At 28.1% G+C, this 72,089-nt stretch overlaps 2 protein-coding genes and 1 long non-coding RNA gene across 5 annotated transcripts; all 3 read left to right on the forward strand.

Annotated features, from left to right (window-relative positions):
- The first annotated feature begins 6,060 nt into the window (after nt 1-6,060).
- Nucleotides 6,061-14,494, forward strand: LOC136081539 (piggyBac transposable element-derived protein 3-like). Its single transcript, XM_065798864.1, has 3 exons — nt 6,061-6,144; nt 13,339-13,572; nt 13,649-14,494. The coding sequence occupies exons 1-3, from the start codon at nt 6,061-6,063 to the stop codon at nt 14,492-14,494; spliced, it is 1,164 nt and encodes a 387-aa protein (XP_065654936.1).
- A 5,509-nt stretch (nt 14,495-20,003) lies between these two features.
- Nucleotides 20,004-30,569, forward strand: LOC136082016 (chitooligosaccharidolytic beta-N-acetylglucosaminidase-like). Of its 3 annotated transcripts, none has more exons than XM_065800543.1 (6): nt 20,004-20,065; nt 22,094-22,174; nt 22,949-24,158; nt 24,287-24,532; nt 26,665-26,811; nt 30,125-30,569. In XM_065800543.1, exons 1-6 carry the CDS (start codon nt 20,016-20,018, stop codon nt 30,350-30,352), a joined length of 1,962 nt encoding a protein of 653 aa, XP_065656615.1. In that variant the 5' UTR covers nt 20,004-20,015; the 3' UTR covers nt 30,353-30,569. The 3 variants fall into 3 exon arrangements, with proteins under 3 accessions (XP_065656615.1, XP_065656616.1, XP_065656617.1); XM_065800544.1 differs by having other exon boundaries at nt 20,048-20,324; nt 22,021-22,174; XM_065800545.1 differs by having other exon boundaries at nt 20,048-20,324.
- Nucleotides 30,570-34,526: 3,957 nt separating this feature from the next.
- Nucleotides 34,527-35,068, forward strand: LOC136081091 (uncharacterized). The gene is made up of 3 exons (XR_010638888.1): nt 34,527-34,720; nt 34,819-34,875; nt 35,011-35,068. It is a non-coding gene; the product is annotated as an uncharacterized LOC136081091 (long non-coding RNA).
- The last annotated feature ends 37,021 nt before the right edge of the window (nt 35,069-72,089 follow it).

Raw genomic sequence — 72,089 nt, forward strand, 5'->3', positions numbered from 1 at the left:
GTAGGTTAAAGTCTATGATACATAAAGAGTTGCACTTAAAAGTAATTTTAGTTGATTCATTATTGTTAATTCGCAATAGTTTTAAAGTATTTCGACATGATCGAAATAGTAAAGGTGAGTTTTTTTATACTAGCAAACAATAATATCCTCCCAGTTCAAAATAATCTTTTAGCGTTCTAACCGCAATTTTTATAACTACAGTTTATACAAATAAAAATACACCGTACAACGTAATTTTCAAAAACTAAAATTATAGGCAAGCAAATGCAATTGATTTATTGAAAGATTTGGCCATATTCGCTTTTGGTGGTATATCATAAAGAAAGACGATAACAAAGACAAACATAACTTCTGTTTGATATTTTTTAATAGTTCTTCCAAATATAACAAAACTATATCAGAAAAGTAATTCATTTAAGTATACAAAAAATTTTTTCCATATAACTAATTGAAATTAGTTTAAAATGAAACACATACCTCATTCAAAAATATTCTAAAATATTTAATTGAGTTACTATTGCCTTTTTGTATTCTTTGTCGCTCATTTTGCTATCATCGTCATCATTACAAACATCAAAGAACCTTTTTTTCATCAAAGAATATTTTGCATAACAATTTATAACTGAATATGTTCAAAAACAAGGAATAATAACGGCATAAAAATTTCTAATTTTTATTCGCAGCTTTTAATTGGAGCTTTAATAATATAAATATCAATAACAACCTTAGCATAAATACAATAATTACATAAATTCAAATAACAACTTTAACGTAAATCTAAATTAGTGAGTTTATTTTGTATTTATCATCGGATATATAAAATTTTAGTTAAGCTTTTCTTATCAGCTATATACTATATACTATTAAATATATCAAGTGCAATTTAAATGATTTAGTACATTACATTTGAATTATAAAAAAAAAAAACTTTCTTATTTATGGAAATTACATGGCAATAATAAAATAGTGAAACCTTTAACTTTAAAATATAAGGAGTAAGTAAATTTACCTAATAAAAAAGAAAAGGTAATGATTTGAAGTTTAAAAAGTTTATTATGATTTAGAGAACTTATGTTATTAAAAAACTTTCTCTTGCTCGCAAAGAAGTGTTTTTATTATTTTATTATACATAGAGATTCTATCTTTCGATATTAATACTCTCTATGTAAAGATGGAATCTTTACATAAACAGTACATATTTCTTTTAAAAATTAAAATTTTCCTAATCATACATTTTATCATATATCCTAAAGGGTTTGAACCCTTTAGGATATATGATAAAATGTACAAATTGCAAATAAGGGCCAATTAAATCATATAGGTACAAGGTGATTATATTTTGCATTTCTTATTGCGTTTTTTTAAATGCTTTAAGTTTTTGAATTTAAATGCAGATGTATCATTTACAGAGCAATTATAATATTTGACTATCAACAATATAAAACAAGTTATGAACATTAAAAGTTACAGATCTTTTTTAAAATATGGAATCAAGTGGCAAAAAGACATTTAACAAATGGCAATAACTAATTTTATTTTTTATCATTCTTTATGTTTAAAGGTTTTACAGAGACAGCAAATGCAACAAACAAATTATAAGCTTCATTGTCTAACTTTCTCAAAGTTTCTTATATACATTTCTTGTATATAAGATAAATTGACAAATTTATCTTATATACAAGAAATATATATGAGATAAATTGACAAATTTATCTTATATACAAGAAATATATATGAGATAAATTTGTCAATTTATCTTTAATTTAACATCAGCCGTTCCTTGGCGTAGTTAATATGATTTTTTTTTTGAATTTCACACAATATAAAGAAATTGATGACACTTCAAAGAGTAAATTGCACATAAGTTTAATGGCAAATGAAGTAACCATATCAAAACTATTTATTAGCAATCATATGATGTTCCTATTCTTATGCAATGGGTAAGCATTTGATCTAAATTCAGCATCAGTTTCTAAAATTCTATTATTATTTGTATAAATATTCCTTTTTTTAAATTACTATGTCAATCACACTTATTTTTTGATGAGTGACCTGAGTACCATCTAACAAATAAATCTATACTGTTTTTCATTATTACCCAACCCATTATTTAATTACTTATACTACAAAATATTGTAAATGTAGTTGTGTTATAAAAACTTGATGGCATTGCATTTCCACTATAAAGCCACTGGAAAAGGACATGATACTAGACTTACTATTGAACAAAAATTACAACAGCTAACTATCTGAGCACTGAATAGGAAGTCCATCAGTATTTACATCAATAGTTATGAAGTTAATATTTACTTCAAACCTTTGTAAATCTAAACGCTATTACACTTGCTCAATACATCAACTTAAAGTGAAGTTCTAGTTAGGGTGGTGCTAAACCTATTATTAAAATGTTGAATAATGTATTAAAAAATTGGTTTAAAAATTACTTGGACAAAAAAAAATCGCTTCGACACTTTTTGGTATTTCACACTTTTCAAACTTTCCAGACTGCATCAGAATTAGTATTACATTGTTTACTACATCTCTTGTTAAATTGTGTCTTGTTAAATAACTGTGTTGTTAAATAATTGAGTCTTATTGTTGTTGTGTTGTTATTGTTGTTTTCTTATTATTGTTTGTTATTATAATTGCGTTGTTAAATAATTTTATTCTATAATTACAATTTTTATAAAAGTCTTATTGTAAAATAATTGTGTCTTAATAATAGATGTCTTGTTAAATAATTGTGTTAAATAACTGTGTTTTAAATTGTATCTTGTTAAATTGTGCCTTTTTAAATTTGTTATATAGACTGATTTGGGTTCCGAATCAGTATTACTGAATACAACATGACCAGAAAAATCAATCATATTTGATACTCTATTTTGACTATCACTTGCATATATTCACTATACAAAGAGATAATTCTTTTAAATCATTTTTACTCGTTTTCCAGTGAAGAAAGATCTTCAGATAACAGTTCATCTAATGAACTTGACAACATATCAGAGCAAATAGTACTAGAGATAAAGTTGTTATTATTTGTGATAATAGATCTCCTGTACAGTTTGCACTAATATGTTGAAATGTTTGATACTTTTTTAGCTGAAAAAACTTAATTGTTCTGCTAAAGTATTATTTTACATACACCAAAATATCAGTGCACACTGTAATGGAGGTATGCGTTCAACAAAACAAAAATACATTTTTCCTGAATAGATATATTTATACTATCAATAGTTCTAGTTTTGTTTGTGTCTATTATCTATTATCACATATATTATGCGATAACAGATTTCTTCCCGTTACAGTTTGCACTGATGTAAATGATTATATCATTTAATAATAACATAAAATAGCAATGACAGATTAGGGATTTTTTGGATGGGGATGTTGAAATATTTTTGTATCTTGTACCACATTTGCGTCTCCTAAAATTAAAATTAGGTCCTCAATTTCTAGGACTTCCAGATTATGGTGGTGGTGAAAGGGGGAGGGTAATAGTTGCATATCTCTCATCCCCCATCCCTCTTGAATCCGTCTTTTTATGATAGTTGTAATCAGGGGCGGATTGAAGCTTAAAATCGGCCCGGGAATTTTACATTTGTCAGGCCCACATCAAAGAAAAAGAAAGTATAGAAACAGGTTATAAATTGATAAACCCTGAGAAAACATTCGAATTCTAATTAGATATAATTTGAGGAAAAATATTTTGATAGCCAAATTATTTGAAAAAAAAACCAAACCAAAGTTGATTAAATGGTCTACATGGAAAAAATAACAAATAGAAAAAGGCAGTTGTTAGAAGTGAATTTGATTTTAAGAATTTGATTAAGAAGATACCGATACTATTTTTAAATCAAGCAATGCGTCTAAGTGCATCAAAATTTCTTTTTCTGTATTCATCATTATTAAAGATTCTACGTTGTCTTGAGTCATGGTGCTCCGCAAACGATTTTTAATTAATTTTAAAATGAAGTAGCTTCTTCCGCGTTCAATTTGCGTAAATGAAAGCGACAAAATATACTTATATGCTAAACCAATTAATGCATATGCTTCATTTACTAAATTGTATTGAATCAAAACCAGGTAACAGCAAATGGTGCAGTTTTTGCAGGCAACACATGATTTATGAAAATTATTTCCAAGTTTTTCAACATTTTCTGAATTTTCTATCGCTAAGTCATACGTATTCAAAACGGAGACTTTAATGCTATACCCAGTTCCAAATGAAAATGGTAAGCTCTCTACATAAATTTTCTGCTGTTGCTTGTTCATCAAATAGCAATAGATATTTACTCAATTTTTCACAAGCGGTAGTTGGTACATTTTGAATATTCAACTGTTCAAAGCTTTTAGGGCTTGAAAGAGAGAAATCAGCATAAAACTCTTGACTTCCTTGAAAACGCTTGCTCATGCTTTCTATGATGGTTTTAAATATCAAGTCATGAACTTTTATTTTACAAAAAACGAGAATATCAAGAGGAAGTTCAGTTTGGTTTGGATCATCTTCATCAGGAAATAGTTTTTTTTTTCGGATTCTCTTTTCTGGCAGAGTACTTTTTGTTTCAAAATCATGTAAATCAATTCTTTCATTAATTTTACTGACAAAATTATTCGTAACCGCCAATACAATATCAAACTCTGTAGAATAAGTTTTTAATTTTTCTGTAGTATTTGTCCAAATTAACGGTTTGCAAATATTTTGACAGCGGTGTTGCTAATTGAAAAATACGTAAATATATATGCGCAGTTAAAATCGTTTCATATTTCAGGAGTGTATCTTTGAAGCCTTTCGCCTTTTCATGAACATTAGGTATAAAACTTAATTTGCTTTCGATGTGAAACAATAAAAGTACAATTTTAACGTATAAACCAGAATCTGAATTCGCAAATTCTCTAATTATTTTTGTAAGTGCAGCATCCTTTGACCACCAACGTGTTTCACCAATAGTTGAAATCCTGCGGTGGTGTTCGTCATTTTGATTTTCCGCCAATAAAATGTGGATTCTCTGATACGATCCACGAATTAAAACTGCAACGTCATTCAATAAATTAAATAGTGAAATGCTAAAAAGTACGGTACTACAAACATCTAATATAACCAAATTAACAACATGAGCATAACACCAAACATGTATTTGGTTAGGATTTTCTTTGAACATCCATGCTGCGATTTCTTTTTATTCTCCATTCATGTTGGCAGGTCTGTCTGTTGCATTATCGACGCACTTTAAAATATCAATGTTTAATGTTCGCAGAATTTACGACATTATAGTTGATAAATATTTCCCAGTAGAAGATTCGCATGCAACCATTGTTAATAACCTTTAGTAAATTTGGTCATTTACATATCTAACAACAATTGAGCATTGATTTTTAGTTGCTATATCTTGTTTTGGATCAATTTCTAGCAAAAACCTACCAGCTGCCTTAACTTCCAAGGCAATGGTTTTTTGTATCAAGCGACACATAAATTGAATTAGTTTTGTGATTGTGCTCTTGGAGAGGAAAGTTAGCGTGGAAACTCTTCCAGTACTTCCTGTCTTTTTTGTTATGCACTTTTCTCAATGCAAGTATTTATATGCTCGTTTAGGCAGACATCGTATTACTTACAAGCAACACCATTTCTACAATGTTGCCATGATCAAGTTATTTATCTGACAATGTGTATGCCGCTTCAAACTCCTGTCCTCTGTAATTCTAACCTCATTTACCAATCAGCTTTATGATTTCTATGACTCGTAACAATACCTGACGTCGCTTTTGAACTTGTTCTCGTCGTACTGATAATTGTGTCAAAAACGGTAAGTTTTGAACATCAGAATTTGAAATTATTGGAAAGATGCTTCTGTTGATTTGTTATGGCCTGTTGATTTTTTATGTTCTACTGTTTGATAAATGTGTTTTCTATCTGTCATTCCTTTTATAAAAGATTTTAGTACGTCAATCGAAAAAGTGCTGAGCATATTAAATAATATAATGCATTATCGTACTCAGAATAAAATTACCATTTACGGTTCATACCATTATGTTGCACAAAAGATTTCATAATAACCGGATATGCAGCAGATCAACAACAGCATTAACGATTTATTCGCTTACGGTTTCTATGCAGTTAGTGTTTGGATTGATTTGGCTCTGCGTGTGAGTCTCATTTTGCATATATGTTGACAAACTTTCAACTGCTTCCTCTGTAGTACTTTATACTTCATCAGCTACTACAGTATCATCATGCACTGTTTCTGTCAATGTTGGTAAGTAATTAATATTCAAGCTGACCAGAGCCTGTTCAGCGTTTTCTATATTTTCATGAGCTATGCTTGTATTGGAATCTCTTTTAGAAATGAATTCACTTATTTTGAGACATTTATTAGCTGCTGATTGAATCAGTTTTTGTTGTTTATTACGTAATTTTTCAGCTCCTCCCTTTCTTTTTTTATGTTCACCTTTTTTTATGTTCACATATTTTTTTTAATTTTTGACCGACCTGATATAGGCCGGCCCAGCGGGAATTCTCTCGGTGCTCCCTGTGTTCAGTCCGCCACTGGTTGTAATAGTGTTTTAGTTGAACGATATCTTTTCTTAAAACTTGATATTATACTAATGAACTTGATAATATAGAATATTATAATAAAATAAATAAAATATATTATGTTATATAATATCATGTTAATGAAAAATTATTGGTATATGTGAAATAAATTTACCAGAAGGATATTTTCTCTGAAGAGACCTTGTTCTGCAATAAAATTTCACATACATCACAAAAGCTATACAAAGACTTAGTTTGCAAATAGCTTCTCGTATATACCTGAATATTTCTGACAAAAAATATAGATATAAAATATAAGTTTTTATTAAATAAAGATAATAATTTTAAACAATTTTAAAAAGTGAAAAAATGAAAGGAAGACTTATCACTAAATTTTGATCTAAAAATTTTAGTGTTTCCATGCGCTTTGCACGCTGAATTTTTTGTCAATGTTTATATTGAAACAAACCGGGCGTGATTATAAGTATTTTTGATCAATACGTGGTATTGAACTCGAATTTGAAAAAATTTGAAACTATATGCGCATTTTTCTGAAATCAACAGGAGAATATAAAACGTGATAAATACTCTGGCTATTTACAATACCAGATGTGCTGGCTGATGTAACAGTATTTTAAAAGAATTCCATTCATTGGCAGAAAAATTGTAGTTTGGTGCCTCTATCCCAATGGCAAATGCCAATGCCATTAATAAATTTGTAGCCCACTCTTACACCTATACTTTTTCATACCAAACTATTGAAATTTTAACAAGAAATGAGAAATTTATAGCAACTTGCTTTAGGAAAAACCTAATTTTGACCATAGTTTCTTTAACAAATTTATAAATTCAAAGTTCGTCACTTAAAACCACATAACTTTTTTGAGTCAATTTTGATACTTTTTTTTACCTTAAAAATACTGACTTACAATACCGTATTCCAACGATATTTAACAATATCTAATATTTGATCAATTTAAAAGTTTAATGTCACATACCTAATTCTAAAATACTTTAGAAGACAAATTATATAATAGACTTTTATTTGAAATAAAAATAGATGGATAATATATAAAGAGTTAAATCAAACATAAATTTAACCAATAATAATCCTCAAAAGCGATGTTATCTAAATATTGTTACTAAATAATTATTATTAATTATTTAATAATATTTAATATTACTAATATTTAATAATAATAATTAATTGTAACTAACATTAAATACTTACAAATGCTCGGTTTTTTTTATTTATTTGCCATACAGTGTGGTGGCCATAAATTTGTAACATCACGTGTTAAAACACTATCTGTTATCAGATGATTGGACTGTTCATATAGTCCAGAAATATTTAAAATAAAAATAGTATTAAATATTCTCCATAAAAAGATTATAATATCTTAATCATGTCAAACCTTCTTTTAGTTGAAATAAATGTTCCTTATAAACTAAATGTTTTTAACATTCTTGGCTTTATTTCAACTGTAATATAAACTTAACCCTCTTTTCAAATTTATATGCAATAAAGCTGAAAAATAAATATGATTTAAAAAAAAACTTATCATTTTTAGCAACAAAAATGATGAACATATGTTAGATAAATATTTATTAACATCTAAACTTTATTTACAAATATACCAACCCATAAGACATGCTATAACGGGTTTTCAGTGGACTTTTTATAGAAATTTTGAGCGCACCACTGCAGTTTCTCGTTGATTACTTAGTGCACCATTAGTAGCAGCCGCCAAATGTAATAGGCATATGAGTAGTTATTATTAAAATGTCGGAAAATTGTTGGTTTGCAATTTATAGCGGTTAAGCAAAACTTCAATAAACCGTTAAAACATGCCATTATAGGTCCTTTGCAAATCCGGTAAAACAATGTTTGCTGGGAATAATCTGACTCCTAAAATCTTAATTTTAATAAAAATCTCATGTAGATTTTTATTAAACAAAATTTAACAAAAATCTAAATAAGAAGTATTTTTTAAAAATAAATCAAAGTAACAAATATAAATTACCTTAAAAAGTAAACAAATAGAGAGAATATAGTATATTTTATAAACGACCTAAGCTTTGGAACTCTTTCCTGAAAGGCAATTTAAATATGGCAAAATCATTAAAATTATTTCAGTATAAAACAATAACTTACGTTTTAAATCTTACGGAATATTTTATATTCATAATTTTGATTTTTGTTTACAAAAAAAAAAAAATCTTCTTATTTAGTTTGTTATTTTTAAATGTTATATGCAATCTTTATATATTATATGTTGTTTATGATATTATGTATTTAATTGGAAATTTTTATTTGAATATCATTTTTTATGACATTTAGAGACTTTTAATATTTTTGAATATTGTATTCTCTTTTATTTGTATCAAAATATATGTATGTATATATATATATATATAAATATATATATATATATATATATATATATATATATATATATATATATATATATATATATATATATATATATACATATATATATATATATATATATATACATATATATATATATATACATATATATATATATATATATATATATATATATATATATATATATATATATATATATATATACATGTATATATATATATATATATATATATATATATATATATATGTATATATATATATATATATATATGTATATATATATATATATATTAGTAGTAGAAAATCACTTAACAAAAATTTTTTCCATTTTACACTGTGTTTCATCAACAAAGATTCATCAGAAATGGATGATCAAATTAATAAAAACTTCAATTTATACCAAAAATTAAATTATAGGAAGTTGCAAATGTCTTAACTACTGTAAATTTTCACACATTTGTGGAATTTGCTGACACTATTATAAAAAGAATTCTTTAGAAATGATTACTTATGGTATTTATTTAAAAAGGGTAGTTAATGTTAATATTATTTAAACTCATTTATTTTCATAGTTTTTTAGGAGAAACTTATTTTCGTGCCTACATTTAGAAATTAATTCCGATCTTTTGTTTAATAAGCATTCTTGATTTGCATGTGTAATTATTTCAAATTTTTCTTGTAGGCATAGTATGCATTTTTTGGAAATATTGTTATATGCAGACGCTGTTTTAAGGATAGATCAATTTAGTATAAAATCATCAATATTTTTTTCTTTTAATTCCCATATATATTTTGACAGCATGGTGTCTATTGAATACCTTTTATTCTTGAAAGATTGCTTATGATTGTCAAAACGTTTTTTCCATTCACCCTCTGTTATGCCAATATATTGTTAATCAGGTACATTCTTAGAAGAAACAACACATTTATATACAACATTTTTTGATAAACAACTTCCACTCATTGGACAATTGATTTTATGTTTACAATTGCAATTTTCTGTAGTTTTTTCATTTAGGATTTCTTTTTTGTTTAACAAAGCCTTATTGTGACCTTTTATAATTCTTTCCATATTTTTTGTGCAACTGTAGCTAACTTTAATTGTATTTCGATTTAAAATTTTATGTAATTTATTAGATCGCGGGAAATGCTTATCGACCAATTTTAAAAACACTTTTTCTATGTTAGTAGAAACATTTTTGCTATATGGGGGGTTGAACCAAATTACATTTCAATTTCTATTTCGTTTTTTTGTATTCTTTTTTTCAGGGTCAAATTTTAGTTCAAAATTTTCAAAACCACTTTTTTTTAAGGCATCTTCAAATATTCGTTTAGAGGAATTGAATGTATTTTCATTTTGAGGAGTTTTGGTTTAGTCTGTTATTAATTGAAATCGGGATTTGTTTTAGAACTTGGGGTGGATGGTTAGAGTTAATGTTAATATATAATAGTCCATCGTTTGGTTTTTTGAAAGGCTTATATGAATTTTCAGAGAGGTTAAATGTGACATCAAGAAAATTCACAATTTTTAAATTTATGTTTATTTCGATTTGAAAGCCAATATTTTTACAAATTTTTATAATATCTTTTCTAATTTTGTCGAGCTGTGGACCAGATTTTATACGCATTACTATTTAACCATCGTCGCGATAAAGGCCTAAATCTTTTATATTGATTATTTTACTTAACAAATCTAAAATATATAGTCCAACAAATTCACAAATTTCCAAAATTCGCAAATTCCACAAATGTGTGAAAATTTACAGTAGTTAAGACATTTGCAACTTCCTGTAATTTAATTTTTGGTATAAATTAAAGTTTTTATTAATTTGATCATCCATTTCTTATGAATCTTTGTTGATGAAACACAGTGTTAAATGGAAAAAATTTTTGTTAAGTGATTTTCTACTACTAATATAATTGCTCTGTTCTTTTAAGAACATTGAGCACTCTATTGTGTAGAATACTTTTTAAAGTTGATTAAATATATATACATGTATATATATATATATATATATTATATATATATATATATATATATATATATATATATATATATATATATATGTATATATATACATATATATATTTATGTATATATATGTATATATATATATATGTATATATATATATATATGTATATATATATATATATATATATATATATATATATATATATATATATATATATATATGTATATATATATTAAACTTTTATTCTATTTTATTCTATATATATATATATATATATATATATATATATATATATATATATATATATATATATATATATGTATATATGTATATATGTATATATATATATTAAACTTTTATTCTATTTGTCTTAATAGAGTATAAAATATATATAAGTCTTGAATATTGTATGGTTTATCTGATGATCGAGCCAGGAACATGGAAAATGTTTCAAAAAATTGTAGATGGTTGTTTGAGCTAAAATTATGTTTGTTTAAATTCGAATTTGCAACTTTCTAAGCCAAAAATAGAATTTGAAAACATAGCATTTTTGATTCGTCATCCGTGATAACCGGATCCATGCCTTGATGTTTTAAAATTTGTTTTTTAACTACTAATTGGATAGGATTTCAATTAGATTGGATTTTTCAATTAGATAAATTATTAATTGGAACCTGTTTATTGGAACCCGCAAATGGAAAGTAAAACGCCTATTTAAAAACTGACGCTGACGCTCTAAAACTTAAGCAAACTTTAAACTTGTTTCAAAAGTTCTATAGGAAAATTTAAAAAAAACTCTAAACTTCATTAAATTATAACAAATTTTTAAAAGTAGTAACAACTCATAACAACTCCTTAAAAGATATAACAACTCCTTAAAAGATGTAGCAACTTTTTAAAAGATAATCAATGTTTTTTATTTTACAATATTTACTTTTAGTAACCAATGAAAAATGCAATTTGTAATTGTTTTATGGCATCAAATAATACAAGATGGTTATATCAAACGAAAGAGGATAAAGTTTAAAAAAAATGAGTTAAAGACCAAAATTTTAATATTTTATTCAAAAATCAGAATTTTTTTTTATTAGTGTACCAACTTAAATGTTTTTATACAAACTTTACATCTTTAGGCAAAAAAAAATTTGTTTAACCATCTGGTATTGATTTCTCCACACCTATAGACTTGATATTTATTACCAAAATATGGTTTAATAAAACATCATCACCAAATATAAAAAGTAGTGATCTCTTCAGATATGACAGAAATGATGGTAAAGGAGGAGTTGCCATTAATTCAAGAACTTGCCTAAACGTAGTCGATCTAGGCTTTTCTCAAATTTAATCTTGCTTTACATTTGAATATTCATAACAACTATAGCTTTCATTCCCAATCAGAAGCAGTAACAAGTTACTGATTGGATTATAGACTGCCCACCAAAAATGATGGAAAAAACAGCAAAAATAAAAATTGTATAGTTTTTACTTTTTTTAATATTGTCTGGAATGTAACTATTCGACTAAATTTAAAGCAAACTGATAGAAGCAAACTTATTAACACACTCAATGTACACTCAACCAACATTCATTTTAAAAAAGATAAATTTATTAACACATTAGATTTTGTTATAACAGACTTTCAAGAAAAGTAAGTAAAATAACTTTTGAATTCTCAAAGGTGCATCACAAGTTACTTTCTTCTCAAACCTCTATATTGTGAACCTGATCTTCATAACTCCGTTTGTTCTTTCAAAATTATGCTGAAAAAACTACGAGCAACTAAATGAAGCTTTCAATAGTTGTGATTGGATTGCTATATTTAAATATCTAGTTCTTACAAAGGTAGTATTAAACGTAATATTAATTTTTTACAAAACAGTAGACAGATATATATCATTAGCTATGTGCTAAACTCATACCTCCAAAACACAAAAATATAAAAACACAAAAAAACATTAAAACACAATCAGTTCATTAATCGGAGATCAATCTCTTGTAGAAGCACATGTACTTAACCCTACTATTATGTTGGGGTCCAAACGGACCCCACGAGTAGTTTGTTTTTGTATTATATATTTATGTAGCTAGTATTTTTTTTCAAAATTTTATGTATCTGTTAAATATCACAAAGTGTACAAAGACCACAAAAATATTTTTTGAAAATTGCTTCCTTTTTTTAGTTATTTTCAAAATATACTTCAATGATGTTAGGGTCCATATGGACCCCAACATCATTAATGTATAGTTTTCTTATAAACTTAATTGTTTTTCATAACTTATGCTTTTAAAAACTGTTTTTATTTTTTTTATTTGTGACTCAACCTTTTTCTTTGATAATTTTAGATAAATTAGATAAATTTAGATTTCATAAAAAATATTAAAAATTATAGCTGAAAATAAAAAAAGAGTTTGTATTAGATACACTGCTGAACAGGCTTAGGAACTATTGTTTGCATCGCTTGATAGAGATCCATCAAGTGAAGAAGAGCTAACATCTGATGATGATGATGAGGAAGAAGCTGAGCTGTCTGTTGTTGAAGTAACAACAGACAGCTCAGAATACACTGAGTCATCAGATGATGCTGATTTTCAAGTAGATACTCCTGCAATTTCAAAGGCAGAGAATAGGTCAACACCAGTATTAGGAGCTAGAAAATGTAGAACTCGTGGTGGAGTTAGAGGCATTAGCAGCATTTATGGCTTAAATAGTTAAAGGAGAATATTTAACACCTGATAGTTATGCAAATCAGGTGTTAAATAGAGGAAATATACATAATGATAGAGCTGAGGAAATAAGTCCAGGTAAAACTAATGGAATGGTTGAAACTGAAGTGGAAGTTAGCAGTACAACAAATGTTTATAAGTGCCCAAAAAGTAATGAAATATGGCAAAAACAAAGACTAAACAATTCTAAAAAATTTGCATCACAAAATGTCATGAAATTAAAACCACGATTAACACCATATGCAATACGTATGACAAATTCAATAAATGATGCTTTTCAACTTTTTTTTACCCCAAAGATCTTCAAGATAGTTCTAACTAATTCAAACAAAGAAGGTGAAATTGTTTTTAAAGAAAAGTGGGCACCAATATCTGAGGATGAACTAAATGGGTTTCTTGGACTTTTATTTTTAGCAGGTGTTTACCGATCAGCAGGTAAAGCTACAGAGGAGCTATGGGACATTAGTGATGGCCGGCAGATTTTTCGTTCGGTAATGAGTCGTGAGCGTTTTCATACCATTTCAAGAGTTTTGAGATTTGACGACAAAGCAACTCGATTATTAAAACGCAACAATGACAAATTTGCACCTATTCGTGTGGTTTTTGACGTTTGGGTACAAACACTTTCAAATAGACCATATGAAAATGTTACTGTTGATGAACAGCTAGTTCTATTTCGTGGACGTTGTTCCTTTAGACAATATATAAAATCCAAACCAGCTATATATGGCTTAAAGCTATGGTTATTGTGTGATTCTAGTACCAGCTATGTCTTGAATGCACAAATTTATACCGGTCGTATTCATGGGGAGGGACCAGAAAGAAATCAAGGGCAAAGAGTAGTACATGATTTAGTTGAAGTCATAAAATGATCTGGAAGAAATGTTACAATGGACAACTTTTTCACATCAGTAGCACTTGCAAATGAACTTTTGGAGAAAAAATTAAGTGTAGTTGGAACGATGCGCAAAAATAAAAAAGAAATTCCTACAGAATTTTTACCTGCTTGAACACGAGAAGTCTACTCTTCATTGTTTGGTCACCAAGAACAGTTAAATTTAGTCTCAGTCCCAAAGAAAAGAAAGTCAGTCATTCTGCTAAGTAGCAATCATCGTGATGCAGAGTTATCAAATCGCCTTGACAAAAAACCACAGATAATTCTGGACTATAATTCAACAAAGGGTGGAGTAGATATTCTTGATCAAGTGGTGTCTACTTTTTCTACAAAGAGAATGACCCGCAGGTAATTATAAAAAAAGCAGTACTCTAAATAAGTTTATGAAATCTATTATTTATTAGTCTATTTTTTTAATTCAGGTGTCCTATTGTAATCTTTTACAACATCCTAGACATATCTGCTGTTAATGCTTTTGTAATTTGGATGCATTTAAATCCTACATGGAATAAACAGAAGACGCATTGCAGAAGATTGTTTTAAAAAGAGCTCGGTAAATCTCTGGTAGCAAACCAACTCCATTCAAGACTGTTACTTTCAAATTTATCTTTAAATTTACACGATTCTATTTGCGAGTCACTTGCAAATATTTTATCACAAAATGTTGAATTAAGTTCTTCTATGTCATTCAACGATCCACAAAATAACACAAAAAGGAGCAACGATGAAATCAAAGCAAAATATAATAGTATTTTTAGTGTGAAAAGAAAACGAGGTAGATGCAACCTCTGTGTTATATCACTTCATAAAAAAGTTCGAAGTACTTGTGATAAATGTAACAATTTTGTATGCTGTACACATAGCAAAATTCTTCGTGAACACTGTGCAAAGTAAACCATACATGCATTTATATATATATATATATATATATATATATATATATATATATATATATATATATATATATATATATATATATATAGATATATATATATATATATATATATATATATATATTTGTTTAGATTTTTTTTTAATAACAAAGTAATGTATTATTCTTGGTAAAACCAAATAAAACTATCTTGGGTAATCTTTTTAAACAACGAATTATTTTATTAAAAACATAATTATTTAGTTGGGGTCCGTATGGACCCCAACGTAACAAGTGTAAGTCAACTAGCGACGGCATAGTAGGGTTAAATTAGATCCTAACAAGTTGTTTGATACCGACGGCGCAAGTCCATTAGTTCTACAAAAGTGTGCAAAATTGTTAGCTTAATTGTTCCAACGTTCAGGTAATCAAGCTCAATTACAGAATATTTGTTAGAATCAAATAGTCAGGGTCGGACTGTCTTGAAAAAACCGCCCGGGATAATTGGTCATGGCGGCCAACTTTTTCTTTTATTTTATATATTTAATATAGTAATTAATATAATATACGGGGGCACCGAAAGCCTTTACGCCACCCGGAACATCAGCCCCGTGTGGCGCGATTATTTTTCTAAATTTACCTATATTATCAGAAAAGGATTTTTTTTATTTTAAGGAATCTTTTTTAGTATTTATTGTTATTTTATGTATAAAAAAGAACTTTTTAACTTCCCAGCCTAAATATTGATAAAAAATAAATATTTCTAAAACACTGCTGTAAGTTGGAGTCTAGAAATTATATACAAAATTGCTATTCACTATTGACTAGAATAGCAACAGTTTCATCGTTTGACTAGTCGATGCCAAAACATTAATGAGGGTACTTTTCCCAAGAAATAAAAGTTAATGATTGTAAACTTGACTAGCTGAGCAAATTTCTTTATCTGTTCAAAATATATTTCAATTTCGAGAATAACTCTGATAAACAAATAAAATTTTATTGTGCACATCTTGTTAACTAGGTGGTTTTTTAAAACAAATTAAATATGCTGATTTCAAATATGCAAACCATTTTTCACCATCACGTCAAGTTGTAAAGATATTTGGGTTCAAATCTTTAGTATTTAAGGTAAAGTCTCTAATATTGTCGAAAGTTATTCAAAAGTATGTCAACCTGGGTCTCAAAAGAAGCGTATTTACATAGAGATTTTAGAAAAGATAAATATTTTTACTTAAAATTTATTGACAAAAAAAATTATGTGAAAAAATGCTAAGGACTTTTAAAAAAATTTCAACAAAATGTTTCTCAGCAATAATACAAAAAGTACTTATTTTTATTACAAACAAATACCATTTTTAAAATCTCTATAAAAATACGCTTTTTTTGAGACCCAGGTTGACATACTTTTGAATAACTTTTTTTTTGACAATATTAGGGACTTTACCTTAAATACTAAAGATTTGATCCCAAATATCTTTACAACTTGACGTGATGGTGAAAAATGGTTTGCATATTTGAAATCAGCATATTTAATTTGTTTTAAAAAACCACCTAGTTAACAAAATGTGCACAATAAAATTTTATTTGTTTATCAGTGTAACCTTTCAGAAAAAACTTGAGATGAGCATAACGCCAACACAAACTTCCAATACAATAACAAACAGTACATTTTTTGCGTATGTTCCGTTTGGTCATTTAGTATGGCCTCGATATGTTTTCATTCATTTAAAATATGGTGAATAGAAAGTTATATACACTCACTTCTTGTGCTTATGGGCTAGAAAATCAAAGCCAAACATAAGACATACAGAATGGATTTCAATTGATTGACCACACTCATTAGTCATGGTAGGCCACGCAAACAATCATCTTTGTGCGACACATAGATCACATATTGGTGGAAAGCCCTTACGGTCTTATCACAGAGCACTGCAAAAGAGCATTTAACACGCCTTTTTCCTGACCGATATTACAAAGCTTACCCGTATGTGAGGTTAGAACCACTGATACTTTGTTTCTTAGGCAAATACGCTACCACTGCGCTACACGGCTACTTCTCCGTTGTAAATAATACTAACCTAGTGTACTGTTGATGTGAAATGTAGGAAAAAAATTAAGAAATATTTCTCAAAATTGTAAATAAGTTGCTAATTGAAAAGTAACTTGGAACTAAAAGTTTCTTTAAATTTTAGGGCTTCTGGCACTGGTTTCTTTTAAACTGGTTTCTTATTAAAAAAAACTCACACACACAAAAAACGTGTTTAGACGTCTTATAAAATGAAAACTTAAATTAAAACGTCATTCAAGCTAAAGAATAATAAAGTCATTGAAACTAAATCATAAAGAATTGTCTAAAGTTAGATAAGTAAAGCTAAAGTTATCTAAAGCTGAATTTTTCCTACTATTTTTTTTTTAATTGCTTTATCGCCCATAGGCTGCAACCTATTTTAGCTTTTGCCTTAACCACCATTTAGTTCATATACTAAATGGTTATCAACAAAATTTCAATGTACAACCAACAAAATACACAGTACAACAAAAATAAATAGTATAAAATTTATAACAACAAAATATTATTAATAATACCAACCCGTGACTTTTCTGTAAGTAAACAATACACAAATAACAAAAGATTTGAAAAAAAATATTTTATTTTTATTTAGGTGCCTCAAGAAGTCCTTATGGTCGTATCACAGAGCAACGCGGAAAATCTACGTCATATAAAATAAATAGTTTAACATTTATTAACTAAATAGGCTTGTTTAGATTAATATAATACTTCTTTCGATCCGTTTAAGATGGCAGTCAAAATTTATATTATTTGCCGGAAGATGTGCTATGGTACATCTATATATTAGCACAAAATATAGTAACTTTGTTTTCTGGCCTATTATAGGCTATAACCTATTACAGAGCAGAAAAAAAGTTGTCATATTTTTAGATACATTTCAATTTACTGTTGATTATAATTATCAACGGAAAACAAAATATAGTGTAACTAAAAATTTGTTTTTAATGGCAATATCCCACCGGAAATATCCCAGTATCCCGGCGGCCCAGTCCAAGCCTGGCAATGTTACTCTTTTATATCGAATTGGCTTAAAAACAGATCTAGCATAATATACCTCTCATCTCTGTTACTTGTAAAACTATTTAAAACTATTTAAAAAGTAATTAAAGGTAAAATTACAGAATATTTGTCATATAAAAATCACATAATTATAATCTACTTGTCAACACGAATTCATTACAAACAAATCAACTGTAATACGGTTATTGAAAATACGTAGGGTTGGAGCTTGGTGATAAGACAAAACAATGTCTTCTACTTTCCCCGCCAGTGTTTTTATTTATATACTTTTAAATTGTAAATGTTTTTAAACGGCAAAATTTAAAAAAAATATTAAATTAAATAAAAAAAACATAATAAGTGTTACAAATTTTCTGGAAACTGGAGATTTTATAACTTTCGCTAAGTCAAAAAAAAATTAACAAACATTCCTTAGTTATGCGAAAGATTTTAATCAAGTACCACAGATCTTTATACACTATACACTATTACATACCGTGTTTTTTAAAAATTTAAAATTTTAGAAAAGTGAGGCATTATTGGTAAACTTTCTTTTTACATAAACTTTTTCCGTTTAAATCGTCGCCAACGTGTTGTTTTAGGAGAAACAATGTCTGATTGGGTTCCTGTTTCAGCGGTGTTACTTTAAGTTTTCTTTTAGGACCTAATTTTTTTGTTATATATGTTAATGATTTGCCCGAAAAGAAAAATAGTTTTAGTAAAATGTATGTTTATAACTCAAAGATACTTACCAGAAATAAAAACGAATAAGACTGTGAACGACTCCAGGTTGATATAGATTGGATTACAAAATGGACAACAATATAAATGAAAAGTACTGCATCTTTTAGGAAATTTTAATTTACCATTAATTGATTACTATACAATTGACCTTAACATAACCAGAGATTTAACATCGGGTTACATCAACTGAACAAGATTTAGGTATAATATGTGATCTTAAATTCCACAAGCAAATACAAAAGTATCATACAAAGCTAATCGAATATTTGGAATTCTCAAGAAGAGAAATTAGATTTAGAGTACGCAATAAAAACATGATCCTATATTTTAAAAAATATCAAAATTTTAGAGAAAATTTAAAAACGTGCTTTAAGTGTGCAACACAACCTTTGTAACCTTAATTACTCAAATTGCTGTTCTGCCTTCAAATGCTTATCACTTGAAAGTAAGATGAAAATCCCTAAGTTACCCTATAGCTCATTCCTCGTCGATTAATGCTGTTGCCTGCATTAGCTCTTTTCCCAAAGATGAAAGCGCTGCGTTCTAAACTTAAATCTTATAGCTTCCGATTTGAACTTATTAGAGCCGAAGTTGGAACTGGAGGTATAGAGATTATTAAGTGAAACTCTGTAACATCCGTACTGTATACACTTCTTGTTTGTATTAATTAAATTTAGCATTTTTTTTTTTTTTTTTTACGAAAACAAATCAAATTTTTATTAGCAATTTCTAAGATTTAAGGATGTCTATCAAATACTTAAATTGTTTGCACAACAAAGTATATTTACAACTATACTGGTTGTTTACACAACAATGTATATTTGCAAGTTTCCCTCAACTTTGCTATTACGTTTTTTACAACTGTAAGTTTTTTACAAATTGCAAACCTTTGCATCATAATTTCAATAATAGTATAACTTAAAGTTATTTTAATGCTCAAGAAGTTTTTTAAATTTTATATGATAAAACATTGGTGACAAATATTATTTTCATAATGAAATGCGTAAATTAAACTTTATTCTGGAAATGGATGTGATATCTACAAATCATTGTTGATCATATATTTTAATTTTTGAAAAAGACAATAAATCGCGTAAACAAAACATTACTCTGGAAATTGAGGTGACATCTTCAATTAATTGCTGTTCATATATTTTATTTTTTTTAATAAAAAAATTTAAGAAAATGGCGATTAAACTTTTGCAACTTTTATGCAATTTAAGTTAAACGAGACATAAAAGTTTTTTAAAAAGTGTTATTAAAAAAAGGAACATTAATATATGTGCATGTGCATTTAATCAAATGTTTTTACATTAAGTTTAATAAATTTACATTAGGTTTGAATAAAGATGCTTAATAAATACGCATTTTGAATTTCTTTAATTAACAAAGCAAAAAAGAACTTTTTCCTCTCACACCCATATCTTAAAAAAAATATATAAAAACCGCATTATAAAATAGAATATACATTGGTAAACTTTTAATATATGGGTGACTAACCATGACCTAATTTCTCACAAACTTATCTTTGTTATTTATTAGTCATCTTTGCCTCGATTTTATTATAAATTCTTTAAACGTTATAAGTATTTTTAGTTTATATTTTTTTATTAGCTTGTGTTTTCATAACAACTGCAAGATGTAGGCTTGTGTTTTTATAACAACGGCAAGATGAGGCTTGTGTTTTCATAACAACGGCAAGATGTAGGCTTGTGTTTTTATAACAACGGCAAGATGTAGGCTTGTGTTTTCATAACAACGGCAAGATGTAGGCTTGTGTTTTTATAACAACGGCAAGATGTAGGCTTGTGTTTTCATAACAACGGCAAGATGTAGGCTTGTGTTTTTATAACAACGGCAAGATGTAGGCTTGTGTTTTCATAACAACGGCAAGATGTAGGCTTGTGTTTTTATAACAACGGCAAGATCTTGGCTTATGTTTTTATAATAGCTGCGAGAAAAATTCTTTAAATGCATTAAACGGCAGTTTTTGAAACTATGATTGTTTATAAGAAAAAATAATTTTGAATAAGTTGTAGAAAATTGTTTTATTGTTTTTGGGTACTTGAATTATAGTTCTCAAAAATGTATTAACTAAAAATTAAAAAAGAACTTCAAATATTTTGCAAAAAGGTCAAGAGCGGAGTTGGTTTTCAAACATGCTCATTGGCTCTCAATCTGACATAAGATTTGGATTGTAAATGGATGTAAAAATCACATTCTATGGCTGAAATAGGCAAGTAGTGTAACGCACATTATTAAATCTGAAGTCGTGCAATCAACTTTGAACTCATTCAGCCGACTCAAGGCGCGCGATAGCGGCACGCGGGTTTACTAAATTAACTAAAAAATTTATCTAATCAGGATTTTAATTTTTGTTTAAGACGCGCGATGAACTGACTTTATTTTTTATTAACTCTCAAATAATCTTTGTTGCAAAAATGTGAGCTGATTATAGAGAAAATCCTATTTGTTATTTTATTAGCTAGTTTTTTTCTTCAGAAAAGCAGCAATATGAAAACTTGCATATGTATATATACGAAAATATATATATATATATACATATATATATATATATATATATATATAAACATATATATATAAATATATATATATATATATATATAAAATTGCCGAAAAAAGTAATATTTATTTAAATAAATTTATATAAAGTAAGTTGACGAACTACTGCTGTATGAAATTCCAAAATCTATATAATATATAAATGATTTTTGCGCAATTATGCAATTTAATTTCATTCAAAAATACACAAAACAATTAAAATACATAACAGTTGTCTGTTCCAATGTTTTCATAGGCTGATTAAATAACGCCAGAGTATAAGTGTTGACCAATTAAATGCAATTATAGTACGCACTAAACCATTTTAGAGCGATTCTAACAATGATTGGAGTAGGCGTTTTGCTTTGGGTCTTACTTGCTTCAAGCCATGCACAGCAAAAGTGTTCCAGGTAAATCTTTTGTTTAACAACCAATAATTTAAATTTTTACACTTCAAAATGTATTCCTGAAAGTAATAGTTTTGTTATGAAAATAATGAAACATTTTCACAAATAACAATATAAAAGTTTAATATATTTTTAATGTTTAGTTTGAGAAATTATTTGAATTAATTTAGTTTAAGTAAACTAGGGCATGTTAGTTAAGTTTTAAGTAAGTTAGGTCATGCTAGTCCGTTAGATTGTTAAATTGTAGCAGTTAAGTAATTTTCTCCGTTGAAAAGTTTAGTTGAAAAATATTATGTGTTTAATTTAGTTAAGTGTTAAGTTTAGTCTAAGTTAATTTCTCGATTGCTGGGCTTGTGGTCAACCAATATTGAGCATTTTTGACACCCAAAACAAGGTATATGCTATTATTTCTAAATTGTAGTTCTGACTTGTGTGAACACTTGAAATAAAAAAGAAAAACGAATGACATCATTGAATGAACTTTTTATTGACTGTTTATAAAAACAACTTTGAGAAAAAATATTGTTTTTTTATAAACCGGCAGGAACCCAAACGGGAACGGGGGTGGGGGGAAACCCGGGTACACGCCCGTTCGTTCGACGGCAATTTTACGTTTTTCAAAAGCCTTGCTATTTACCAGTGATCATCAAGTCATATGGTGTGATGTTAATTATAAGCCAGTAATATTAGTTACCATTTAGTGATAAACTTAATAGTATGATATTTATTATTAATTTATGTTATAGCAGTTGATGTAAAATAGTTTCTTTGCTTTAGAAAAAACTCTGTCTGGACTTGGGTGTGCCAGAAAAATACGTGTGTGAAGGTGGATTCTGAAGCATTTGAAAGCACTGTTGAACTTGATACCTGTAAGTTGACATGCGGGTCAAGTTCTATGCTCTTTCCGAAACCATCTGGCAAAGCAACATTTGGAAATGAAACAGTTCCATTCTTTCCTACTAAAATTTTTCTTAACAAAATTTTTTGCGCATCAAAAGTATGTGATCCAACAACCACTTTTTATATAAATGCAGCTTTTAACAGATTTCAAAATCAAATTCAGGAGACTTATACTCGGTTGAGCAAAGTTCCAACCATTGCTAATGATGTCAACACTTGCATTGACGAAACAAAGAATCGACAATTTTCAGTTACCATAAATCTGAAGTCAAAGTACGAACGTTTAACTTTGGAAACAGATGAAAGTTATTCTCTTACTATCACATCTTCAAGTAAACAGATTGACGCAGTAATTACTGCAAAAACCTTTTATGGTGCACGCCATGGCCTTGAAACAGTAAGTCAACTTACTGCTTATCTTCGATCCCATAATTCAATGCAAGTTGTGAACAATGTAAACATTGTTGATGACAAGCCTGCGTATAAATATAGAGGACTTATGTTAGACACCAGCAGAAACTACTTTTCTGTTGACAGTATTTTACGTTTAATTACAGCAATGTCTTATAACAAGATGAACACACTTCATTGGCATATTACTGATACGCACAGCTTTCCGATTGAAATCAAGTCTGTACCACAGCTTCTTCAGTATGGCTCATATAGCCCAACGCGTATTTATACTCACTCGGATGTACGTAAAATAGTTGACCATGCAGCAGTTCACGGTGTCAGAGTTTTACCAGAGTTTGATCAACCCGCACATTGCGGTGAAGGATGGGAATGGGGTCCTAAAGCTGGACTTGGCAATTTAGCAGTGTGCGTTGACAAAGAACCCTGGCAAAAGTACTGTGTTGAACCACCTTGTGGACAGTTGAATCCTACAAACAATCATTTGTATAATGTACTTGGAAAAATTTATAAAGAGTATTTCGACTTGTTTAACCCAGATATTTTCCATGCTGGTGGAGATGAGATTAATATAAATTGTTGGAATACAACGTCAGAAATAACTGATTGGTTACATAAGAATTATAAAGGAGTTGGGGAAAATGAGTTTATGAAAATGTGGGGAATGTTTCTACAGGTAAGTAAAATCAAACGCGAACCAAAAAATTTTCTCAATAGCTTATATATAAATAAGTAATAAGCGTATAACAGTTATTGATCTTAAATATAATTTTTGATTGTTTAAAAATTTGAGGAATTCTTTAGAAATCATCTCAAAAGATTTTCGAAGCCAATGCAAATAAAGAGCTTCCATTGATTCTGTGGACTAGTAAAATGACGTCAATAAACTACTTAAATAAATATATGGATCCAAAAAAACACATCGTTCAAATTTGGACAGCATCGACTGATAATGAGCTTCAATCAATTGTTGAAAGTGGATTTAAAACAATATTTTCTACTTATGATACATTATACCTGGATTGTGGTTACGGAAACTGGTTAGTCGAGGTAAGCTAAAACTGGTGCTTTTTTTTAAACGCATATTAAAATAAACTTCAAATTTTTTTCCAACAGGTTAAAGTCTGTTACTCACTTATTTTATAAAATCTTTAGACGTTTTACATTTTAAGTAATAGCTTGCATAACTGTAAAACTGTAAACAAAAGTTTACTGCGAATTATATCAAGACATTTTTCAAGACAAAATTTTTTTTGTAGGATAGAACAAATAGATATTTTGGGAATCGTACGCAAGGAATGGACCAAATAAAATATCTTTCTCAATATCCTTATAAATCTTTCAGCAATCTTTTGACAAATCATTTGTGTTTTACAAGTATTGATGGTTTTCCACAAAAAAAATAATCAAACTTTTTAGATGTTTTTAGTTCAATGAAAAAATTCCGCTTAAAGTCTACTATAACCATAGAATAGCCATGATGTCATGCGTGTCATGCGTGTCTTTTTAAAACAAGTTTAACCATTAGTAACAACAAAAGTCTTTATTAAAACCTTTTTTTTTTCGTTCATAAAATAAGTTAGGGTGGTAGTTGTTCTTCTGCTACCTTGTTTGATACTTTAGTTCAAGAAACTGGAAAATTGGTTTCCTTTGTGTCTGGGAGCATCTTTTGCAGCTTCTTTCTGTTTTCTAGACTGAAACCGCAGCTTCCTAGACCACATCATTGGTAACCACGAGCAATATATAAGAGTGATTGGCGGTGGCAATAAATATAGTGATTTTACAACCAAAGTTTCTTCGCGTTTTTTTTATGCTTAAAATTTTAGTATAAATTATGTTTTATTTTAAAAACGGAAATATTTTATTTTTAATTTTTCAAATTCGACTTAAAATAAAGAATTTAAAAAAAAGGTAGAGGCATCCACAGTTATGGCAGCTCTTAAGATCTTCTTTATATTTTCTTCACTTACAGCAATGATCAGTTTTCTCGATCTTAAATTCGTTCTCTAAATTAGCTCCAGAAGTACGAGGAATAAATTCAACTAAAATATTACCAGTTAGTGCAAATAAACCATTTTACTCAAGTAAACTAGCGTGGATAAAACTAATTGAATTTTAAAATTCATTGAGTAGTGTAGATCTTTTATTAATGTTTCATCCAACAACAAAACTTGTTTATGCAAATATTATTGCTAACTTTTTGCACGCATGTTTGTATTCTCTAAATTAGGATATATTATTCAGAAATTTGTGTTACCTAAGGATTTAAAACATATTTTCATATAAAAAAAATTTGAAAAATATTGTATTTAAAACTTTTTTTGTTATAATTCGCATCAAGTTCAAGCACAAAAACTTTTTATTATTATTATTTTTTTCTTCAAGTTGTTATTTATTTCTTATTTATTTGTTTTTTTAATTAATTTTTTTATATTTTATGCTATCTTTTTTGAAGAATTAAACAAATGCTTATTAGTTTTTTATTTAATGATTTAATGATTTCAATGTAAAGTTATTTTTATGACGACTTTTTCCAATTTTTTTCAATAAAATTTTTCAATAAGTGCAACCATTTTTATTATTTTGAATGTGGCTAATAGTAAAATGTAAAAATTTTATTATAAAAAAAAAATGTTTTTCAAAAAATTCCAGAAAAAAGTAATTTTAAAAAGACTCTTTTGATAGTTTATTACACTACTGGTGGACTCATTTTACTCCATGGGGTAGAAAGAGATTACATTCCATACTTTATTTCTAAAAAATTTATTACGTGGAAGTATCACCAAAATGCTAAAAATTGGAAAATTGCATTTAGTATCAAACTTTTCTACGGCTCAAACAGTGTTGAACTTGAAATGTTCTTTCCAGCAAGCTCAAAAAAGTATTAAACTTGACGTATTTTTTAGATGCTCAAAAAACATTTTTGATGTATTCTAGACACCTCATCAGTGACATTTCATAGGTGACACTTCATCGATGAAGTGTCACTGCAGTGACTCAATGATGACATTTAAACAGTGACATTTTATTAGTTACACTTTGTTAGTGACATTTCATCAGTGATAGCATATACATGAGAAAGATTATTTTTAAAATATTTTGTTAAAGTTTTTATCAGAATAGAAAAATAGCATGAAAGCTATTAAAGATAATAGATAAAAGTATAATTTTTATATTTTTAGGGTAACAACTGGTGTTCACCATACAAAGATTGGAAGCTTTTATACGGTAATGATCCTGTTAGGATACTTAAATCATTCAACGTCACAGTGACTGATAAAATAAAAGACAGTATATTGGGTCAAGAGTCTGCAATGTGGTCTGAACAGGTATTACAGTTACTTATTTTATGTATGTGTTTTATTCAAATTCTAAAATTCTCATGTTATTAAAAAGTAATTAGTTACAGGCGCTACCCTATCCACTTTAATAACAATGTAATTTGGTTCTCTTTTTCCCAATTGACTTGTTGGAGTCCAAATGTAGGTAGCGTCTAAATTTTATTCTTAACTGAACATTATTTTAAATTTTTTTTTCATCAAAATTATTTTAATAAAAAAAAAAAGCTAAAACAAGATTCCCGATAAAATTATGACTCGAGAGTGTGAGAGAGAGAGATAGAGAGAAAGAGAGAGAGAGAGGGAGAGAGAGGGAGAGAAAGAGAAAGAGAGAGAGAGAGAGAGAGAGGGAGAGAGAGAGCAATTTTAATAAGGAACATATCATATAACACATCACAACACTAACTATTATTAAATTTGTGATGTTCAAATATATGTATAAATATATATATATATGTATATGTATATATATATATATATATATATATATATATATATATATATATATATATATATATATATATATATATATATATATATATATATAACATTTAAATTGGTGCAAAATTTAACTTTTTTTATTTAATTTATTATAATAACTAAAATAATATTAAAATTTAACGAATACTATTAACATTGTGATGATAAAAACATTAGGAAACTAGTATTTATGTGTTATTATTATACTATAAATAAATAGTTTTTTAATTCATTTTATACAATAGTCTTACAACAGATAATTAATGGAAATAAATGCAAATTATAAAAATTATGTTAGCTTCATTTATTATTTCTAAATACTATATTAATGTTAGTCTACAAAGTTAAAATCAATTTAGAGCATCGTTATTAGTTCTTTTGCAATTCGCACGTCCACCTCTGTCGCTCGAATTTATAAAATAGGTGGTCAAAGCTTGTTCAATAAATAGGTTCTCAGCATTACAATGCTTTTTTCTTACACTTTCTAAAGAGAAATATGATAAAATGATTACTTTTTTTTACCTAAATCATAGGGTTATCTATGCATAATGATGTCAGATGATGACCCCGTTTATTGAGCATAATCCTCCTTTATCAAACTCAATCAATTTTTTGCCATCTTCCATTGAAAATGATGTCAGTTTTTGTTATCATATTATGATGGTATATATGAATTGTTAATATAATATTAAAAATGCATATACCAATAACTTTTTTCTGGTTTAATTATACATTTATTTTAAACAGTACTTCATTGAAGTAAAAAAAAAACATAAATTGTTCTTTCAGATAAGCAAGCTTATTTCTGAATTTAAATTGTTTTTCCTATGATCCTCTACTCTATTTCTCTCCTGTACAGTTTTAAGCAACAAAAGAAATAAGTTTTTAAACCACATTGTTGATGTAAATACCTCTAAAACATGCTCATAGATTCAATTGACATAGTTTTGGTCTTAACATCTCCTCCCCATTGTCAATTATTGTCAAAATTTTAGGCTGACACTGCCCCTTTATCTACTGGCATCATATATGGATGACCCCTTAGCCTAAATGTTAAACATATATATATATATATATATATATATATATATATATATATATATATATATTATATATATATATATATATATATAAATATATATATGTATATTATTTTTACCTTTATTTACGACACCATTTGATATATAACAAAACCTTACAAAGCTTACAATAATTCAGTTAAAATTCAATCTGAGTTATTGAAACGTAATAAATTCAACATCACTAGAAAAGCAAAGCTGTCGTCATTTAAAATGAAAGGGTGTTTTCAAAATATGTTGAAATTAAAATTAAGTTACTAATAAAATCACGTTGTACAATGATAAACATTCTCACTGTAGTAAGAATTAGTACTAATTAACAAATTTGAACAAATGAACAAATAAATATAAAATAGTGAAAAACAATGAATAAAAATAAGAACTTTAACTTGAACTTTAACTAAATCTTGAATTTGAACTAATTGGTGCTAATTTGTTCAAGTATAACCTTAAAAAATAAGTTTATATAATAAATTATATGTATAAATAGTTATACATATAGTTAACTATTAAGAGTTATATGTATAACTATATGCATTTTAAAGCATATTATTTTTTTTATATAACACTTTAGATCATATTACTTTGAAAACTGGAACCAGAGGCTTTATTCTTAATAACACTGTGGTACTCCAGATTAAAAATTAAAAACTTTCGGTAAATATCCTGTTTTTGTTCTTCAATGTAGTTCGTAAGTCCCTTTAGTCTTAAGGACCTTATTATATCTAAACTTAAAAGTTTTAGAGCCTAAAAAAAGTTACAGAAAACCATCTCTCTCCGAAAAACTTCAGGTTTGAAATTCAAAGTATTCCCAATTTTCTTTTATAATTAAGAAAATTGGGAATTCTTTGACTTTCAAACCTGAATTTTTTTTGTGGGACACTGCAATGTCCCATGCATGCATGCTTGGTTTTTGACAACATTCGAACTTGCACCAGTTAATTGCTTGCTAATAATATACTCAAGAACTATATTCAAATAACTATTATATTATTCTAATATGTCTATTTGCACAAATCTTAATCTTATTTCTACAAAGAAAGATAAACATTACTTGTGGTATTTACATACTTGCTATCCATTCTCTAAAATAATATAAAATATATTTACACAATATAAATGTAGTCTCGCCGCAAGGCAATGCCGATTTTAAAATTTAAATTTTTTTTGTTTCCAGCCTTCAAATAAATTCCCATGTAAATCCCACAAGAAACACGCGTGGGATTTCCCTTGTGAGTAAATACCATATGGTTTCCACATGTAACCCATGTGGGCTTATCCGCATGGGTTTACATTGACAAGTTGCCATAGGGATGCCTCATGGGAAAATCCGTCCCACGTAAATCCCATTAATCGCGGTTTTATTTTTCACTTTGCTTATTTAAATAAAGAAAAAAAGTACAAGCTAGCGTTCATTTTATACCTATTTTAAAAGATATAAGCTTTTTTCATTTATTAATTATTTTAGAATCTTTTTTTGTTAGGAATTCTTCAATCAAATATTTTTTCTTTTATAATTTTCTAGCAGAAATTTGGGCAATTTATATACAAATTGCGAAGAATATTATTAAGGAAGACTTAGCTTATCTCATAAACTTAGAATTTTATTAATGAAAGACTAGGTTTATCTCCTAAAACTCAGAATAATTTTAATCGTAGACTAAGTTTATCTTATAAAATTTTAATATGAACGAATATTTTGTCAAATTTTACATCAATAATAAAATACCATGTTTTTTATGTAGGTTGATGAATATACGTCCGAGGGAAAAATATGGCCAAGAACAGCTGCACTTGCCGAACGACTTTGGACGAACCCATCACACGATTGGCGTGATGCTGAATATCGATTAATTTTTCACAGAGAAAGATTAGTTGAAAGAGGAATCCAAGCAGATGCTTTGCAACCTTTATGGTGTTTACAAAATGCTGGCCATTGCTATTATGACCCAAATATTCAAGGAGAACACTAATAAGTAAAACCACTTCGTCCCATCATCTCACATAACAGTGACCGTATTTTCATTTTTCATCTTTAAATTAAAAAAGTTTATTAACTTTTCTAAATAACTTTTTTTTTTATTCTTTGCTAGATAAACAATAAACATCTTTTGTATTATGTTGTCATTTACAACTGCACTGAGAAAAATGTTTTTATCAACTACGCAAAAATTACAATTTCAATATAAAGTATTGTTTGTTTTTCTTAATCTATTGTATAATTTATTTTTTGAGAGCTAAGCTAGTTATTCAGCAAATATCTCAATTCTAAACTATTCAAAAATCTTTTTGAATATTCATGAGCGAGCGCGCGTTATATGCGTAACCACGCAACAATCTATTGAAAGATAAATTCATAAAGCTTATCATGCATGCAACTGATGCAATATATTTGTACTTCATGCGAATTGGTGGCCAAAAATAATTTTTAAAAAATTACTTTTTTTCAAAAAACTTTTATCTTCTTGTTTTTAAAGAAGCAAAACTAACTTTTTTTCTTAAAACATCGACGCTACGTTTAGGAACAATATTAGCTTATTGTTGAAAAAAAAAATAGATCTAAAAAAAAATAGAAAGGTTTTTATTTAAGTAATACTTTAAATAAATAATAAAAAGTAAAGTAGTAATAAGTAAAATAATAAATAAATGAAAATTTTCAAGCTTTTTGGACCCAATTAACAGGTTTTAGGGTTAGGGACGCCAGCTTTTTGCCATGGCATTTACTATATTATTAACTATTAATTATATTTTGTTAAAATATGAAGGTAACTTATGACCTTTACAGATCTAACCTGTAAAACTGTGTTAAAGTCCAAAAGAACAAAAAATAAAAAAATTTCGCCGTTCGACAATAATTACAATAAAAAAATAAAAAATTTATATGACAGGGGCAAAAAGAAGACTTTCGTTGTCTTATCACTAAGCCCCGTAATATATACCATACATAGCATAGCTTCAAAAAACCGTGTAAGATAATACAAAATCTTTTAAGGTAGTATGGTCAAAATTCTAAAATCGTTTTTTTTAACCAAGCAATATTTATTTTTTCATACAATATTAAAAAACTGCATAAAACATAAAAAAAATCAAAATTTTACATTTGGACCCAAATTTTAGGTTGCGAAACCTAAAAAAGTTAAAAGGCGCTGCGATAAATATTGAGACAAAGGTAGGTGCTATAAAACTCAAACTTTCAGTGTTTACTTGTAATATATTAAGGAACTCATGCAAGCAAAATTATAAAGTTAGCTTAAAGCACCAAGGAGATACAGTATGTATCAAAATTACAAAGCACCATAACAAGTAGTTCTCAAGTTATTTATCGCACTGTGCTCAAAAATGTCATTCTGAGAAAACAGCAATGTTTTAAATTGCTGTTTTCTACTTTCTGTTTTAAAGTTCTGTTTTAAAGTTCTGTTTTAAACTACTTTCTGTTTTAAAGAAAAAAACAAGTTAAAATATAAAATAAACTCTGATTTTATTTCTAAAGATTTCTAATCACTCTTCAATGTATTAGCTAACAACAATTTTAATAAACTAAGTTTATAATGAGTTTTAATTAATTTTTAAAGTACCATAAAGAGGTTAGTATCCTTGTTAAGAAAAATATAAAAATTTTGAACTAAAAAAAAGTTTTTTTTAAAAAAGTAAAAAAATTATGATAACCAAATTAAAATTTTTAAAACAAATAGTTATATTAATTGAAAAATAGTATAAAAACACTTAAAACATCCAGGGCCATAAGCTGTTCCTTTACTTTCTTCATCTTGATCACTAAAACCTTATTGTTTTGCCCTTATTTGTTTCCGACGTTGCTTTACCTCATCAGTCAGTTTTTTTGCAATATTTTTAATTTTTTGACTATCTCTTTGATTGCAAATTGTAATGCAGTTTTTCCCAGGATTTATACCAAGCACTAAATAAACATTCAACATACCAGCCAACATACAATTCTTTATTGAAATTGAAAACAGCTGATGCTGCACTTATCTCTAAAGCAGTTTGCCCCACATAAACATCTTTTGGACACCGTTTCCAAATTATTGCATTCAAGGCTTCATTATTGGTTTGAGTTTTTCCATGAATGCACTTTTTTAACAAGCTTTCATTTGATAAATCTATGAATACTGGTCTCTGATATCAAGAGGCAGTCCAGGTTTTTCTTTATAAACTTTTGTTTTATTAATTTTATCTGCTTGGTATTTGCACCAAGTATTATTAGTTTGAGGACACATAGCATGTCTTACATCAGAAGATGCAATGAACTATTACAGCTCCTATAGCTTTTTTTAGTTCATAAACAGATTTCCCACAACATTGACAAACCGCAATTCCAAAATAATTTTGTAACTTGTTAATTTTTTTGTCCGTAAGACGACCAACACCCCCTATTTTTTTACGATCACTAAATAAGCTTTTATTAGTTGCTTTTAATTTTCTTACCCTTGCTCCAACTCTTTTTTGAATATGACCTACACATTCAAGCTTAATTATTTTTTTTCCACCATATGGATTCTGTTTTTGAATGACTGAAAATGGTTTAGAGTCACCATCTCCAAGATAATTCATGTACCAAGATCTAGCAAATCCGATATGATTAAGGTGACAGTCATTTTTATGTTTTTGCATAAACTCTTCATATTCATCAGAGTTAAACTTATCCTCTCAGAGTTCACAAGCTTTACATTTTTTTGTGCGAACTTGATAGTCAAGGCATTTTCCTGTATCAACTGCAATAACAGTTACTAGACCATTTAAGAAGTTATGTCCTCGTTTCTGCCATGTACAATCACAAGAAACAGTAATATCTGAAATTCCAGTATCATCATCTCTCATTTTAAACTCAAGTGCAGCATTAATCATTGATTGTGTTGCAATATATTTATATGACAGCAATATTTTATTTTGAACATCATTAAATGTGGCTTTTTGAATTGGAGGAAGTTTAAAAAACTACATAGTTTTTCTAATGCACTATGCCCTTTCCCAATTTCACGCATCGCAACTACTGAACGTAAATTTATATCAAAAGACTTTCCGGAAATTTTACTTGGAACTTTTTCAGAAATTTTACTTGGAACTTTTTCACAAGTATAGAACTTTGTTTTCCAAGAACACTTAGTGCAACTCAATAGCAACAAAGAACTTAAACCTTTTTTATTTTTATGATCTATATTAATATTGATTGACTTGCTCTCACAGTTAGGGCATGTTCCAACTAATTTAAGAATTTGTACAATTATATCAAGATCAATTAAAACATAATTAAAGTCGTTTTTATTACTTTGAGGTTGTAGAATAGGTTCATTATTGGCAATAACATTGCTAGTTGATGTTGTGAAATTAGGTAAAATGCTTAAGTTATTTCTGTCAATTAATGACAATTCTTTGGTTGCAGAAGTATCTTCATTTTGAGGAAAAATTCCCAAACTTGATTTTTTTGAAGTGCTTTTTCTTTTTTAAAAAACTCTTGAGGCACCAAATTTTCTTCTTCTTAATGTTAGCGATTCCACGGCTTAACAAAAAACATTTGACGTTTGACAAAAAACACGTAATTTTCATAAACTTATATCTTTTTGTATGGTTAAGCCAGCGCCTTGAGGTTTTTTGCATCAGTTAGTGTTACTCAATCTCTTTCTAACCATATATAGAAAGTACTAAGTTTTGTATGGCTTCATTTATATATTACCCATATCTTGAGACCACTTTTCATAAAAAAACTTGCCGCGGGAACGTTATTTTAAAACGAAGCTTTTAAAGGTAAGGATTCCTTAGAACTTAAACACATCTAATTCTTATGAAACTTTCCATATTTATTAAGAAAAGGACGAGGAATCTAATGGAATCAGGACGTTTTTTAACATTTATACAAAAAATTTTAGTTCTCAGCGTTTAAAAACTTCAAGGTTGATTTATATAGAAAAAAAAGTGTTTTTGAAAAACGTCCAGGTGGAAATTGCAAGTTTAGCCTTTCCTCTATTTAAAACAAGTCTTTATTTAAGTTTACCTAAAGAACTGGTACTAAGGATTTGCATATATAAATTGTGTGTGTATATATATGCTTTTCTTCGCGTATTTAATGACGTTATATGTTTTGATTTTTGCGTTTGTTTTGGTTAAATAATGAAAATTATATTGAAAGTGAAAGTATAGTTCTTAAAATTTTAATCAAATGAAAATAAATCTTTTACTTTTTCCCAGGTAAAAGGTCTGCATTCTTCAAGAAAGTTAAAATCTTGATTTTTACTATTTTAACTACAGGTTGCTCTTATTTAAACTGTTTTTTTCAAAACAAAAACCTAAAAATAGTATTCAACAGAAGCTTACGAAAATGGAGTTGTGTAAGAAATTCTTTATTTCTTTTTATATTTGCCTCTATTTGTTTTTTGCTTAAATACTATGAAATCTTGTAATAATTATTTTAATTCCTTTTTTTTAGGTGTTGACATTAACAGTAGTCTCACCAAAATGGTTGCTCCATCTATAAGTCAAGAAAGTAAGTCAAAATTATAAATTAGGAATACTGTAGCACAACTTTTTTTCATTTTAATAATTCTATTTATTGAAACCAAAATAATCCACCCCTTATTTTTCTTTATGTCACTTAAATTAAGTTTACTTTTAATTTTAGTCTCTGACACTGTTTTGGATTATCTAAATATTAATGGAGGCATTGTATCCCTCGAATCTTTTAGTATTTTTTACATCCTTGTTTAAATACCCTATATCTAGAGTTATGCTGATCAAGTGCCTTCAAAAGTCAAAAGATTTCATTGCAAAATTATATCGTGCCAAAAATTTTGATTTAACAAAGTATTTTTTAAGCTCTGCTTTATCTTTTATTGGTGCTTTTCCGGATGTTGTTGGTTTGTCACCTTTTGATGCTTGTTCTACCCCAACTTCTATCCACAATAGTGAAATTGTTCCAAATCAAATTACTGTTTTTGTATCTTCTGATTTAAACTTGCAAATTGCTAATGATGATTTTTTGTGTTCTGTTACCCCAAACTCTGTTGTATACACCTCTTTAGGAAATGATTCTGAAAATTTTCTTCTTGATGCACAAGTTAATGAAGTGAATCTGCCAGTTTCCAATTTAGATAAAAAACTACCTATATTATCAGATGATTTGACCTATCAAATAAAAACATACAAACAGAGAATTAATCATCTTAAATTACAAAATAGACAAATTAATGAAAGATGTAATGAATACAAAAGAAAATATCAAGCAATCTTGTCAAAATATAATGTCAGAAATGTCAATAAAAGAGAAGTTAGAAAGGATTGTAGGATTAACCAATTGTTGCAAAAAAATTTTAGATTAGAAAAAGAAATTGATTTGGCTAGAAAACGTTCACAATCAGATCGACAAAAGGCATGGTATTTTAAGAAAAAAATTGAAAACACTGTTTCAAAAACATCTGATGAAACGAATGATTCAATCTTAATGGAGAGTTTAAATTACTTTGAAAATCTTTCAGAAGAGCTGAAGGAAAGAGTTGACTTTTTTGAAAAAAATGTAATTGATGTTTTTGAAGGAGGTAGATATAATGATGAAATTCGTTCAGTATATTATGACCTTTTAAGTAAAAATGTTTCTGTTAACAATCTTGAATCTGTTATCAGAACTGTACAACAAAAAATGGCTGGAATTTCATGTGGCACACTTCCAAAAAAATCTTTGCCTGCTGAATTTTTAGTGAAATGAACCTTTTATCAAAAGCTCAGGTTAGAGAGGCTATATTGAATAGTACACACAATGTTCTTCATACAGATGGCACAAAGTATAATTTTAAAGAGATTGGTAGTTTTCAAGTCACAATGTCATCTGGAAGCTACACGTTTGGGATAAAAGATATGTTTTCAGGCGAGGCACAATTTTATTTTGGAGAGCTAAAAAATTTACTACTACGATATGTCTCAAATATTTTCTCCTGAAAAGGAAAATGAGGATGATCTTCGATATGAGGATGATCTTCGGAAGCTTATTTTTTCGTTCAAATCTTTGATGACAGATCGCACCATAGTTAATTCAAGTTTTTTTAACCAATTTAAACATTGGAGAGAAGCAATTTTGCCTTTTGTTGTTGAAAACTATGATTGACTTCCTTTAAATGAAAAATTAAAAATTTCTCAAATGCATCATGTTTTTTGTGGCTTACATGTTATCCATAATTTAGGAATATATGCAGAAAAAGCAATCATAGAATGGGAAAAAGTGGTTGAGCAGGAAGGTAGTATTCATGGTGGTTTTATAAATTCTCAAAACTCACGTACCTTTGATATTTTGTATGAACTTTCAAAACTTACAAGCTATAGACATGGCGATCAATGGAACAGGAAAGCTGATGAATGGAGGGCATTTTTGCGTAAAAAGTTTTCAAAAAATTTTACGGTTTCATGGTTTTATAGGTGTATCTACAAGCCGTTATATGAATACCTGTCTTCTGTTCACCTCTGCAGCGGTGTTGATCTACCGATACATAATTATTTGTATGTTTGTGTATACGCACCCGTAAGTCATTATATCTATGTTTGTGTTTATGTACCTGTCAGTCATTTTGTGTATGTTTGTGCTCTGTTGGACCTCTGGAGTGGTGTTGACTCACCCTTAAGTCACTATATGTATGTTTGTGTTTATGTACCCGTCAGTCATTATGTGTATGTTTGTGTTCTGTTGGACCTCTGGAGAGGTGTTGACGCACCCGTAAGTTACTATATGTATGTTTGTGTTTATGTACCCGTCAGTCATTATGTGTATGTTTGTGTTCTGTTAAACCTCTGGAGAGGTGTTGAAGCACTCGTAAGTCACTACATGTATGTTAGTGTTTATGTACCGGTTAGTCATTATGTGTATGTTTGTGTTCTGTTGGACCTCTGGAGCGGTGTTGACGCACTCGTAAGTCACTATATGTATGTTTGTGTTTATGTACCCGTCAGTCATTATGATGTATGTTGTTGTGATGTTATTGTTGTGATGTTTTGTGTTAATAGACAACTTGGCTTACCTTCTCGATGGTGTCTTTTGTTAAAAATGATTTTTAGTTTGTTTCGTTACTGAAACTTGCTACTTCTAATCTTTCACTAAAAGCCAAGAAATAAGTTTTTGAATAAAAACATTTTTTTATGTTATTTTCATTTTTTTTTATCTTAGGCGTTTTCATAGGTTCACATAAACAATCTTAAAGAGTAAGTTTCTTATTTTATACTTATTTAGTTTTAAATGTTTTTAATTTATATATTTTTAAAATGAATTAACAAAATATTTTTAACACGTTATTGTGTACCTGTGTTTCTAATAATAATATTTTTACATTTTTAGATATAATTTGTGCTGTTATACCTGCCTATTGCAGTTGTAAGTACTCCAAATTTCAGAAAGTTCGTTTGCTGTAAGTTATTTTCATTAAAAATTAAATTTTAACTTTATTGAAGAATCTTCCGTCTGTTAAATAGGTTATTCTGAATAATTTTGACAGATTTCGATGCCCTTTTGCAGTAATTTACTGACCGGTCTGTAAATTATACAATAATTTCAAAATGATGTACTATTTGGATTCCATGGTTACTATATGCATATTTGTATGGTGTTATTGTAATATAACCCCAAATTTTATTTTCTAAAACTAAGTAAATAAGTGAAAACCCTCAGTCTGTAAAATAGATGATTCTGGTAAATCTCGTCAGTTGAACAGAAAAATTTTGGGGTATTTTATTTTCTTATACTTGTTGGATCACAATGGAAAATTTAAAGTCAAATGTAATAATGGTTTAAAAGTTATTCCAAAGTCAATATGACACCAAAACTAAGTAAATAAGTTAAAACCCACAGTCTGTAAAATAGACAAATCTGGACAATCCCGACTGAATTAAATAAAAATATTTTAGTATTTTATTTTCTTATAGTTGGTGAATCAATATGGAAAATTTCAAGTCAAATGTAATAACGGTTCAAGAGTTATTCAAGAATCAGTATGACACCAAAACTAAGTAAATAAGTAAAAACCCTCAGTCTGTAAAATAGACAGTTCTGGGCAATCCTGACAGAATTAAAAAAATTTTTTTTTGTATTTTATTTTCTTATAGTTGTTGAATCAATATGGAAAATTTCAAGTCAAATGTAATAACGGTTCAAAAGTAATTCAAAAGTCAATATGATCCAAAAATACTCTCTTTTTTGGTGCCATATCACTGCAAATTTTCCATACTTAAGCCCTATACCTTTCGTCAAAAAATCATCAATTTTTGCACTACAAAAAATTCAATAACTTTAGATCCGCTTAACTTCATAGGTCGAATGACCCCTCATTTTTTAAGTCAGGTCAAGCTCAACACAATGATATAAATTATATATGCTTTTTTGAATTATAAAAAATTCGTCTGGAATGGCTATTAATGTTTCAGTTTTCATATTAATTGATTAGAAATAATAAATTTATTTTATTCTACTATGAATAATTTAAAAACAATAACAAACAATTATGCTCTAGCTATATTAAACATCAGTAACTGAAATAGATAACAAATGCTTTTATCTTGCAAGTCACCTAACAATCATAACAAGAAATTAGAGGATAACAGCTTATATAAGTGCTGGTTTTAATGTTTACACGGCAAAAAAAGAAGCCAAATATCACTAAGTAACTTCTTAAAACTTACTATAGAAAATACTTGCTTTAGGCAGTTCAATTAGATAATATACATGATATTTACCTTTGTTGCTATGCCGTTGTTAAGGAGAAATATTTTTTAGTGCTATTTTTTATATGAAAAATAGACGGTTTTATATAAAATACATTAAAAAATAAATAACACTATCGTTTTCAGCATGAATGAAAATGCCAAGAAAAGTTATATTCAAAAAATCAAAAAACTTGAAGTTTTATAATTTTCTTAAAATTATATTTTAAACAAGAGAAGAAAAATAATAATGATGTTTGACTCTAGCAATTTTTAACTTTTCCGGAAAAACTCCCTCTTAAAAATAAATTAAATATATACAAGTGTCTTATAAGTAATAGCTCAAGATATTGACTGCAATATTTTTTTCTGCATTCGTTGCTTCCTCGACTAAACCTCGCAGCGTGACAACAGCTCGGCATTAGGGTTGTTGCTAAGAGTGCAGCTAAATCTCTTCAGCTGAATTTAGCCAACGGTGTCAAGAAGTCAGTTCCGCCTCTGGAGCTATTAACGGCATTGAATCCATTTTATGCAAATCTAATTATCAATCATTTGAAATATCAATGAAAACAGCTTTAAAGTATAGCAAAATACTTTTTAGTTGTTTTAGCAGTAAATTATCTTGAACAACTTTTTTTTAAACATCTTTACTTCCAACAAGTTCGCAAGCAACCACTGTTAGAGTTGGAAGTTAGTGGAAAAGAAAAGCGGATCTTTATAAAGCAAAATTACAATTAATAGTTGACTTAAAAGAAAGCAAACCGTATAAATCAGGAAAACAAGGTTAAGGGAGCAAATTCCAAAGAACCGATGTTCGAGGAAAAAACTAGAAGAATAAGACTATTTGGAGCACTTAGGAACAGTCACAGTAAAGGATGAGACTTATTTGAATGACAAGTAACACTATAACGAATTTTAGTAAATGGCACATGAGACGCTAGCTCTTTAGAGAAGCGCCCTATATAGTATTTATAGAAAAGAGAAAGAGAAGTATCAGTACGACAATGTGGTAATAGTTGCAGGTTGACTGCAAGAACAGTTCCAACTATGTTTAAAATGTGTTTTTACACCTTGTCTAAAAGAGAAAGGCCATCATTCAAAGATCCACCCTAAATGTGGTTACAGTATTTCATACAAGAACAAATTTTAGATTTATAGAGATGAAGAATAGATTCCGGAGACAGAAAGTGGCAATCACAATGAAGAGATGCATTCGTAGCATGATAATTTTGCAATGGGTTTGATATATGTTTTCCAAGAAAGATTGTAAGTTAGAGATGACTAGACTAGAAGACAAGGGTAGATGACTCATCAAGTTTATTACCGTTCATAAATATAGGAAGATTTAGATTATTGCAATAACAATGAGTTTTATATGAGTTAAAGTTCACCAGTCATTGAGGGCCCCCATGCTGTAGCTCAAGTGAGATCCTTTTCAAGCTCATATGCCCAAACAATTGAAAATTGTTCGCTTCTTATCGAGGCAAGAATAAGTGATATTATCATCAGCAAACAATGCAACCTTAGATAAGTTATGAAAATTTCTGACCAATAAGTGATGAGAATTTCTGGGAGATCTTATATATGATAGAACCTTGAGGAATCTCTGAAGTGAAATGAAGAAGGATACCGTCCATTGAGTACTACCTGCTTTTCACCGGGCTGGAATACCAGGTTCTGATAAGCACTTGTTAAATAGTTTTGATAGTATTGACAACAGCTCCGGAGAAAACTCCTGCAAGGCTATAACAAGTACGTTGTCCAGACCACAAGCTGTAAAAGAGTCTAAGCAGGAAATTACTTTAGGTACAGAAGCTGGAGTGATTTGAATGCAAAGAAATGAATCAACCTGCTTGTTGGCTAAACCAGGTAGGATATGATTAGTGGAATCAAAAGATGAGATTGATGAAATGTTTATAACAAACATTTCAGATTTGTATTTAGGTGATGTAACAAAATCTGAATCATATAAAAAGAGGACAAATAACAACTTTGCCTTTATTATAGACGCTGTAAAAGATTCTTGCCTTGCTTTTAGAAAAAATACAAGATTTCGTGATCTGAGAATAGCTGGTTTTAGTGTTAGGCAAAATCTTTTTACAATGGTTTTTAGCATTAGTAAAAAGACTTCTGTTTTCTTGAGAATTGTTTTGTTGATAGATATCGAAGTAATGGTTACGATAGAAAATTGCAGCAGAACAACGGATGAAAAACCAACAAAAAATGTGAGGCTTGACCTGAAATTGTCAAGCGGAAATGAAAGATTCCAAGCTAGTGTGAATCCCAGAAATTACATGAGAAGCACATTTGTTAGCAGGAATACAAAAAATTTTTACCCAAGGACCATCACAAGGAAAGTTATAAAAAGAACCCCAGCCAGCTTTTAAGGTAGTTGTAAGATGTACAATGATAAGGGGATTATGATGAAGAATAAGAATAAGATTATAGTTTTAGAGAGATTAAAACGTGGTCAGAAACATCTAAGTGAGAATGTAGAGAATCTGAACACTGACTAGGACCAGAAACAAGAAAAAAGTTGATGAGTGAAGGTAAAAAATTCGAACTGTTTGGAAAAAGCAAACTTGAAGCAACCCAGCAAACATACTTTAGCGGGTTTTCAGTGGACCTATATAGGAATTTTTAGCGGACCACTGTAGTTTTGCTCATCGATTACTTAGTGGACCATTAGTGATAGCCGCTAAAAGTGGGTAGCCGATAACTAGCCACTATTAAAATGACGGAAAATTATCGGCTTGCCTTTTATAGCGTCTGACAATAATGGTTCACTTAGTAACCGATGAGCAAAACTCCAATGAACCGCTAAAAAATGCCTATATAAGTCCACTGATAAAGTCCTGCAAATAGAGAAACCTGTTGTACCTCTGACCACTTTTTTGCCCAGGCTATGGATCTATTTTAATTGTTTAAAGATTGCATTATTCTATTTATAATTTGTGCAAAAATATACTATAGATTTTTACTTTATTCGACCAAAAATGTTTTTTTTTTCGTATTTAAAAGTTATTAAAGTGGTCAATTTTAAAAGCTTTGCTATAGATTATTATCATGTTTTTATTTTGTTTAACTCTTTTTGCTATTTATTATTTTTACCTCAAAGTTCATTGAGGCCGAGTCCAGACTGAGCCCGAAGAAACAAGACAATTTGTCTCTATAAAAGAAAATTTACAGCAATTGAAATTGTTTATTATTTAAAACATCACAGGCGTGGCTAAAAGTTTTGTTTATCGTACCATAAAACGTTTTAAGGAAACTGGAGAAGAAATTTTTTAAGGAGAAAAAGTGTGGTTTGTTTAAAAAATTTATAAAGATTGTTTCTGAAAGAATAAGGCAAAATCCAGCTCTACCAGGAAACTCAATTGCAAAAGAATTCAAAACCGATCCCAAATCCATCAGATATATGATTAAAACAGACTTAGGTATAAAAGCTTATAAAAAAACAATTATCTGCTAGTCCAACTAACAGAAATAAACTTGAGCGTGTTGAGTGATGCAAAAAAAAGTAAAAAAAGGTGTAGTGGTACACCAATAATTTTTTCTCATAATATATTATTCCTGTTTATGCACCCCTTTAACAAACAAAAGGATAGAGTTTGTGAATTAAGTTTGCAACAGATCTCACGTATTGTAAGAGCTATTCCTCGATACTAAAATACATTAGGAGTTATGGTTTTTTGTGCATTCTCCCAGGATATAAAACTTTCACTCAAATTTATTGATAAAGGAGTTAAAATCAGCAGCTTTATTTAAATGACATTTTGGAGTCTTATGTGAAACTCATGCTGATAAAAATTTTGGTGATCTTAATATACCTTTCAGCAAGATTCAGGACCCGCATATAAAGCAAAAACCATTCAAGTATGGCTTGAGAAAAATTTCCCTTGTTTCATTCCAGTGTCAGACACTGATCAGCCAGCAGTCCAGATTTGAACCCATTTGATATCTTTGTTTGGCGTTGGAAAAATGGAGGTTACATGTTCGAAAAAATAAAAAGCTTGAAATGCAATAATTTCAATGATTTCAAGTTGTTTTTAGTCAAAATTTGGAATGAAATTTTTGACAATCTCCTCCATGCCAGCTGTGATAACTTTTTCAACAGCTCATACGTGTATCAAATAAAAAAGAGAAAGATTTGAAATCAATTAATTTTTTGCATTATTTGTTGATGTAACTTTCAGAAAAATAAATTTTTTTTATATATGAAAGCCGCCCATTAGTTTTTCAAACACAAAAACTATGAGGCATATTTAAGTACCTACCCTAAACATGACAAAATTAAAATGAGTGAAATTATACGTTTCAGCAATAAAATATTAAATATGAAGACTAGTCAGATCACACACATTGCAGGATTTCTTCATTGCAAAACTGAGCAGTCGTAGCGCAATGGTTAGAGCTCTGGCTCCAAGAGATCCGCGGTTCAACACCAGCTCCAGACCATAAGTGACATTGGTAAAGAAGGAGGCGTAAACTTCCTAGTTAAATGTCCTTCACGATGCTTTGAGATAAGACCAATAGATCTTCTTGAAGCATCTTAACGTAAAAAAAAGTGATATTTTTGTACGATAAATTTTTGACGATATAGCGTTTGATTGGAATCACCATAAGCTTAGTTAGGTGTTCGACAGTCATAGTTGTTGCAATTTGGTCAAAAATTGATTAATATCAAAAAAGAACGAATTTCTTTTAAATCAGTTTTTTTGGACCGTCAAAAATCATTGTTTATGATGTGCTCGCGTTACACTATGGTTTTGTCATGAAAGATACAAGATTTTTTTCCAACAATGCTGCATCAACCACTATAAGAGTTGAAAGTTACTGTAAGAGAAAGGATAAAGTTTGTAGAGCAAGAAAACGATTTACAGACAACTTAAAAGGTTGCAAATTATATAAATTAGGAAAGCAAGATGAAGGAAGCGAATTCCAAAGAAATAATGTTCGAGGAAAAAAACTAGACAAATAAGAGTTTTTGGTGCACTCAGGAACAGTCACAGAAAAAGGATGAATCTTAATTGAATGACAAGTAACATGAGAATGAATTTTAGTAGATGGGTTCGACGTTACGACAATGTGATAATGGTTGGAGGTAGGCTGCAGGAGCAGTTCTAACTATGTTAACAATGCGTTTTTGTACCTTGTCTAAAAGAAAAAGGGCATCTTTCCGGCCCAGATATGGCAACAGTATTCCATACAAGAACGGATATGAGATATATAGAGATAAAGAATAAAATCTGGAGTAAGAAGTTGTCGAGCTCGATAAACAAATGCAAACTTAGCAGATACTAATATTGCAATGGATTTGATATAGGTTTATTACTGTTAGCAAATTGGATGTATAACGAGAAGATCGTAATCCATATTGATGATCAAAAAGTAACTTATTAGCTTGAAGATGAGAGATTAAGTGCTTGTTAATTAAAGATTCAAAAACCTTGCTTATGATAGGAAGAAGACTAATGGGACGGTAGTTTAACGAGTCAGATTGCTCTCCTGATTTTTCGAAAATATGGATAACAAATGCAAATATAAACAAAGCTCAAACAATTACATTGCAGTAACAGTTCAGCTTATGGTCGATTGGAAATTGAATCATTTATGTTAGCTACTTAAATACTGGATGAAAAGCATACTACTGAGATTATTAAAGAGGTAGAAAAAGGAATCTTGGAAGATTTTGATTCTTGGTAACTAGGAAACTTTTATGTTACTGATAACGCTAGTAACATTAAAGCAGTGTTTAAAGAATGTTTAAGCTGTTTAAGTTACAACTTTAATCTTGTTTTGACCCACGGGTTGACTAAAAAAAATTTTGATAATAGTTGCTGTCTACTAATGGGAGTCAGAAGAATATCAAAAAAAGATATAAAAAGAACCAAAATTAATACTCAGTTGGTAATTACACTTAAGCAGCGTGTAGTAACTTGTTGGAATAGTGTTCTTCACATTTTTGCGCAATTGTATATTCTATGCGATGACTTAAGCTTCAACAGAAAACTATTGTTGTTGCTGACTGATTTAAACGAAAATACCTTAAACAATGTTATTGAAGTGTTGGAACCCATGGAAATGGCTAAACTTTGTTTTTCTAAAAATCAATCACTCACTATTCATACTGATTTACCAACAAAAATAAAATTGCAGCAACATTTTACAGCCAAATCTTCAGACAGTAAAATATTTAAACAGTTTAAAAATCACCTTTTCAATATGCTATCTAAAAACTTTTCATGTTGGTAAAATTTATTATACAGTAGTATTACTGGATCCGAGGTCTAAAAACAATTTTAAATCTTTGACACTAACAGAATTTGCTGAACGGTTATCAGGTTTAAAACATCTTGTTAAACAGTTGAGTTTGAACAGTTGAGTCAACAAATATTGTAACTAGTAAAACAACTCCCATCACAAAAAAAGTTAGAGGGGGCCCTTATTTTGGCAATCTGTATAATATATCAAATCTGATATCAGAAGGACATAAGGTATTACTGCTACTTTATTTTATATTGTTGTTTTGTCTTTGAATTCATGACATTTTTAATTGTTTAATTTAAAAAAAAAAACTTAATTTCAATTAAGTTTTTTTATTGAGTTAATTCCAATTTTTTTTTCATAGTATTTTTATAACTTTTTATTATATTTGCTATTTTATTAATTTTATTTTTCATCATTTGAATTAATAATTTCATTTTTCATCATTTGAATTAATAATTTCATTTTTCATCATTTGATAATTTCATTTTTCATCATTTGAATTAATAGTTTCATTTTTTATCATTTGAATTAATAATTTCATTTTTCATCATTTGATAATTTCATTTTTCATCATTTGAATTAATAATTTCATTTTTTATCATTTGATAATTTCATTTTTCATCATTTGATAATTTCATTTTTCATCATTTGAAATTATCATATTTATCATCCTTCAAGTTGATGCATATTTAACCAACTTTGACGAAGTGTCAAAGATGGTTAAATATGCATCAACTTGAAAGATGATATATTGTTATACAGGAAAGAAAAGGCTTTAAAATGGAAGACTCTATCTGAAGTTGCAAAAAGGATTTTGTAAATTACTGCAGCCTGTGATTCAAGATAACATTTCAACTACTAGCTAGGTTCTTGAAAAGAGGAGATTGCAATTATCTCCACAATAATTTCGACAACCTGTTATTTTTGAAAGGATTTTAACTTATATTCACTAATATTTTATATAAGGACTTAAACTTTGACTTTCATTTTTCTAAATTAGAAGTTTATGATTAACATATTTCATTTCATTTTATTTTAATTTTTATTTATTTTTAAGTTGTTTTTTTACACTATCAACAAATTGTTATTTATTTTACTTTTATACAAATTGGTTTTAAAAAATACTTTTATATTTTTCAAAATATAAGTTGTAAAGTATACATATATATTACGGCTCTTGTAAATGCTTGCTCTTTAATTAATTTATTATTTATTAATTTTTCTTTCAATTTTTCTAGTTTACTTGATTATTACTCTTAACATAAATTTTGTTCTTCAAGTATTTCTTAAACTAATTGTTTTTTATTTTAACTTTATAGTTTTTAATAAGTAATTTGTAAAGTATACATATATAATACGGTTATTGTGAATACGTTCGATTAAGGCTCGGTGATAAGACAAAATAATGTCAACTACTTGCTAGTGTTTTTATTTATATACTTTTGAACTGTAAATGTTATTAGACGGCGAAATGAAAAATGTTCATTAAACTCTTTTGACAATACATTAAAAAGATATGCTTGTAGAGATAGATAGGGGTGGTTTTGATTACAGCAAGGATGGGTAGTGATGAAACCAATACTTGTCCCTAATCAGCTCTCTACTTGAGACTAGGATTGCAATGCCGCAGTTTTATTTAATCCTGGGATTGAAAAACATCAATCCCGGGATTTATGATTTTTTCAAATCTGAGCCAATTTTTACCTATTTCTGACTTTGATTTAAAAAAACAACAATGCATTGGTATCTGCGTTCTGATAAAAGATATCTTAAAATGATGATTCGGCATCCTATGAATCGAATTTAACAAAAAACTATTACTTAAGTGACTATCAATGCGTCTGGACCTTAATTTGAAGATGCCTATAAAGACCAACATTACACCATGTAGTCGGGTAATGTGGGTCTACATAAAATTTGGATACTTCTGCTTTAAACTACTGTTGCTTATAAAAAAACCTGACATACTTTATGCAAGCATCTTTTTTAAAGTATATTTACAAGGTTTCAATTTAAAAAATACTCTTGAGATATTTTTTATTGAAAAAGAAGCATACGTACATATATAAAAGAAACACACATACATATACAAAAGAAAGATACATACATATACAGTACAACAATAAAACTAAAATACTCTGAAAAATGAAAATAAAAAATGGCGATTTAAAACAGAATTAATTTTGTTTTAATAATGTGTTAAATAAAAACTAAATAATTTTTCAATCTCTCAATTTTAATAGTAAAATTCATGCCATTTGAACTCTTTCTTAGATCTATTTGGGTATATCTTGGATACTTCAGTAAAGGTAATAGCTTGTGCAAATTTTTATATTAACTTGGTTTTTTTTCTCTCTAGGTATTTGTTTCTCGAGTATTGTAAAAAGTTTTGTAAAAAGTTCTCCACATTTTCTTTTTTTGTTTTGTTGTTATATAATTGCTGCTGTTTCTGCAGATACCTTAGGATATTCGATTGACCTTAAAGCTTCTTGCATTGCAGATTGTGGTGTCGGTAATCTTAGAGATTTAGGACTATAACATTTAGGTGATTGATTGAGACAGTCATAACCTGTTATTTTTCTTTCCATCATCATTTCTTTACTTAATGGTGAGACCAGTGCCGTGGCAAGTGGGTTTCGAAAATTGTGTTAGTTTTGGGTAATATGTGATTTCCTCCCTGACTGCAACTTTTTCTCTTTTCTTAGTGGCACCACTTTTCGCTTTTTTCATACCAATAATCATATCGTGAAAAACTAACAATGAAAGATAATTAAAAATTTTGCAAACCTTCTTTTATTGTTTGTTTTTTATTTTATAAAAAACTTACAACGCATAATTAAAAAAAAATCAATTCAAAAATGCAAATCAAAGTTCATATAATTATGGACTTATAACCACAAGGACTGTGAGAAACAAATGTAAAGAAAAGAAACAAATGTAAGCGTTACAGTTTTCCAATCCTTTACATTTGTTTCTTTTAAAAACATGGCCTATGATTTAATTAAAATAAATAATATACTTTTTATTTCATAGTAATAAAGCAAAGGTAATAACATATACCATAGTAATAAAATAAATTTTTATCAAGATAAACTGTGAATTGCCGAAAATAAAAACGATTTATAATTTATAAATAAATAACCTTGAAATAAGTAATCTAAATTCAAACAATAATATAATCGCATATAATCGCAAAATAAGCGACTTAGAGAAATATATTTCTTTACACTGCTGCTGTTCAATGGTCTAACATTACACAGCTTGCTGCTGTTCAATGGCTGAACATTAACGGTTTGACATATATTTATAAAGTTAGCGTTTTATAATAAAATTTGGGAGTGTTAAACAATTTTTTTTTTGCATTAAAAGTATTATTGTTTTTACCTTTTTTTCCGCTTCCATAATTTAGTTAATATCGTGATTAAAGTGTTAAATTTTTTTATTAATAGTAGCAGTAACAATATATATTTAAATATTTTTACTGTAAAAAATACAAAGAAAAAATTTTTTTAACTTTTGAAAAAGACCCCTAAAAATGCTGCCCCCTCCTCCCCAATTTGGGGGTGTGGGGAAACCTAGCCACGGCTCTGGGTGAGATATAAAAATCATGAAATCCTACAATAGCATTTGCTCGAGATCGTGCTCCACAAACCTAAACGAAGAATGTATTTAGTTCTATTGAATCGTTTATTATTATTTAATAAACAACAAAGACTGTTTAGTGTAAATCTATAAATTAAAAAAGGAAAATAAAAAGAAGTTAAAAGAAAAAAAATTAAGTTGATAATAAAAGTTCAAGTAAAATACCAATTTTAAAACATGTAGTCTTGCATCCATTCACTTGCTGTTGCTCAACTTGCATCAAAAGCACATTGTGGTGGTCCATTTTCTATCCATTTAGAATACAGATGACCCTTAAAAACAGCAAATGGCAATAGAAATCATCCATCTGCAGACACACAGAACAGCATTGAGTACATATTTTACTAGAAGAAACAGCCAGTTATAAGCATCTTTGCTTTTTTAATGTACAAATACTTTCTTTGTAAAGTGATTTTTGGAGAGGCCAGTCACATCAAGGTTGTATATACTACATGGTGAAATGTTATCATTTTGAATTACATCAGTTTAAATAGTAAAAAAATTATCTACAACTTCATGTGTTAAACTTTTAGCTCTGAACAATGTACAGTTGCGAAAAATAAAATAGCACCACTAAGTGTATTTTCCCTTTTGTTAAGAAAACACCATGCAAAATAAAGTTTTTTTAAAGCTTTGCTGTTTAAAATATTAGCAAACATGTTTATTTTCAAAAACAAATTATTTTGGGAAAAAAACGGCTTGGTGTTGCTCGATTTTAATCAAAAATGCCAATTCTGACCGAAAAATAAAACAGCACCACACACTCTTTTGCTGTAAAATAATCTGATATCGGTAAAAATAATTGTGAAAATAACAAGCTTTGGTTTTTTTTTTGCTGTTTTATTCGTTTTATGTTAGTGCGTATTAGTAGAAGACATTTACATATAAAAATGGGACGCGGAAAGCATTGTAGTGCAGAAAAACGAGAACTGATCCGAAATTTGATGGCAGAAGGGAAATCTTATGGAGAAGTTGGTTGTTTAGTTGAGCGTTCCAATAAAATGATATGAAATGCCATAAAATTTCAAGAAAAGCCTGAAACACGTGGTCGAAAACGCTTTATTTCAACATTGCTGGCCAATCGCTTAGTCCAACAGGCTAAAAAGGAACCTTTTAAAACGGCTACCGAGCTGAAAAAGGACTTTAACATCGATGCAACAGTACAAACAGTTCAGAGTTGTCTGCGAGTTAATGGATTAAAAGCCTGTAGTACCAGAAAAGTTCCACTTTTAAGTGCCAGACATGTTGTAAAGCGTATTGCGTTTGCTAAAAATACTCAAATTGGCCACTCGAAAAATGGAGGAATGTTTTATGGACAGACGAAAGTAAGATTGTGCTTTATGGTGGAAAAGGCTCTCGGGCGTATCTCAGAAGACCGCCGAATGCAGAATACAATCCAAAATATACCATCAAAACTGTTAAACATGGAGGTTGTAGTATAATGACATGGGCATGCTTTTCTTATTACGGAGTAGGGTCCATTCATCAAATTACTACTATTATGGATCAACACGTTTATGTTGATATATTGGATAAAGTGATGTTGCCGTATGCAGACTATGAAATGCCGTTGTCCTGGGTGTTCCAACAGGACAATGACCCAAAGCACACTAGCAAGAAGGCGAAGAATTGGTTTGAGAAGCATAAAGTGAACGTTATGGAGTGACCAGCACAGTCGCCAGATCTAAACCCAATCAAGAATTTGTGGGCTGACGTTAAGGAGGTGGTGCTGCCAAACCCACCACGAAGGAGTCACTTTGGAGCGTAGTTAAGGAGACATGGAGCAAAATTCCGCTAAAGCGATGTCAGGACTTGATTAACTCGAGGCTAAGACGTTGTGTAGCCGTCATTGTTAATAAAGGTCACGCTACAAAATACTAATATGTTAAGAAATAACTAATATTTATTGTAAAATGTTTAAAACAATTGATCTCATAATATTTCCTTATTTTAAAGTACATATCAAAGCTGTGGTGCTATTATTTTTTTCGCGTTTTATTTGATTTTTTTTTTGAATTTTTGTTTAATAAATGAATACTATATATTAAAACTTGTATATTTTGTTTTTTATAAAAATTATAAGCCATTTTTTTTTTAAATAAGTATTTAAAAGATTTTTCAAACTATCAAAAATAGTTAAAAATTCTAATTTCAACCAATTTTTGGTGGTGGTGCTATTTTATTTTTCGCAGCTGTAAGTATTTCAGGTTTACGTAATCATAGTTTATCAACATGGCGCTTCCTAAAAGAAATTATCCAATTTTTCCGAAAAATTCCATTTTTAAAAAGAGTTTTTGTTCTCATTGTTGAGCAATATTGGGCTACTATACTACAAATGCCAAGAGAGTTTAATCGAAGACCATGTTGTTTACAATACCGAGCTTTTTCGACCTTCACGTTTGTTTGCATCAAATTCTTGTTTTTTTTATTCTTTGCCTTAATGTTTCTTTTGGAATAGAGCATTCTTTAGCAACGTGGTAAATAGTTTTTTTTTCTTACATACTAACATAATAGCTTTTTCCATACTATCAGCATTTTACTATTGTTTTACTATTTTGTTGTAACTTCTTGGGATTTTTTAAAGTACTTTCTGAAGTAATGTTTATGAAAAATATGTTAAATTTTAGGTGAAATAAATTTACATAAATTATAATATATCACAAAACAGAATATTATAACACCAAATTGGTCTTATATAAAATTTCATTTTACTTAGATGAACATATCGTTTCATACAAATAAATACACGTGTTTTTTGATTAGTCTTAAGATATAAACTTCAAACGTGAATCTTAAACAGTTTTTGAGATTATACAAACACATACCAATATAACAGATAAATATGAATTAGACCCAGATTATCTTGTCGAATCACATTATCCCACCTTACCCTATAAAGATATACGTTTATAGATACGACGTTTAAATATACTATTCATATAGCGACGATCAGAGCGGTCGTGGTGCAGTGGTTAGGGGAGAGTGGGGTAATGGCGAACGCGGGGTAACTCCGAACATGGTCAAAACAGCATTGTAAAGAAATAAATTCGACAATTTTTTTTTACCTGCTGAGAAGGGAGCCTATGCTCAGTTCCAGACGTGCAGTAGTGTAATGAAGCTGCGGATGTTGTTCACTATAATTTGATTTTAAATTTTTCTGATAATTTTATGCAACTTTTTTCTTGAGTAACACTCTGTTGTAGCTTCTATGGAAATAAAGTCACTCCTTTTTTTTGTTTTTGTTGCATAATATAGTTTTTAGACTTAGTTATTACAATTAGCTTTTTATTCGCTATTACACAACAGTGCTTGTGATTGCCCCCCAATGTGTTCGGAACTACCCCACGTAGGCAGGGTAATTCCGAACACCAATGGTTTTATTTCTGGCATAAATTTTTATTTTATAATAAGATTTTTAAAAATTCCTTTTGAGGGTTTGTGACTGAGTAGTTAAACTAATTGATAAGCAATAAATATGATCAATTTTGTATAACTGGTGTCTTTAATTCGCATTCCCGCTTAGGTGTTCGCCAATACCCCACTCTCCCCTAGAGCGCTTGCTGTTAAAGCAAGATATCCAAGGTTCGAAGCAAAATCTGAGCATATTTTGCGCCATTGGTAAGAGAGGAGGTGAAAAATTTCTAGTTAAATGCTCTTCCACGGTGCTCTGTAAGAAGAACCTTAGGTCTTCTTGAGGAACTCAAAAAAAAAGAAAAAAAAAATTATAATAAATAAATAAAAAAGGCCGAGATCCCAGAAGTTCAACCGTTACTTGGAACTCTGAATCATACTTTCGAAAGCTGCACGTTTTCATTTTGAAACGTGTAAGTGATAAGCAATAGTAGAAGTGGTTAGTGTTGCGAAGGTAAAATTTACCGGAAAATTTACCGCCTGGTAAATTTTGAATTTTTTTTTCACCAATTTTTCTTTTCTTTGAAAAAATTTTTATTCTCTCCAATTTAAAAAGATATATTTATTCTTTCTGATTTAAAATTTACCGGTATATTTTACCGGTAAATTTACGGTAAATTTTACTGGTAAATTTAACCACAGCTCTATTTTTTTCATTAATTGCAATATTATGTTAACACTTTTCACCAGCACCAAGCTGGCACACTTACGTTGGGATAGCGTCTGTAAATTTATTGCGAACGTCGGCTGTTTTTTCCGATACAAATACAACGTTGATCGAATGTTATTTATATCGCATTTATATTGATGAAAACTTTAATAACGACGCTATTAATAATAGTTAGCAAATTTACATTGTTCCAACGCATGTAAAAACATCGCCAAAATTGGTTATTTTTCCGATCTAAACCTAATGTTGATTCAATGTATATGGATCAATGTTGACCAAAGCTGGACAAGAACACTTAATTCACAATTCCCCAGCTTAAAAATGACGTTTAACAAATTACTTAATGCGTTTTTTTTTCTTCAATTTAATCTTTATTAAAGTTAAACAAAATAATAATATTCTGATGATTTTTGCCCTTTATAGTACTTTTTTAAAAATTAGAAAAATCTTTTTATGTTTAATTGCATTAGAATAGGTTATCGTTATTATTTTAACAAGTAACTTATTAACAAACGATTTGTTTTGTAATTAACGTGACGTAAATAAGCTTTATTTAAAAAAGAATATTATGGAACATTTGAAGACGAAAATTGAAGAAAAATATATTAAAGATAATTTTTATTGTATGTCTACTGGTGTTAACTTATTTTGCTTATAAACTTTCAGAATTAAAAAAAAAAAGCCAACGGGCTGTTTATATAAACCGGGCTAGCACGGTTAGCCAAGCTGGCTCGTTTAAACGAGATCTCGCATGTTTTAAGATTCACTTATTAAAGTTGTTGTCGGGCTAGCCCAGATAACTTAGATCTCAATTGTTTTGAGTGGGATCCCACCAACGCGATACAGCTTTCTTTATATTACGCATGCGTATTTTTTTTTAATAACCTTTAAAAATGTCTGACAAAAGTGAAATGCTTGAATTTAATTGAAATGAAGATAATGATATCAATAAAGGTTGAGGAAGTTTAAGCAATCATTTTAAAAAGGGTGTTATTCAAGAATTAAATTCTCAAGAGAATAAAAAAGAAAATGATGCTTTTGGAAGTTTAAGCAAACATTTTGGCGAATATGAAAAAAAACAACAAGAAAAGCTCCTGGAAGTTTGAACAAACATTTTAATGGAGTAACAAAAATGGTAGTTAAAAAAAAAGTATTTATCTTATAAAAAAAGTCATAAATCATGGATTCATATTTTGGCGAGAAAGCAGAATAGTCTCGAAAAAAAATTACTCGAAAAACGGATTAATATCGAAATTTTTTTGATCGAAACGTTTTTTTATGATTAATGTCAAAAATTAATTATAAGGAATTGATTCATTTATAAGGAATATCAAAAATGCCTATACGGAATAATATCGAAGTTTGGATTTAGAAATATTATGGAAAAACTTTATTTGAAAAAAAAAAATTTAGTATTTCTTATTAATACCTGAAATTTTACAATAATAGTTATTGAATTAAAATATTGAAAATAAATATAGGTTTTCATTTAATATATTAATTCTGATTTAGAACCAAAAACGTTATTTTTAATTGAATTTCTTTCTTTTTAATTTCGATACTATTCTGTTATCGATTAATTCTATCTTATTCCTTTTCATTGATTTTGAGCTTAATTATAATTAGTATTTTCGATATTATTCTATAATAAGGGATTTCGATGTAGTTACAAATACAATTGCTCTTTTTTAATTTTGAGCTTGTTCCTTTTTGCAATTTTGATACTGTTGCTACTACCCTCTTTATTTATCTTTATTTACTAAAAGTTTTTAAGAAACCCTTTTTACAAAACTATTTACAAATGTTATGAAATTTTATCGAATATCATATCTAGCCTTTACTCATCTAGGAGCTTCAAGGCAGGGGTATTTCAAGTCTGAGTTTCAAGTCTGACTTTTTCTTGCATTTGCTTAGAAAAGCAAAAATAAAAGGCAGCAGGACATGGAGCAGGATGTACTGGGTTACAAATTAAAAGTAGTGGAGTGATCTTGATGATCCTAGACCAAACATGACATTTCTATGACTTAATTTGAGTTAGCTAATCTCCTCATCTGGTTCTGACTAATAACTACATTGATGCTGTTTATCATGCTTTGTTTACATTTCTTTTTTACCTTTCTGTCTTTTCTCATCATTATCTCTTCATGCTACGTTTTGTAGGAAAAAACACTTTCTCTTTGCATAAAAATAATTCCTACGCTTCATTCTGGTTTTTAATATATTTTTCAGTCAAATATATAATAATGACATAAATGAAATAAATGACATATTTTTATTACGTTGAGATTGACTTTCTCCTAGGCTAGACTTTCTTCCAACTAGGCGGAATATTTTTAAAAACAGATGGTAGGCTTAAAGGTCGTTGCTTCCCATATTTGCTTTCAAAAGGTGCTTCATTTGGCCAATGCAGTTGACATACTGCTGTATAGTCTGTAACAATAAAACCAGTTCTTGGGATAGCTTCACTACATCTTTTTCTCTCCTCTAGATTCTTCGGGAATTTATAAATTGATATTTTTGTTGTAGTTGAGTATTGATATTTTTGTTGTAGTTGTAATTGATATTGTAATTATAGTTGTATAAATTGATATTTTTGTTGTAGTTGAGATAGTTCGACTTGCAAAGAGATACACAGTATTTTAAAGGCATTTTTAAGGCATTTTAATTATTAAACAAAACTTATCGTTAGTTTGACAATATTATTACCTTACAATGTTAACGCCTTGAACCTTACAACGTTATCGTCTTGAAGTTGCGCTATCTAATTTATAAACCAATCAAATTTTAAAGATTTATTAAAAAAGCGCGAACACAAACTTTCGTCTAATGTTAAAAGATGAAAATGTAAACACAGTATTTGGAATTGGCCTTCAGTTTAACAACTTTGTTGCGCGATGTCAAGGCCTGTTATTATAGAAGGCCGCAGTCACACATAATATAATATTCTGAAACTAATAAACAAACATCTAAATTTCTATAAGTAAATTTATTCTTTGATCATTGCCTTCATATCCTATCTTATTTTCATATCATCATCAATTATGGTATTATTTATATAACATGTCACAACAATATTAATAAATTTGTGATGTTCAAATATCATATGAACATTCTCTAAAATGTTCATATGATATTTGAATATAGTTTTTGAGTATGTTATCTGCTAACAATTGACTGATGCAAGTTCAAATGTTGTCAAAAACCAAATACGCATGCATGGGACACTGCAGTGTCCCACAAAGAAATGCAGGTTTGAAAGTCAAAGAATTCTTAATTTTCTTTATTAAAAAAAAATTAAAATAAGGGGGAAATAGGGAGGTTTCTGTAACTTTTTTTAGGCTCCAAAACTTTTAACTTTAGATATAATAAGGTTCGTAAAACTTAAAGGACTTACGAAGTACATTGAGGAACAAAAACAGGATATTTACAGAAACTTTTCAATTTTTAATCTGGAGTACCACAGTGTAATTGGGAATAAGTATTCAAAGTAATATGATCTAAAGTAATATATAAATTAAATAAAATGCTTTAAAATGCATGCAGTTATACATATAACTCCTTTATAATACTTATAACTTTTTTAAGGTTATGCTTGAACAATTTAGTACCAGTTAATTTAAATTCAAGATTTAGTTCAAGTTATTTATTCATTGTTTTTTCACTATTTTATACTCATTTGTCCAAATTTGTTAACTAGTACTAATTCTTACGACAGTAAGAATATTTATCATTGTTGAACGTGATTTTGGTAGTAACTTAATTTTACTATCAACATATTTTGACAACACCCTTTACATTTTAAATGATGACAGCTTTACTTTTCTATTGATGTTAAATTTATTACGTTTCAATAACTCAGATTGAATTTTACTGAATTATTGTAAGCTTTGTAAGAATTTGTTGTATATCAAATGGTGTTGTAAATAAAGTAATAATAAGTAATCAAATTGCCATATTTCTCTTTAGAAAGTGTAAGAAAAAAGCATTGTTATGCTAAGAACCTACCTATTGAGCAAGCTTTGACCACCTATTTTATAAATTTGAGAGACAGAAGTGGAAGTGCGAATCGCAAAAGAACTAATAACAATGCTCTAAATTGATTTTAACTTTGTAGACTAACATTAATATAATATTTAGTAATAGTAAATGAAGTTTACATGATTTTTATAATTTGTATTTATTTCCATTAATTATACGTTGTCAGTCTCTATTTTATAAAATGAATTAAAAAACTATTTATTTATAGTATAATAATAATACATAAATACTAGTTTCCTAATGCTATTATCATCACAATGTTAATGGTATTCGTTTTAAAGTGAAATTTTGTATCAATTTTATTGTTTTAATGTTATATTTATATATATATATATATATATATATATATATATATATATATATATATATATATATATATATATATATATATATATATATATATATATATATATATATATATGTATATATATATATATATATATATATATATATATATATATATATATATATATATATAATTTTTACTTTATTTACAACATCATTTGATATACAACAACCCCTAGAAAGCTTACAATAACTCAGTTAAGATTCAATCTGAGTTATTGAAACGTAATAAATTTAACATCAATAGAAAAGTAAAGCTGTCATCATTTAAAATATAAAGGGTGTTGTCAAAATATGTTGAAAATAAAATTAAGTTACTAATAAAATCACGTTCAACAATGATAAACATTCTTACTGTAGTAAAAAATAGTAATAACTGATAAATTTGAACAAATAAATATAAAATTAACAAAAACAATGAATAAATAAGAACTTCAACGTGAACTTTAATCTTGAATTTGAATTAATTGGTACTAATTTGTTCATGCATAACTTTAAAAAATAAGTTTTTATAACAAATTATATGTATAACCAGTTATACATATAGTTAACTATCAGGAGTTTTATGTATAACTATATGCATTTTAAAGCATAATATTTTATTTAAACATTACTTTAGATCATATTACTTTGAAAACTGGACCCAGAGGCATTATTCTTAATAACACTGTGGTACTCCAGATTAAAAATTGAAAAGTTTCTGTAAATATCCTGTTTTTGTTCCTCATTACAGTTCGTAAGTCCCTTAAGTCTTTAGGACCTTATTATATCTAAAGTTAAAAGTTTTGGAGCATAAAAAAAGTTACAGAAACCCATCTCCATCCTAGTTTTTTTTTTTTTTTAATAAAGAAAATTGGGAATTCTGACTTTCAAACCTGCATTTCTTTGTGGGACACTGCAGTGTCTTATGCATGCAAGATTGGTTTTTGACAACATTCCAACTTGCATCAGTTAATTGTTTGCAAATAATTTACTCAAGATCTATATTCAAATAACTATTATATTATCCTAATAATACGTCTATTTGAACAAATCTTAATCTTATTTCTATAAAGAAAGATAAACATTATTCGTGGTACTTACATACTTGCTTGCCATTCTCTATATTAATATAAAATATTTTCACACGATATAAACGTAACGCAATGCAATGTCGATTTAAAAAATTTTTTTTAGTTTTTTTTTAGTTTCCAGCTTTCAAAATAATTCCCATGCAAATCCCACAGGAAACCCACGTGGGATTTCCCATGTGTGTAAATACCATATGGTTCCCACATGTAACCCATGTGGGATTACCCACATGGGTTTAAGGTGACAAATTTCCATACGGATACCACATGGGAAAATCCGTCCCACATAAATCCCATCAATCCCATACGGAACCCACGCGGAACCCATGTGGGACGCGGTTTTATTTTTCACTGGGATGTGACGTCAATTTCTGGCAAAAAAAACCGGGAAAACAAACTAGAAATAAGATTTTATTTAAATTTTTTAGGAAAACTCCTTCTATTAAAGATATAAGGAATATATTTTTATGGGATATATTCTAATAAAGACAAAACCTATTTCTTTTTTGCTATTGTAATAAATACTAATCTCTAATCCGTGAAATGATATATCTGTATCGGTTTTACATATTTTTATGCAACTGTATGCAACATAGTTAAAATTAATCAAAAAATGTAAGATAAATGCAAAAGGAAACTTGATGCATAAAAGTTTTATTTTGCCACAAACCAATGTCAATGCGCAAAATTTTTTTGGCTTTTAGATTAGCGTTTAATATTATTCTTTACTTTTTAATCATAACCATAAAAATTAATTTTTTTTTATGACTATGTTTTAATGGTCTAAGATCTTTCTAGTTCCATTTGTATAGCGTTACGCTCAAACTTCTATAAGTGTAAATGTCTTTAGCATATGTTGAGTATGCAGGCGTTATATGGAATAAACGGGAATAAAATATCTATAAAATGAGAAAACTTTAGAATTATTTTTGCCATAAATATATAAGCAATATTGAAAAAATTTCAAATATAATTGCACAAAGAGGAGGTCTTAAATCCCCCAAAACAACACTGATGACAGCGCACTTAACCACTGAGCTATCAATGAAATGCATTTAGCAGAAAAACAAACCCAATTATAAGTCTTTACGTATGCGGAAAAGTTGCACTTGTTAAGTTTTTTGCTCATAAAATTTACGGATATGGCTATCACAAAAAGAAATATAGATTCAAGAACAGAACCATCTCCTCTGTTTGAATTGATAAAATTATATGCCGATTCAACCTCATTTTTTTGTTTTTAAGGCAACTTTAATGGGGAGTCAAATATTTGTATATATTTTGTATTGTTGCGAACAAAATAGCGCTTGAACCAAAACTGATAAAAAAATTATTTTAGCACTATCTTGTTGGATTTTTAATTTTAATTCTGATAGTATAATTTTTTATGGAGCTAGAAAAAAAGTTAAATTAAAAATTAAAAAAGTAAGAGAAAACTCTTTTTTTCTGATAAAACCGCACACTCGATTAATTACTTGGTTTAGTTTTTTGCAAGTGACTAAGAGCCTATCTTTATCTAATTAACTTAGTGTTAATTCCGGTTTAATTAAAAATGAACTAAAATTGTTTCTTAATATTTAAAAATATTTGTTAATATAATCATTGCTTGCTCATTAAAAATCAATTATTATATTATTTTTTAATATAATCATCACTTACTTATTTTAATTTAACTCACTCACTTTAAGCATACAAGAGAGATGATATACTAGCCACATTAACTGATGTAAAAGAGAAAAAAACACCACTGAGAAAAGCTGCATTCAAATATGGCATTCCAGTCTAAACGCTTAAAGATTGCAAAAGTAACAACAACAAAGGCTTCTATGGCTCAGGTACAACGACAGTACTCTCAAATGAAACAGAAAGATTTATGGTACATGCGTTCCAATTACTTGGTGACTGGGGTTATGGTTTATCCCAAATGAAATCCTAGTATTTGTATGTGGCTACCTTAAACGCGAAGATCAATTGCACTTATTTAAAAGTGGAAACCTAGTAAAGACTGGTTTTATGCTTTTATGAAGAGATGGTCATAAGAAATTTCAACAAGAAAAGCGGATAACTTAGCATTTAAAAGAGCCGCTTCTTGTACGCCAGAAATAATTGATCGATATTTTGACTGCATCGCCAAGCAATACCAACAGACTGAACAATATCAACAGAACTTCTGGGTAGCATATTTGGAATTGTGATGAAACAGATTTTTTGGGTGATTGAGGTAAAGAAAATGTAGTGTGTCAAAAAGGGACAAGTCTGGTGGTCCAGTTGGCACCAAATATTCAATTTCAAAATAAGTTTGGATGGAGCACGATACGTTTATTGAATGGCTGAAAGAAGAATTTATACCCGAAACTGAGCAAATTGGTGATATCCATATTTTAGTATTAGATGGGCATACAAATCACATAACTTTGAAAGCGGTATTGTTGTGCAAAAAACACAATATAATCTTGATTTGTCTACCAGAGCACTCTTCACATATCTACAACCATTGGATTGAGGTGTCTGTTGTCATATCAAACAAACTTGGAAAAAAATTCTTACAAAGTATTACAAAGACTCAAAATGTAAGAACTTAGGTAAGCAAAATTTTCCACAGTTCCTCAAACTACTGTAAGAGAGTGATAAATGTTTTACACGCTTGCATGCAACCGCATGCAAGCGTGTAAAACACTCTCTAATGTAAAACATTTATCACTCTTTGCATGTTTCCAGTACACTGGCTTATTTCCACTTAATAAAAACAACATAAATCATAAGGCATTTGCAATCACACAAACATTTAATCCACTTTCATCAAGCCTCCTTAGCAGACTCCGCATTACCTACATCACCTTGGTCAGACGAAGCTTCATCATCTTCAACAGTCGCCGCAGCACCTACTCCGACTACACACCAATTACCATCATCACCAGCTTCAATTTTTGATACGTATCAAGCATGTGTTGAGCTTTGCAAAAACAGTATCGTGATAGAGTTGAAGCTATTTTTCAAGCCAGAAATCAATCGCATGTTAAGAAACCTCAGCAAAACAATAATGAAAACAAGTACCAGCAGCCAAACGATTAAAAGTTGCAAAATGTAAAAATTGCGAAAAATCGATGTGTCGGGAACGGTTGTGCAAAGAAGCATGTTTACCAAAGAAATATGTAGTTGGAACTATATTTTTTGTTGCAAAAATGTAAAAACTTTAATATAGTTTCTTAAATATAAGTTGTGTTAAAAAAAAGTAAAAAAAAAAAGTTAAAGTTTAAAAAATTCAATGTTGTCTCAAGTGTGCGGTTTTATCAGAATATCGCCTATTATATCGTTTTTATTACGTATGTTATAAAAAAAAAGAAAAAAAAAAGTTATTTTATTTTTATTGATAAGTGTGCGTTTAACCCGGTTCAAGCCGGTTTTACTCTATTAAATTTAAAAATTTATTTTATTTTTACTTTACTTTTTAAAACATAATAAATATAATAAATACGTAATTTATCAAGTATAGTAATGTAAAAACATAATAAATATGGAGTGTGTGGGTAAAATAATTATTTTTACTTTAGACGAGCACTTCACAATAATTAAATGTAAAGAAATAATGTTAACTGTATTATAATAAATAATAGCGTATTATTTATAAACAGCTTTTATATGCTTACATTTAACTGCCAAGTAAAATCTTGCACATTAGACTAGACTTACCTTTCTGATATTTTTTAAACATTAATGTTGTTTTCCTTCCCAACTTAGTCGGCTTTGGAACATAATTGAATCAGTCTTTTTAAAAGGGCAGATTTGCTCAAGAAGTTTTGAGCAAACCCGCCCTTTAAAAAAACACTGATGCAATAATTGAATCAGTGTTTTTATATATTATATATTATAATTATTATAAGTTAAATCCCGAACACTACGTTTATATCTTTTCCGGTTAATTTAACTCAATTCATCATTCTAATTAGACAGTTTTTAAACTATTAAAAAAAATATTAAATTCATATTTTTTTTTTTTTTAAATTTCGTCATTTTCATAATAAGTTATATACAAACTATTTTGAGTTAAGATGTGACCGCAGGCAGAAGACAAAAGTCTTATCATCTAGCCTCGTTGTATCGTTTACACTATCATAAATCTATCATAAATTTTTACAATATCAGTAAAATAATATAAATACTTTTAAATAAACATTTTACATTTTTTTATACATAAAAAAAATATTTTTACACACTTAAAAAAAAATATATATATATATATATATATATATATATATATATATATATATATATATATATATATATATATATATATATATATATATATATATATATACATATATGTATATATATATATATATATATATATATATATATATATATATATATATATATAAAATAAATACAAATTTAAATAAATAAGCAATAAAAAAGTATATGTATGTTTTGTTTTTTAGCAAACGAAAGAAAAGTTAAGAAAAGAAGATATTAAAAATAAAATAGAATTTGAGATATGTCATAATCAAGTAACTGTTTTTTTAAAATAATTTTGAAAGTTTGAAGTGAAATTGTAGTTTTACTTTCAATTGGAAGGTATGCGTTCCAGAAATGTGGCCCTCTGTATGTTATTGAGAAATTAGATTGTTTTAATAAGGTTTTTGGTATCTGATAGTTATGCAATGAATGCTTTGTTTGATATTTATGATTTATAATAACAAAAAGGTCGTGAATAATATTTGGCAGCATAGTATATTTAAATCTAAACATGAATAAAAGAATACTGTAAATATTTAATTGATAAAAATTAAGCACTCCAAGCTTTTTAAGCAGTGGATTGGCTCTGGTGTGTTTATTGGCATTTAATATAAGGCGGCTTGCTTGTTTTTGTTTGTTTAAGATACACGTTAATTTTGATGGATAAGTGCTAACCCACGCAATAACTGATATAGCTATGGATAAATGAAAAGTAAATAAGTTTTAAGCAGTTTATATCTAACATATGTCTTGTCTTGTACATAATTCCAATACTCTTTGAAATTTTATTTTCCATTAAATTAATGTGGTCTTTCCAACTTATTTGTTCGTCAAGTAAAACGCCTAAGAATTTAATGCAGAATGTCCGTTGTAAGTTAGTTTTTTCTATTAAAATATTTGGGAGTTTTAAGGGCAAATTTTCAGATTTGAAGCATTTAGAAAAAATAATATATTTGCTTTTAATTTTATTTAGAGATAGTTTGTTGGCTTTCAACCATTCAATGAGGTTGTCAAGCTCATGATTCATAGTGACAAAGATTGACTCTATGTTTGAGTGGGTATAAAAAACCTGAGTGTCGTCAGCAAATAGATTGAAGCTTAGTACACTAGAAGATAAGTAAATATTGTTTATACTGATAATAAATAATAAAGGCCCTAGAATAAATCCCTGTGGAACTCCGCAAGAAATTTTTTCTAGTTTAGTACAGGTTTTGTCATAAGATACACATTGTTTGCGATTATTAAGATAGGAAGAAAACCAATTAAAATTATTATTTTTGACTCATAATTTCTAAGTTTGTAAAGAAGGATATTATGATCCAAAGTATCGAAGTATCGAATAAAAACCCCAAGAATATATTGGTTGTTTTCAAATCCGTTTAAAATTTTCTCAACTAATTTAATTACTGCATTTTCTGTCGTACTCAGTGACGTCGACGACTCTAATAACTTTAATCAAAAAATATTTGAAAGCCAATACTATACAGTTATTGAGTCCTCTCAATATCTTCAAAAAAATAAATATAGTTTTTCAATTTTTAAACATTAGCATTCAAAGTTTAAATAAAAATTTTAAAAATCTTATGTTTTTGTTGGATGATTTAAAACACGGTTTTAAAATGATTTGTTTAACGGAAATTTGGTGTAAGCGTGGTAAAACAATAGCCCAATTTGAAATAAATAATTACTCATCAGTTCACCAACCACGTGGTTTTGGTGTTGGTGGGGGCATATGTATTTTTATTCAAAACTCAATTAGTTATAATTTACGTTACGATCTCTGTGTAAATGAAATAGATTGCGAGTCATCATGCATTAAATTATTAATAAAACCACACAAAAAAAAATTATAAATGCCACATATAGACCTCCATCTACTAGCTTAAATTAAATTAAAGCTCATCTTAAACCCTTTTTAATAAATATAGATAAAATCCGAAGTCATGCCTACTTAGTTAGGAATCTTAACATTGACCTAAAAAACCATGCTTCCAATAATAATGTTAACAATTTTTAAACACTCCTTCAAAATAATTTAATTCCGACAATAAACTAACCAACGAGAGTGACTAACAATTCTTCTACACTTCTTGAAAATATAATAACTAATAACCATCATAATAACCGTCTTTACACGGGCATAATCAAAACTGACTTATCGGATCATTTCCCAATATTCCTAGTTAAAATCCATTATATTTAGGCGACAGATCAATGAAAACTCGGTAAAACAACTTAAGGATGAACCTAATTTAAAACCAATTAAATTGCAAACCGCCTTTTTTTACCTTAAAACTAACAAAAGTGCTGGGTTTGATAAAATTAACGTTAATGTTGTAAAATCAGTATATAATATAATAGAACCCTCGTTATTTCACATATTTAATCTTTCATTTAAAACAGGTATCGTCCCTGAAAAGTTAAAAATTGTACGAATCACGTCGATCTTTGATATTTGAGTCATCCGGAGATGACTCAAATATCTCTAATTAAAGGCCTATATCTAATTTACCTTGTTTTTCAAAATTACTTGAGAGAATAATTATTATAATAATTATAACAATACTTGGACCACTGCTGTTTTTAATTTATATTAATGATATTTATTTGTCTTCAAAAATACTTAATTATATTATTTTTGCTGATGACGCAAATGTTTTCTTTTCTGACTTAAATTTAAAAAATATTTTTTATATTGTAAACACAGAATTAATATATCTTAATGAGTGGTTTGAAGCAAATAAACTTTCATTAAATATTGAAAAAACGAAATATATTTTGTTTGCTAAGTCATCTAAATCCGAGAACCTTCCACTCAAAATACCTGAACTAACAATTAACAATATTAAAATAAAAAGAGTTTTTTCAATGAAAATACTAGGAATAATTTTCGATGAGAATTTAAATTGGAAAAGCCAAATAAAGCTAGTCGAGAACAATGTTTCAAAGACCCTAGGGATTATGTACAAGACAAAACATCTTTTAAATAATTTATGCTTAAAAAATTTATACTTTTCATTTATACATAGTCATATTAACTATTGTAATATTGCCTGGGCAAACAATCATTTATCTTTCCTAAAAATTATTTATACAAAACAAAAGCAAGCAAGTAGATTAGTTTTGGGCGCAAGTAGATACGAAAGTGCCGAGCCGTTACTCAAGGAAATAAATGCTCTAAATGTATACAAACTAAATATATACCATAACTTGTTATTTATGTTTAAACTTCAAAATGAAATGATTCCAAAAAATTTTTTTAAAAGTTTCACTCAAATTAATCATAAATATGAAACAAGACATTCAATGAGTAATTACTACATCCCACTAACATCACTCAAAAAATCTGACTTATCGACTATATGCCGGGGACCACGCTTGTGGAATTCGGTTCTTGACGAAAATATGAAAAAAATAAAATCTATTGCTACATTTAAAAGAACTATAAAAAAACACTTACTAAATTTAAACATTACGTACATTCTCTCATTTTTTTGAAAAAAAAATCGAAATAGTTTTGTATTTTTAATTTTTTATGTACTTTATTTAATTTTAATATTGTATTGAATATGTATATGCATATGATGCGAATTAAATTTTTTTTTTTGTTTTTTGTTTATTGTCTTTAATATGTATACGAATATGTACAGATTTGTAATTTTTTATTTGTTATTTCATATTTTAACTTTATCTTAAATTTCTTCTTTTTTTAACTTTAAGTTCTTTTTTTAACTTTAAGTTCTTCTTTAACCTTCTAAAATTTCTAACCAATTTTTTTTTTTTTAAACTTAATAATTTCACTCTTTTATGTAATATTGGAAAATGTAAACTTTAATTGTATTTTTTTTTTTGTATTTCACAAAGGGGCTTGATGATAAGTCATTTTGACTTCTACTTGCCCCAGTCAGGTTGTAATTATATATATTTGTTTAAATACATAGTTAACATTGTAAAATGTGTAAAATGACGAAATAAATAGAAAAAAAAAAATGTATAATAGGATTTTTAATCACTTATCAGAAAAAGACATGCTGTATTCAAAACAATTTGGTTTCTAAATCAAAATATCAACGGAACATGCAGTGGTTGAACCAGTCAATCAAATATCAAGTGCATTTAGTAGTAACTACTTTACCTTAGGAGTTTTCATTGATCTGTCAAAAGCTTTCGATATCGTTAATCATTATATATTAATAAAAATACTTGAACATTATGGAGTAGAAAATAACAGTTTACTTTGGTTCAAAAGTTATTTGACCGATAAAAAACAATCTGTAGTGTATGAACAAAAACAAACATTTCCGACTGCCGTAACTTGTGGGGTTCCCCAGGGCTCTATAAAAGGAATAAACTTTCTCTAAATGTGGATAAAACCAAATTTATTTTGTTCCACAAAGTGGATAAATCAAAAAATATTTCTATCAAATTTCCTAATCTAATAATCAATAACACTAACATTAAAAGAGAAAACTCAGTAAACTTTCTAGGCGTAATCTAAAATGAACATTTACGTTAGAGTTTACTTTTAAAAAGTATTGAAAATAAAATATCAAAAAATTTAGCAATGATGTATAGGACTAAACCATTTTTAAACAATAATTCTTTAAAAAATTTATATTTCTCTTTTATTCATTGTTATTTAATTTATTGCAATATTGCATGGGCAAATACAAACCATACAAAATTAAAAAAATTTTACTGTAAACAAAAACACGTGTGCAGAACCATTTTTGGAGCTGATAGAATTGCACCATTTTAGCCTCTTTTGCGTATATATGGAGCATTAAATATATATATATATATATATATATATATATATATATATATATATATATATATATATATATATATATATATATATATATATATATATATTCAACTTACACCAAGTTTTAATGTTCATGTGTAAAACAAATATAAGATTATCTCCAAAAATATTTCAAACCTATTTTGACAAAAGAGTTCATAAATATCCAAAAACAATTTCAAAAAACAACTTTGTAGTCCCAAAATATAATTCAAAACTAACTTCATACACAGTTTCTTCATGTACGGTTGTTTATCGTGGACCTTACTTGTGGAAAATGTTCCCCAAGATTATATATACATAAAACTAGTATAGAGCAGTTTAAAAATGAATCAAAACAGGCATTCTTACTTATGGATTTAATATACTTGATTTTAAATTTTTTTTTAATTAAAACTCAAATACAAACCAAAATTGATACAAAAATTATGTCAATGAGTGTATCGACATTTTTTTTTCATTACCTTATTTATGGTAATACTTCTATGGCGTTTGCTAATTTATTTACTTTATTTCTATGAAGTGTACTAATTTATTTATGTTATTTCTATGGTGTATACTAATTTATCTACTTTTTATTATTAAATCTTAGTTTAAATTTTTAAGTTTTAAGCGATTGATAATATATTATGTATTTTTTCTTATTCACTTGAACTTACTCTTTCCTTAAATTTTGATTCTTTAAATTTTTCTTTAAATAACAGCAAATTGTTATCTATTTTACTTTTATATTTTTTTAATAAATAGTTTGTTAACTATAGATATTTAAATATTACGGTTTTTGTAAATACCTGAGAATGGGGCTCAGTGATAAGGCTAAAAAAGTCTTCTTCTTGCCCCGCTAATATTTATTTTTATTTATATGCTTCGAAACTGTATATATTATTAAAGGGCAAAAAAAAAACATAAAAAAAAATAATAATAATGCTTATCTTTATTATATTTTTCGTAAATATATTTTTCGAATTTAAACTCTTCATTATCTTCCTATTTTATTTAAAAAAGATTAATAATTAATTATTAATAATTAATAAAAATCATTAGTAAATTAATAGCGTTCTTTTATGTTCCATTATGTGTAACATAAAAGAACGTTATTTATTATACATAGGGGTTAACTTTTTGTTAAAACAAAAATAAAAAATGAATGTAACTTATAATTTAAAATATTTTAAAGCACAAAAACTTTTTCGTTTTAATTTTGATTTCAATAAACGTCATTCTTAATTTTTTAAGTTGTTTTTATAAAATCATGTAAAGTACTTTATTAGTTAATTATAAAAAAAAATCAGCGTCTAACAGCAGTTAACAAAACAACGTAAAAAACAATTGTTTCGTTAAATAACTTTGAAAAGCCTTTTTAGATACATACATACATACATACATCCATACATACATCCATACATACATACATACATACATACATACATACATACATACATACATACATACATACATACATACATACATACATACATACATACATACATACATACATACATACATACATACATACATACATACATACATACATACATACATACATACATACATACATACATACATACATACATACATACATACATACATACATACATACATACATACATACATACATACATACATACATACATACATACATACATACATACATACATACATACATACATACATACATACATACATACATACATACATACATACATACATACATACATACATACATACATACATACATACATACATACATACATACATACATACATACATACATACATACATACATACATACATACATACATACATACATACATACATACATACATACATACATACATACATACATACATACATACATACATACATAAATACATACATACATATATACATACATACATATAGTATCGGACAAAACATGGTGGACAAACTTTTAGAACAAAAGTTGAGCAAAAACTAAATAGAACTAGTAAAGCAATTGTACGTATTAGTTGTTAAATAGTTTATTATGTTCTTAACAAAATTTAAAACGTTTGAATCATACTAAGAATCACAAAAAGAATTTATTACACTTTTCATTCGACAAACTGCATTTTACCTTGGACAAAACAAGGTGGACAAATCAAAACGAAGCTTATTTTATAAGATTTCATTGTCTTTATACAATTTACCGTATTCTTTTGTTTTTACTTTTATCTTAACATTACTCTAAAATAATAAAATTGATTTTGGAACGTCTGGCCAATTATCTTTTCAATTAAACTAAAAATAGATTTAATTTGTGATATATGGCGTAAATTGCAACTTCGAATGGCTTACGACAAATTAGGAAGTGTTACACGTGAAAATATTATTAAAGATTTTAAAAGCGGAAAACGTCAAGCTGAATCTTGTAGAAAATATAATATAGCTAAATTGACTGTAAGCAAAACTGTCAAATCATTTGGATGTCGCGACTGCTATAAAACAAACCATCGGGGTGGACGTCCAAGAAAAACATCACAAAGACTAGATCGAATAATTGTTAAAGAGCTTAAAAAAGATCCATTTTTGTCATCCACAAAATTATCCGTAAAACTTGAACTACAAATCTCTAATCGCACTGTGCGACGAAGAGCTAACGAAGCAAAATTGTTTTCTCGAATGCCTGCCAAGAAACCACTAACTTCTTTTAAAAATAGAAAGCTAAGACTTGCGTTTGCCACAGCACACCAAAATTGGACTGTAGACCAGTGGAAAAACATACTTTTTAGTGATGAATCAAAATATAAACTTTTTGGAAGCGACGGCAAGAAGCGAGTCTGGAGACCAAAGAACACTAGATTCAATACTAAATATACCAAGAAGAGTGTTAAGCATGGAACGTCTGCTATGGTTTGGGGATATTTCTCAGCACTAGGAACTGGTCTTATTCACAAAATTAATGGATTTATGGACCCCTTTGTTTACAAAGATATAATAGAAGATCTTATGTTACCACATGCTGAATGGGAGATGCCCCCAAAATGGATTTTTCAACAGGACAGTGATCCCAAACATACGTCAAAAATTGTAAAACAATGGTTCAAAGACAAGAATATCACCATAATGGAGTGGCCTGCAGAAAGCGCTGACTTGAATCCCAAAACAAATTTGTGGGTAATAATTGACAACAAGATTGAGCGTGCAAATGTGAAGACCAGTAAGAAATTATTTGAACAAATCGAGAAGGCCTGGCGAGAGACTGATATGGGAATTGTTGACTCATCAACTAGTCTATGCCTCGAAGAATGAAAGCAGTAATTAAAATTAAAGGAGGTCCTACCAAATATTAAGTTAATATTTGAAGGTTTTTGAAAAATAATAAGTTAATTTTTGAATTTTTTATGAATTTTCAGTCGATATTTTGAATGTCCACCTTGTTTTGTCCAAAGAAAAATATAGTTTGTAAGGGAAATGTGTTTAAAAACTTTTTTAGTGATTTTTAATATGATTCAAAAGTTTTAAGTTTTGTTAACAACATAATAAACTAAATAAAAAATAATATGTTCAATTGTTTTACTAATTTTTTTTAGTTTTTGATCAACTTTTGTTCTAAATTTGAGTTTGTCCACCATGCTTTGCCCAATACTGTACTTATAAGACTATAAAACGTTTTTAGAAAAATTATAAATTATATTAATATTAAAACATAATATTATAATACAAAATACTAAATATTAGGTAATTGACAATTGTACAATATTGTAAATTGTTATTTGTTTCCCAATCTGCGGAATATTATTTTGGCCTATCATAGATGAGTATAGCGGCGAGCACGGTCACGGTAAAATATATTATACTTATATAGTTATAATTAATATATTTATTATTGATATATAATGAATAAAAAAAAAAACTTAGCGGAGCTGCAAACAAAAAAAGAAAATTGAAAACTGAAAATAATATTTCAAAACTTCCAAAAATATTTGATTTTTTTTTCAAAACAAGAAATAAAAGGTAAGTGTTTTTAGCAACTGTCGGTTATTAGTTTTATGTTTTATAATCTAGCTCTCTAGTTACATTTAATACATTTTTAAAATAATTAATATTAATTTAGTTAAAATTACATTAATACAATAACTTCATTATACACTTTGTTGGTTTAAAAAAAAATTAAGAAAATGAAGGATCACCAAGTGAAATTGAGTCTGTTGTATTGTCTAAGAAAACAAGTAGTCAAGTATCACACAACAACACTAGAAATATTAATGATTTACATAAAGCAGGCTCCAGTGATGTTCCATTGTAAGTAATTTCATATGTTTTAAAATATTCCTTTATAATGATAAGTTACATATTTATAAATAATGTTGGCATTTTATAATTGCTGACTGGAACCAACCTTGTATGAAAAGTAAATTAAAATTCCAGTATTTTTAATTGTGCCTAATTGTTTTAAAAACTAGCATGAGATCTATTAAAAGAATATGTTTTAGTATTTTATTAATTTAAATTTTTATTGTCGTTATAGAAGTAACAATGAAGAATATGAAGAAGTACTTAGTGAAATTGTTATATTGTCC

Source organism: Hydra vulgaris, chromosome 06 (genome assembly GCF_038396675.1).
Source record: "Hydra vulgaris chromosome 06, alternate assembly HydraT2T_AEP".
Lineage (NCBI taxonomy): Eukaryota > Metazoa > Cnidaria > Hydrozoa > Anthoathecata > Hydridae > Hydra > Hydra vulgaris.

What these genes read in the sequence shown, in the direction of transcription:
- LOC136081539 (XM_065798864.1), top strand. Translation starts at nt 6,061, where the DNA reads ATGCAGCAGATCAACAACAGCATTAACGATTTATTCGCTTACGGTTTC. An exon ending in GGATTGATTTGGCTCTGCGT is followed by an intron (nt 6,145 to 13,338) that starts GTGAGTCTCATT and finishes GAACAGGCTTAG; the next exon opens with GAACTATTGTTTGCATCGCT. An exon ending in AATGTAGAACTCGTGGTGGA is followed by an intron (nt 13,573 to 13,648) that starts GTTAGAGGCATT and finishes TATGCAAATCAG; the next exon opens with GTGTTAAATAGAGGAAATAT.
- LOC136082016 (XM_065800543.1), top strand. Translation starts at nt 20,016, where the DNA reads ATGTATATTTGCAAGTTTCCCTCAACTTTGCTATTACGTTTTTTACAA. An exon ending in CTATTACGTTTTTTACAACT is followed by an intron (nt 20,066 to 22,093) that starts GTAAGTTTTTTA and finishes AAACCATTTTAG; the next exon opens with AGCGATTCTAACAATGATTG. An exon ending in CTGCAATGTGGTCTGAACAG is followed by an intron (nt 26,812 to 30,124) that starts GTATTACAGTTA and finishes TTTTTTATGTAG; the next exon opens with GTTGATGAATATACGTCCGA.